Below are 72,089 nucleotides of genomic sequence, written 5' to 3'. Positions count from 1 at the left end.
GATAAAAAAATATTTCCTACAAAAAAAAGATTTGGTGGGCCTAATAAAATTGCTTGCTTTGGATTATTAATCTGATGGGAAACGGGATTCCCATGATGTCAAGCTTTGTGGACCCCACCATGATGTGTGAAGGACATCTATCCCATTAATTAATTGCATCCTCCCATGATCAGCCATGGGAATAAAATTCAGGCCAATCCATGAATTTGGTGGACCACACAGACAACAGTTGAGAGTGGATGCCCACCCAATGAAACCTTCCTGATTGTGTATAGGTCCCAATGAGATGTGGTTTAGCCGTCCAGCCCATCGATAGTGTGTGTTCCAATTGCATGAGGGGTCAGAACAAATTTTAGCCATTCAAAGACTCAAGTAGCCTACATCAAGTGATTTTAGATGTTTTGGTCATGATTTCCATAATTTCAGCTGGTGCGGCCCACCTGAGTTTCGAATACGGATGATTTTTAGTACATATTGTGACCTAAAGGGAACCTACTAGATGCACGGTGTGGATGTCCTTCATACATCACGGTGGGGCCCACAGATCTCGACCTCGTAACATAATCTAACATGTTTGATTCCATGAACCACAGTTCGTAATGTACATTTATCTGCTTTTGAAATCGAATAGATTTTCTTTTATAAAGCTCGACTAATCATTTTTTTTTTTTGTAATATTTAACATTCAAATATATAAATAATATTCCGAATTTTTAAATAACATCTAACCATTCTTTCAATCGCAATACATGCTTGCATGTTTGCGTGTGGTGTTGTCTCCCACACGCAACTAATTGTGGGTAAGAAAACAGTATAATTAGTTTCGCGTGGAGCCCACCATGGGGTATGTTTGTAATCTAATCCATCCAATATGGTTGTCCCACCATAAAAATGAGATGGCACAAAGATCACACCGATCCAACCATCATATGTATCACATGATAGAAAATAATAAACACCCAACAGCTTCTTCACGTGATGGCCAGCTTGATGGTGGGACCACCATGATTGATTTTTGATGTATCCTATTTTCATTATAAGGTGACCCATCAGACCGGTTGGATTTCATACATACACACCTTAGTTTGCTGGCTCCACACCCTAACTAGTTTCAAAAGAAGGTGAGATTTTCTCTTATATAGGCATGTATGTCAGTGCATGGAAAATGTTACCACGGTACCGTTATTAGGCTATTGTGGGGCCCATGTGATATGCGAATCAGATTTATCTTGTCCACTGGGGTTGCCCTTCGATGTTGGGTGATGGGGAAAAAAAAAAATCAGAACGATCTGGATCGTAGATGGGCCACACCATGGGGACAGTTGGGAGGGGAACCCAACCAAAAACATGCCGGGAGGTTTGTTTGGTCCACCATGTTGTGTATATGTCATCAAAGTCGTTTATCAGACACACCCCACCAGGATAACGTGACACACAAAAAATAGGCCATTTCAGAACTCAGGTGGGCCACACCATCTGAATTTAGAGGTTTTGTGGATGGTTGTTGACATTGCTTATTATTGTGTGGCTCACCTGAGTCTGAATCAGTCTGATTTTTGGGCCTGACGATGGAAATAACGGGGCTAACCCAATGTGCGGAGTGGATCAGATGCACACATCATGCCAGCTCTACAAAAGCCTGGTACCACCGCGAGTACCATGTAGGCGCAACCCATGCATGTATGAAATGATTCAGTTACAAGATTAACGGTAAAAACTGATCACACGTGATGTGCTTATGACATCTAACCTGTCCATCATGCATACACGTCCATGCTTAGACGTGGGCACAAAATTCAGACCAAACCATGAGTCAAGTGGGCCACACCATAAGGAACAGATGAGCACAGATGATCACCCTTGATTTTTGTAAAGGACCCACGCTGTTGTTTATATGCCATCCAATCCATTCATTTGACACATCCACTTCAGAAGACGAGAAACCTAAAAAACTAGGCCATTTTGAAACTCAAGTGTGCCCCATCTCAAATCAGTGGTAGGCATTCCCTCTCAACTCTTCCTGTAGGTGTGGCCAACCTGAGCTTTCTATCATCCTGATTTCCGGCCCCACAGGCCAAAAACAAGTGAACATATCTACAGATGGTTCAGATGTCATACGTACATGACCCGGCACCCATTTCAGCCGTTACCACCAAAGAATGATTTCCATCAAAGCAATAGAGAAAGAGATACCAGATCCAACGATGCTGAGCTTCCGAGAAACAGAAAGGTGAAAGTAGGAGAAGATTACAAGAAGCGATGCTATTTTATTCATTCCCATCTCTCTAGAAGCGATGCTATTTTATTCATTCCCATCTCTCTCTCTCTCTCTCTCTCTCTCTCTCTCTCTCTCTCTCTCTCAAACGCCAAAGCTACGTGAAAATTTCAAAACAAGAAAATGGTGGGGTACCGGATTTTAGTTATATATGTAATTATAGATTGCAATGCTAGTTCACCACCATTACCCTCCCCATTATGGGCCCATTGTGGATGGAAAATAAACACCAAACTCTGAGACAATGTTAACCATCCGATTTCTCTCCTTGAATTTTTACCGCTGACGTATTAACCGTCCATTGGATAGTGGTACAGATTGGGTGGTGATGATCATTCCCACCGGCTGGATTTCAAGCTCGGCACAGTAGGCGTGCTATGGTTTTTACCATGTAGATTGATGTACATGTGTTCCACGTAGGTAAGGTGCATGTTGATTTACGTACACGTGGAACACGTGGATAAAGTGGATGTGGAGGAGTTAATTCGAGCTAATGAAAAAGTGCCATGTGTACACCGGAGATATGATGAAAAAGTAAAAGACTTTTTCTATTAATTTTTACTATTGCATATAAATTCGCACATGATACTTTTTCATTGATGCTGGTTTGTTTTACGGTAGATTTTAAATAGCACTAGAACGAAAGTATGAAACCATATTATTAAAAGACATGCGAAGGAAGAGGTCTTCTTTGAGATATGTGGTCTTTAAATTCTCAATTCCCTACACTTGAGACTCACTCCCTCCTTGAAATAGTAAATTTAAGGCTCTAAGCAGTACAAAGCTTTGTAAATTAAGCTTAAACTACAATGAAATGTGTGGGGCCCACTATGATGTGTGTATGGCATTCAATCTAGCCATCATATGTGTTCCGTCATTTTTTTCCTTTGGCATCCAAAATCGGGCCGATTCAAAACTCGGGTGGGCCACAACATTTAAGATCACACCTAACGTAGATAAGAATTTCATTTTACTAGAAGCTTGTGGCGCCAAAGTGATTTTTGTATGACATCTACTCCCTTCATCATTTTCGCAGCTCTTATTAGAACGTTTTCCCTGAAATGGGGGTAGATAAAAAATTCAAGCTGTGCACAATATAGATGGAAGCACTCACCGTTGAAACCTTCCTGGTTCACTTTGATGTTTACATGCCACCCAACCCGTTTACAGGGCATTCCCCACCAGGATGAAGGGAAAACATGAGTGTAAGCCCAATCCAAAACTTCTATGGTCTCAAGAAGGTTTCAATGATTCAATTCCCATGGCTACTTTTGGTGTGGGCGTGTGGCTCATCTGAGTTTTTTATCTACCTCATGCATTACTTGAGTTCACGTGCTAACATGATTTGGTGCAACAGATGAATGGAGTGTACATTACGCGGACATTAAGGTGGGTTTTACTGAACTTTTGGTCATATGAGCTCCCTATGACAAGGAAGGAATTTGACATTTGCCTAAAACTTTTAGAATCATATGATGTGGCCACCTAAGTTTTTAAGACAATGCCCATCAACTTGGAAAGTTTGATTGAGCCAAGCTTGCGAGAGTGTATAGGTAGAGCTGCCGTTCCAAAGCCTGGCCGGCGGTTGACTAGCCCATGTTGAGATGTGGGTTGACCTCTCTCATTAGGAAACGTTCCCCATTAGAGAGAGGGTTACTTTTTATAGCTTCATTGGTAAAACCTAATTAAGCTAAGCCTTTTCATCTACTCTCTTTCCTTTGTTGTCATATATTTAAAAAGAAAGATAGGTAATGTTGATATAGCAAACTGGTTAGTCTTCTTTGAACCTTCGCATGCTTGCACAAGAAGACGACCCTGGCTAAGAAGAGATTGTGCGTACCTTTACTCATGTCAGCGTATATTTATAACCTTTTGAGAACAGTGGCGTATATGGCAATGCCTCTTGGATGGTGATTGTGTATCATGGAAGATATCTTCTTTCGAATGTGTCGTGATTGATTTCTCGAGATACTTGACGAATATCTCGGACAATTGTAAGTGTATTTGAATTCCGAGGTGGTAGTCTATCCGAGGTCGATGTCTTGGTGACTTCCAAGGCCAATGTTATTTTTCGGCAAGCAATCTATAGTCTTCGAGTCTGTATATCCGGTCAGTCTATTTTTACCGATAACGAATAATAATTTATTTATTTGGATATTTCTTAATAAGAAGTTCTTGTACAGAAAAAAAATATAAGAGAGATAAGTAATATATATTTATTTTCTTTTATTTTATTAAAGAAATAAAAGTACTATATATTATTAATCTGTGGCTGCAAGTATATTGCCGAAACATGTAAATATCTTACTCTTATCTCTTATTTTAAGACAACTTACCTTTTAGCTTTTTATTTAACTTTTTATTTTTGTAGTTTTGCTCGGCTTACATCGATTACGCGTGGAATATATTTCCAATACAATTCATTACCACCCTAATAAACAAACATCACCAAAATAAATAAAAAATAACCAACATAAATGACTACGCTTTTAGAACATAAACCAGTGGCCCACTTCTGTAACGGTGTTGTTTCTATCAAATTTCACCAATCTAATGTGCCGAAACTAAGCTAAGATGATTAAAAATGATCAGACGGTTAGGATGATCAAGGTCAAGATGATTACCACTATTACATTAAGTCCCATATCAAACAAACGGTGATTACTTGCAGCTGCACTGTGCCTGTTGTGATTATTGCGGCCATGTGCACCACCACCTATGTATAATGGGTTGATGCCAGTGCCACCTGTTGAACCTCTGCTGCTGCTGCCACTGCCACCACCCAAAGCTCCATGATGACTGCCTCCACCATGAGCAGATCCACCCTGACCGCCGATGATGTGATCAACGGACACGATGCGTCCGGGCTTCTCACTTGTATCCGTTTTGGCTTGTTCTTGCACATAAGCTGCAAAAGCACGAAGGTTTTCAGTGGTAGCACCACGGTTACAGTTGGACACAGGCCAGTGAGGTCCACTGGTGGTGAGTCTCATAAGGTTTGGCCTATTTTTTTAATCATTTTTTTTTTCCTCCTTCCGTTTGAACTTTAAATGAAGATTTAGATGAGGATACAAGAATAATACCAGATCATTTCGGATATTATCCAAACTCCCCATCCTTCACTTATAAATGGGAAGAGGCTCTCCCATTAATAATACATTAAGCAACAACAAGAGAAAAAGGAAATCTAGAGATTGATGTTTGTCGACAATTTAAGCTAATCCGAGGCCTTCTTTACTCTGCTCCAAAGTGGTTGGTGGCCCACTAGATCTGAACTGTTAATCTTCGGTTTTGTGAGGTTTCATATCATGTAGACTGTCAGATCTTAAGGGACTCTTCCACATATACTTTTAGACTCGGTGACCGTTTTGTCTAGTCTCAAGTCGAGTCGCTAATTCAGCTGAGTTGGAGGTATTGAGTTATCTAGGACGAGTCGCATGGGACTGGTCCGTGTCTTTAAACCATAGGCAGCACTGATAGGAATTAGATTGGTTACTGAGTATATATCGTGCTGAGTAAACTCTGTGGGCCCCATTTGATGTTCGTGTCTTATCCACGCCATCCATCCGCTTTCTGAGCTCGCTGCAGGGCATGAGCCCAAAGTTAAAAGCACATCCAAAGCTCAAGTGGACCACACCACAGGAAAATGTAGGATAATGATGTCCATAGTTGAAACCTTCCTAGGGCCCACAATGATGTTTATTTGTCATCCAATTAGTTAATAAGGTCTGTCTCTCTCTCACACACACAGACACACACATTTAGAGAAACACTCAACTGGGCACCGGTTCGCACGTCATTACGTGTGAACCTTCCTATTAACCTGCTGGATGAAGACACTTTTATGTGCAAGTTTGAAAGAGTGAGTTTCCTTCTCTGTCACGCCTCTTCACCCTGTTCTCTTAATTTCGACGGATGAAGTTCTTCTGCTCGATGCTGGGTGGGTCCCACAAAGATGTTAGTAAGGTGATATTTGTTGTTTGCCATCATCCATGTCTGTATGACCTAATCTACTAGTTTGATGTCAAATAAACATCACGGTGGGCTCTAAAAAATATTTAACGGTAAAAATCACTATTACTGCTACTTCATGTGGTGTGGTCCACTTGAGATTTGGATCCGCCTCATTTTTGGAATAATGCCCTGAAATTATAAGGAAAAATAGATGGCCGGGTGGATAAAATCCATACATCCCGTGACCACTCAAAGCTCTTACCGTTTCGTTGCCGGAGACAGGCTCCGGTAGGACGCAAAATCAGATTGCTACTGAGTAAACTCAGTCGGGCCCACCTTGAATGTACATGGTCTATCCACCCCGTCTATCAGTTTTTTCATCTAATTTAAGGGGTTGTGCCCAAAATTGAAGCATATCCAAAAGATAAAGTGGATCATACTACTGGAAACAGTGGGGATAATGATTTCCACTGTTGAAACCATTCTAGGCCCAACAGTGATATTTATTTGTCATCCAATCTGATGTGACAAATATAAGCTTGATCCAAAACTTCTGTGACCCCCAAAATTTTTTCAACGGCAGAAGTTCAATTCAACGGTTTCCTGTGGTGTGGTCAATTTGAACATTGTATATGCCTCAATTTTTTTACTCAGGTCCTAAAATTCCGGTAAAGTGGATGGATACATAAATCCAGTGGACCTTACAGTGTTATATTCACATCGTCCATCCATTTTGAGATATCATTTTAGGGCATGAGCCAGAGATTGAGGCAGATAAAAATCTATAGTGGACCCCACCACAGAAAACAGTGGGGAGAGTGATTCCCACTGTTGAAACTATCCTAAGGCCCACTATAATGTTTATTTGAAATACAAACTGTTCAAAAGTTAAAAAAGACACAAAAGAAGGGATAAAACAAATATCAGCTTAATCTAAAACTTTTGTAGCCTTTAGAAGTTTTTAATGGTGGGCGTCACTGTCCCCACTATTTTCTGTGCTGGGGTCCACTTGAGCTTTGGATTTAACAGATATTGCCGTAAAATGATCTCTCCGCATGAAAGGCGTGGATAAAGAATAAACATCATGGAGGGGCCATGAAACTTGGTGACATCACTTCAGTAGTGAGTCTCGCTACTCAACCTGTAAGTAGCTAATCCGCGCCCATCCGCATTCTCCATGTGAAATCCGATTGCGGAAACGGATTGGCTACTCCCCCTGCCACCAGCCAGGTCGGTGCTCTGTGGCCCCACCATGACGTATGTGTTTCATTCATTCCGTCCATCTAATTTTACAGATCATTTTATGTTATGAGACCAAAAATGAGATATATCCCAATCTCAAGTGGCCCACATTACAGGAAACATTGTTGAATGAGCGTCAACCAGTAAAAACCTTTTGGGGGCCATAAAAGTTTTGAATCAAGCATATTTTTCTTTTTTCCCTTCATCTGGGCCACTATGACCTAATCAACAGATTTGATGTCAAATAAACAGTACAGTAGGCCTTAGGAGGATTTTAATGTTCGATATTCAATCACTATTGTTTTCCTGTGGTGTGGTCCACTGAGATTTATATCTATCTTAATTTTTGGATAAAGCCCTAGAATGATCTGTAAAAATGGATGAACGGAATGGATGAAACACATATATCATCGTGGCCCCACAAAGCACCGACCACCGGGCTGGTGGCAGAGGGAGTCGCCATTCCGTTTCCGCGGATTTAGTACTGAGTTACTCATTAGGCTCTCACCGTACTGAGTAAACTCTGTTGTGCCCACGGTGAATGTATGTGGTTAATCCACACCGTCCGTTAGTTTTCCCAGCTCATTTAAGGGGTTGAGACTAAAATTGAAGCACATACAGAGCTCAGGTGGATCATACTATATAAAACAGTGGGATTAATGATTTTCACCATTGAAATCTTGTCAGGCCCCACAGTGATGTTTATTTGTCACCTAACCTGTTCATGAGATTAAAAAAAATGGTTGAAGGGGAAAAAAAATAAATATAAGCCTGATCCAAAACTGTGTAGCCCACTTGAGATTTTGATCTACCTCAGTCTTGGTTCATATCATAAAATTATTTTTAAAAATGTACGAACAACATGGATTTATCACTAACTTTTTGGTGGGACTCACCTATCATCCCAGCTAAAGAACTTCATGTAAAAGGCTTTTGCCGCATTCTTCGGAGAGTTAGAGAATAGAGTGAAGAGGCGTGCCAAATAAGGAAACTCGCTCTTTCACCCTATACTAGGATAAGATAAAACATAGTGTTACATTATTGATTTGATTTGATGTATTGGTTTAGCGAGAGTACGGAGCTCTTTGATCTTCCTTATGTTTATAGAATTTAAACTTTAAAGTTATTGAATTTTTGGTATCACATGTTTTTAACTTATACTGTCTTTGGTCATTCCTAATTCAAATAACATATCTTTTGAATGATCATTAGCATGCTTCATATTTTAATGTTAACATGCACATTTTAATTCACTATTAGTATGAGCCTTATAATTGGTAAGTGTGTGACTTATAAAGTTGTTCCATGTTATATTTTTATTGGCATATTTATTAGAACTAACTCTTTGTTAAATACTGACAAAAATGGAGAGAAAGATTAACTTCTACCAAAACAAGTTTAATTCTAGTTTAGAGGATTACTTTGTTGTTACAAGAATTGATAAGATAGGGGAGCAATGCAAGTGTTACATGTCTTAGTGTATCATGTTGATGCAGAAATTTGGTTAACCCTCTCTGGACCTTTGAGTATCTGCACATGAAGACGACGAATGAGACCCTGGCTATAGCAGGGGGACCCTTCGATGCCTAAATTAGAATCGAGCGATCCGGGTCCAGTAGAGTTGATGGTTTGCTGGTGCGTAACTTTCACTGTAGATGGCCCCTCTATTTATAGGCCTATGAGTGGTTACATGGACGAAAATGCTTCCTGAATAATAGGCGCGAATGGCAACCGTTTCTCGAGATCCTCGGCTATGATAAGGTTGAATGGTTGAGACTTGAAAATATATGAGGCTAGTAGCCGAGGACCGAGGTCGACCATCCGAGCCGACCTTAGGATTCAAACCTATGGCCTTTCTGACGACGACCTCCCCAAACCGGGTGCTCGATAAGCTGTTGGTCGGTTCTTCTTCCAATATATCTTTGGCAAATGAGGCTGGTAGCCGAAGTCGACCATTCGAACTGACCTCAGGATTCAAACCTATGGCCGTTCTGATGATGACCTCCCCGAGATGGGTGCTCGATAAGCTGTTGGTCAGTTCTTCTTCCAATATATCTTCGGCCTCTTGTCAAATTCTTGGGTCGTGGCTAAATATCTAAGAAGCAGAGCCCAGTTGCCTTCATTTGGAACCTTAATGGTGTCTTAAAGGCACTAAGGATGACCATCCTCTTCATCTTATCGTACGGTGTGGGGACTCTCTTGCAGACCCCGAGTAGAGTGAGTGTAGTAGCTCCACATTTGGTCCTGCGCGGGATCGTGCCTCGAATGCTTCTCCAAGGAATCTGAACGAGAGCTCAAAAATGGATGGGACCCTGGGAGAGCTCGGTGTTTGTCCTCTTTTGAAGGAAGTAAATGTACTTCATCTTCTCGAGGACGAGGCCATCGGGCAAGTAGGCAGATCTCCTAACGGTGGATCACTGCTCCTATTTGGCCGTCGAGGAACTCCTTGGTCAGGATCGACGCCAACCGACCTCACGATGTGCATAGATATCCAAGCCGACCTTATTTATCTGGTCAGTCTATTTTTACCTATAACATATCAAATTGTAAATAATTTATATTTGACATGTAATATTATGTGTTGTTTTGGTATGTCATTGGTATGGACCATGACATGATCCATGTCAAGTTTTTGTCACATAATTGATAAATGAGGAGATTTTTAGTGCACTGTTTTATGTATCTTATTTGTCAATCACACGAGTCCTTATGTCATGTAGTTCATTGTGCCCTTGGAAGTTGAAGAACGAAGCCACAAATGGAGGTGGAACATTAAGGAGCAAAAAACATGTATATGAGATACCTTGGTGACCCTAACCCTTGACCTAAAACAACCCTTAAACCTCTAGATGATCATTAACCTTATAGGTAAATCTTATTGATAATCCCTTAAGCCATAAGAGCCTTAATTAATCATACTTAAATTGGCTTTAGAAGTCCCGAGTTGCTAGAAAATTTACTCAATTTCAGCAACCTTTTGTCCCACCAAACCCACATTCGGTCTGCTTGAAATTAGTTGAAACAAGATTGCGTGCTGACGTAGAATTCTGGGTAATTCCACTGCAAACGAGTGCCACTTTCGGTTGCACCGAACATAGTCTTCGGTGCGAACGAAGACCACTTTTGGTGCGATTGAAGATGCCTAAGTTTGTCCAATGGCTTTCTTACCTAATGCGGATCGACTGAACCTTAATTCGGTGCGACCAAATACTAGCAATTTCTGCCCGTTTTATGACCATTGGAACTCGTTTCCTTTTATATAGAAGATAGGTTTTTGGGCATATTAATGTGTTTTTGGTGTACTAGAAGCTTATATGATTCCATGATCATATCTCTCATCTCAAGCATTTAAACCAATGAGTTCTAAGTCATCTTCCTTGAGATTAACACTCTAATAGAGATTCTAATCTCTACTTTGAAGATGAGCCTGAACTCCACAATTCTCTAGAATTTAAAACCGACCTTTATAGGTATACCATTGTCTAAATCCTCTAGAAGACCCATTTATGTGAGTTCCTAAAATTACGACATTCTCATTAGTTGTAAGAGATTTACCAACCTCCCATCACCTTTGTCACCCCAAAGGAGCATCACATGCAATGTGGTTGATCTTAGAGTTGAAGTATAGGTAACACATCGACATCAAGATCGGGGGAGCAGAGGGGAGCTGATTAAAGCACGAGAGAGTATTGATCAAGTAACCCAAGAAGGCGCTACAAAAGGAGCTCATTTCGGCAAGTAATTTGTCAGTTGTAAGAGTCCGTGTATACTCCTTCCTTGTGTACGATTAAATATAGAGTTTGAATTACCAAACTCGATTAGATTCTTGTGTATGACATAAATCAAAGTCCTTGGATTTGCCACGTGAGTGGGATTATGTGACATGTGTATCCTTGCTATAGTAGCTAGGCTTATCCTTTTTGGTATACTCACGACTTTATGGATCCTGATCTCATTCGGCTGTCAGATCAGCCAAAGAAAATTTTCTTTTTTCTTTTGTTGAGATTTTGGTCCCACATCACATCATCTGAGTTGTTAGATCTGGTGCGGTAAGATCAAGCATAAACACATATATAATAATATTATTAAACTTACGATAAATAATAAATTGTCTTCTTCCTCAGCGATGGTGAAAATGGGGAAGAAGAGATAATTATCTTCTTCCTCTGCGATGAACCTAAAATCCATGAGGAGCCTTGAATTTATAAGATAGAAAAATGTCTAAGCAGAGAAAATATTATTGAGAAATATGAATAAATATGCCTCTTTTCAAAGTAATTGATATTACTTATATACGCCGTAAGCTCTGAATTCATAACTTTCTCAACTTCATAAACTTATTATAAATAGTAATTTCGTTTAATTCTACCCAAACTCTCCTAAAAGACTAAAAAAAAACATCTTTCAATGATTTCAAGATTCACTAGATCCTAGAACAACTAAAATCAATAATAATTTCACCTACTAAAGTAGTAAATTTTGACTTAAAATACAAATTTGACCTTAAAATGATTGAATTTTGCAGAACCATTTAAGGGCCGATTGCCATCGGCACTGGCTAAGATATCAAGCTCGTTGTAGCTTTCTAAAGACATTATGCACATAGATGGATAATCACTCACAAAAGTTATGACTGTCGAAAGCTATAATTTCCACTATGTTAATTTTTTCACTTCATCTCGAGCTATCCAACTTGATTTCTCTTAATCCCGACTTTCTATATGATTGCCCTTATGCTACATCAGTGTAGGTCTAAAAGTTCAACTCGAAAGACAAAACAACTTAGCATACCAACTTGATTTTACCTATTGAATTTGAACGGTTGGTCATTTTATTCTTTACCATGATTAATTAGATAGTTTAGAAAATGAGATGAAACTCAATTGTAATTCTATACTCAATTTAAACTTGCCAATCTGGCAAACAGGTTGAATATAGAGTCGAGTCAAACCTAACCCATTAAATTAATAGGTCAGCTATTTTTGCATTAGACCCAAATCGAGCTCGACTTGAATTTTAATTGGTTGGATCTGAGTCCAAAATTCTAACCCATTTTTTAAATGGGTTAGGGTTGGGGTCTCCCTTTGACCAGACCCATTTGCACCTCTAGATGCGGTGATTATTAATACTCTCTCCCTATTTCAAAATCTCTAAACAAAGAAAATAGAAGAAGTGAATACCTGTGGCGGTGATGCTAAGCTGTGGAAGAAGGAGGTGAAGGTAGGTGAAGAGCACCAGAAGCAATGCTATTTTCTTCATTACTCTCTCTCTCTCTCTCTCTCTCTCACCCTCTGCGTGTGGGGGTATCAGGTATGGGAAGAAAAAACAGGGTGCGGTTTCGGTGGATACCTGACTGTGGGGCCCACCTATGTTTTTTCCTTATATCCACGCCGTGCATTTGTTTTGAAATACCATTTGTTCCAAAAATGAATCAGATGCAAATTTTATGTGGACCACACATCAGGAAATATTCTTGCGGCTACTGGAAAGATTATTTTCCATCCAAACTGTTGATAAGGTCACAAAGAGCTGGATGAAGGGATCACAGAAATATTAGCTTGATCCAAAACTTTTTGAGGCCAAATATAATTTTTTAATAGTCAATCACTAGTTTTTTCTATGCTGTGGTCCAATTGACGTTTGGATCTGCTTCATTTTTTCGATCATTTCTAAAATGATCTGTCAAAACGGATGGAGGGTGTGGATGTAAGGAATATACATCAAGATGGGCCCCACAGTCAGAGATCCACCGACCTCGGTGGATCCGAGGATCTGATGATAGTTGCGTAAACACGTGTCCACCACCTAGTGGACTCGGAATCGGCAGTGACCCCTCCAGCACCGAGTTCGGTAATGGTTGGTTCTGTGCACCCCACAATGATTTATGTGTTTTGTCCATGCTATCCGTCCATCCATTTTTCTAACTGAGTTTAGGGCATTTTGTTATAAAAATAGGCAAATCCAAATCTCAGGTGGACCACACCACAGGAAACAACGGTGTTTGAATGGCCACCTTTAAAAACTTCTGGCAATAATGTTCTGGATCAAGCTGGTATTTGTATTTTCCCTTCGTCATCCAAGTCTATGTGACCTAATCAACGGATGTTAAATAAAAAATAATAGTTGGCCTGAAACGTTTTAATGGTGGGCGTTCAATCACCACTGTTTCTGTGGTGTAGTCCAACTGAGATTTGGCGTTCAATCTCCACTGTTTCTGTGGTGTAGTCTAACTGAGATTTGTATCTGCCTTTTTTTAGGCTCATATTCTAAAATGACCTGGAAAAATGGATGGACGGCGTGGATAGAACACATACATCAGGGTGGGCAACGGAGCTTTTACAGCACCGACCAGCACCAAGATCTCGGTACTGGAGAAGTCACTACCGATTCCGAGTTGGGCGCCGATCGTTATCTTTTGGGGTGGAGCCGAGAAGAAGTGGGCCATGTGATGTATTCACAACATCCGACCAGTCCATCGTCGCCTCACATCACTTCAAATTAGCCATCTCAGGTGGGCCACACCACACGGAATAGGTTGAGAGGGACGCCCCCTTGATTTGCACGTGGGATCCACTATTTATTTATAGAGAATCCAGACCGTCCAACCGATTCATCTTTCATGGATAATGGGTCAAAACAAAATCAGGCTATTTTACAACTCAGGTGAGCCAAGACGAGAATCAAGGGTAAGCATCCCCTCCCACCTTGTTCCCTTGCTGTGGCCTACAATATTTTTCGATGGAGCTGATTTTCAGGCCGTCGGTTAACCTGAGGGGACGTGTCAGATGGACAGGTTGGATCGATACATACATTACGTGGGCCTCGCATCTTCCCTTAAGCTTACGGTGGTAGAATACCACTGGAGTGCACCTCTTCTCTTTTCTGCATCCAAAGCCAAAAATTCCAACATTAGTTTTCCACCGTTTAAAATTTAACCATAAAAGTGATCCAGACCGTCCAAGGAGCTGGTGCAACTTTTTGAGGTGATAATAACCCAATTTGGACCACTAATTTTTTTTAAATTCAACCATCCATTTGATAGCTATTAAATTGGACGGTCAGATTGCTTAATTAGTGCAATTTTAGACATATGCTCCATCCACCGCGTGACCCACAATTTGGATGGTATGGATAGCTTTCAAAATGGTTGAGGACTATGACAGGAGCCTGCCTCAGCTTTTTCAGCCTTTTCAGACAGGACGTGCTACGTTCGGTACTTGTCCGCTTTCTACCAAATCTGGAGAATGAGCTGTCACCTTTTGAAATTCGATAGATAGGTTACAGTGTACTAAATAGCAAATGAATGGTGGCGAATTGTAAAATAGAGTTTTAATATAAGATCATCCAATCCGTCCATCGGATTCTTCACCTCACATTACCACGATATACGTATAATTATACTTATCAAACATTCAAGTATGATATGTCACATAAAAAAAAATTGAGAGGGACAGTCACCATTGATTAAAACAAGGGCCAACATGAATTTTTAAAACAGCCTGATTTTCGGTCTGGTCTTTCACCTAGACCAGGTGAATAGTCTGAATGGAATGGAATTTATACATACAACATAATGGGTTCATGTAAATAAAGGGTGAACATTATCTCCCAACTTGTTCCCTCTGGTGTAGCCCATTTGATTAACTGATCATGCTGATTTTTGGGCATTTGGAGTAAATTCACTGTTTTATAAGGATGGACGGGTTGGATTTACTTTATCATGCATCAGGTATACCGTACATCGTTGAGGCACTACGTACCTGCTGCTGCCACTGGCCCGCAAAACGAATCACACATCATATCCAAAGCACGTGCATGACCGCCACATAGAGCAACGGGGAGAGGATAGGGTGGAGCGCAGATTTGCTACTTACAGGTTGAGTCGCGAGACTCGCTACCTAATTGACGTCACTAAGTTACGTAGCCCCACCATGATTTATATTTTATATCCACGCCTTCCATCCATCCGGAGAGATCATTTCCCGGAAGATTCAAAGAACAAGTTATATACAAAGCTCAGTGAACCCCATCACAGAAAACAGTGGGGACAGTGACGCCCACCGTTAAAAACTTCTAAAGGTTACAAAAGTTTTAGATCAGGCTGATATTTGTGTTTTTCTTTTTTTTTTTTAATTGTCTTTTTGAGCTTTTGAACAAGTTGGATTTCAAATAAATATTATGGTGGGCCTTAGGATAGTTTCAACGGTGGGAATCACTCTCCCCACTGTTTTCTGTGGTGGGGTCCACTAAAGATTTTCATCTACCTAATTCTTTGGGTCAAGCTCTAAAATGATCTCTCAAAATGGATGGACGGTGTGGATACAACAAATACATCATAGTTGGGCCGAGATAACTTGGTGACGTCACTTCAATAGCGGACTCAATACTCGACCTGTCGGTATCTAATTCGCGTCCGATTAGGTGCGGCCACAGCCTCGTCCACGACAGTGCGGTCCTTACTGTGGGCCCCACCTTGATGTATTTATTCTATAGCCCCGCCGTCCATCTATTTTTTAAGTTTATTATGAGGTACTGGACCAAAAATGAAACAGATCCCAATCTCAGGTGGACAATAAAAAAGAAAACAATTGTGATTGTACATTCTACCATTAAAAAATTCGTAGGACCCACAGTAATGTATCGATAATGTTTATTTTCCATCCAACCCGTTGAAAATGTTACATAAATTTGAATAAAGTGAAAAAAAATATCAGCTTGATGCAAAACTTTTGTGACCCATAATAATTTTATAATAGTCAGTCACCACCATTTCCCATGGTATGGTCCACTTGACATTGAAATCTGCTTCATTTTTAGCCTCATCACAAATGATCTAGAAAAATGGATGGGCCGCGTAGATATAGAATATATACATCTAGGTGGGCCTCGCAGTAAGGGCCGCACGTAATTCGCTCCCGTGTTCGCATGCAGTGATGTCACGCACGTCCGTCATTATTCCTAATTCAACTAGTTTGTTGCATGAGATTACAAGCGTTTAATCAATTTGAATCGATTATAAGTCTAGCACGCTCGACATTATTCTTAATCACACATATTTTATTAAATTTAAGATATTTATAACGCATGTAACAACACATTCGAATTGAACAAGAACAAGCTCAAGCCCAATTTACAGGCTGAGATAATAAGTCCAAGCCTGGTTGGGCAAGTTCCTTGGGCATGTTAATTATGATGTGGGTTGACGTCACGAATTGGGAGATGTTTCTCTCCTTCTCTCTCATAGATAAGATGGTTTTCTCTCCCTTTCTTTGGACTCCGACACCTATTCTCTCCCTTCCCATTCAATGTGGCTTATGTAAAGGAGATTAGAGGTAGAAAGAAGTATTTTATAATTAATTTTTTAAAGTATTCCTTTGTAGAAAGTTTTTGTACACATATAGAGCGTAAAAGTGGTACATCTCGTACTTTTAGTTTTTATTAAGAGAAAGCTTTGCATTGTTGTCTTGTGAATATAAGTATATTGTCGAATCCTGTAAAGTTTAGTAATTCTTGTTTATAATTTTTGATTTAATAGTTTTTCTTTATGGTTTGCGTCTTATATCAACCGTGCATGTATTTTTTCACAACCACCGATAACTACCTTGGTATACAAATATCACATAATAAATAAAAATGAATACGCTTTTAGGACATAAACCATACAAAGTAGCCCACTTTTGTAACCGTATTGTTTCTACCAAATATCGACAGCTAATATGCCGAGACCAGGCTAATATGATGACGAATAATCAGACGGTTAGGGGGATCAAGGCCAAGACGATTACCACCATTGCAATAAGGCCCACATCAAATGAATGGTGATTGCTCGCAGCTGCACTGTGTTTGTTGTGTCTATGCGAACCGCCACCAAAGTATAATGGTTTGACGCCAGTGCTGCCTCTAGAACCTCTACCGTTGCCGCGGCCACCACCAAAATGAGCAGATCCACCACGACCACCACCAGTATGAGCAGATCCACCATGACCACCGCTTTTGTGATCAACGGACCCGATGTGTCTCGGCTTCTCACCAGTGTCCTTGTTGGCTTGTTCTTGCAAGTAAGCTGCAATAGCCAATAGGTAACATCAAGGTTACAAGTCTCGGTGACTCGGCCGAATATGATAGGCAGCGCTGTACACGAACTGAGTTAGCTCGGTTGACTTGACTCAAAGAAGCTCGATCCGACTCTGTTCGAAATAGAGGTTGAGCTGATTTTTTGAGCTCGAAATATTTTGAACCGAACTTGCCCGAGCTTGACTCGACTGGTATAGAACCCCAACTTGAATCAAACTTGGATCTAACGAGTTCCCATGATTTGGTTACTTTGATATTGATGTTGCTCACCAAATGTTTGATGAAATGAGACAACGAAATGCCAACTGGTGGCAAGGAACTATGTATATGAAATAATTACTTTTTTATTTTATTTTATTTTGATGTTGCCTATAGGGTGTTTGATGAAATACTTGTAAACCGTTACTGTTGTTTTATATACAGTAAGAAATTGAAAGTACACTCAAAGTGTTTGTGAAAATGCCGCACAAGCTAGAACTTGGCTCGAACTCGACTTGTATTGGCTCAAGCTGTTGACTGAACCGAGTTGAGTTGGCCAGTTAGGCTCGAGGACCAAGTTGAGCCTAGTTCAAGCTGGTTTCAGCTAGCGGCCGAGCCACAGCTCGACTCGGTTTGACTCGTGTACACCTTTAAATTGGTAGGACGCACATTGTCATGTTGAGTTACTCAGAAACACTGTGAGGCCCACCGAGATGTATATGTCTTATCCATGCCCTCCATTCGTTTTTCTGGGTTAGTTTATGACATGAATCCAAAATTCAAGCACATACAAAGCTCAACTGGACCACACCACAGGAAACATGATAATGCCTTCCACCGTTGAAACTTTCCTAGGGCCCACAGTGACGTTTGTTTGTCATCCAAACTGTTTATAGGGTCACCCGGACATGGATAAAGGTAAAAAACGAATATCAGCTTGATCCAAAACTTCTTTGGGCACTAAAATGTTTTCAACGGTAGGCGTTTGATTCCAACAGTTTCCGTGGGGTGGTCCACTTAAAATTATTGACGGCTTACATTCAGTGAGATGGTGGTGATCGTCCAATTAAAATGTGGATGCCGCGTGATGCCTGGTACGGATCGTCACAGGAGTGTTACACGTGTATGATACTAGATGCGGATGCACCAAAACTCTGTGCCTTCAGATGCACTGGATCCTCTTCCATTAACATAGGGTACGGTACCACCTTACCACAGTATGGTGTGTTGGCAGGTTTCCGACCCCGCATGGCATCTATAGAATAATGATCTGAACCGTTCATGCGAAGCAACGATATTATGATCAGGTTTCATTGATGATCCTGACCTTTGAATCACGGATTTGAATATAAAGCCATTAAATATTCATCTTCATACAAGATCACCCGTTCAACAAATTCTTCTTACTTACAATAGCCCAGGCAGGATATGGTCCAGAAGATGAACGGCTCAGATCATCATTGAAGGTTCAATCTGGGAGTGGAAATCCGTACGGTGGTACCCGTACGCCCTATCAAACCCGACATGTCATCTCTGCACAGCGGCATACATTGAAGACATCGAAACCATTCGTTTGTTATTTCTGATGGTCCAAAAAATCATGTTCGGATGATCCCAGCCCTTTAATTGATGGCATACTAATAGAAGCTAAAATATAAAATCAAACGGCTCTAATTAACCGAGAAAAGTTGCATTCATTAGATGGTTAAGATCGTACACAATTAAAGCAATTTTTGGTGAGTAACCAATCCATGGTGGAATTCGTAAAATGTATGGATTTGATCATCATACACGTGTCACGTGTACGTTACACATAATGCCTTGCGTGCATGGGGACCAGATCCAGTGCATCGGAACCGTTGGTTCTGTTGCATCCTACCATGGATGGACCATGTCCCAAATCTCTTACACGTTGAAATATCCTGGCCCGGTTTTTAGGTGAATGGAGACCATTCCTGTATTTCACTCCCGAATTGTCGATTTAAAGGCAAAAGTTTTGAATGGTTTGGATTATCCTGTGTTGTATCCTATTTCGTGATATTTTAGGAAAGGCAATTAGAGGGTAACATGTGGCATTGTAGGAAGAATATGAAGTAGATTTGGAGTGATTTTTGCGGCTTATCCAACTACGCGTTAGTGAATGGTGGAGTGTTGCGGTCAATATACAAGAAGTGCATATTTAAGATACAAGCGGTTAACCTATTTATCAAGGGTAACCAAAACAAAGCCTTGGGCGATAAAAGGGAAATAAGCAGCTAGGAGGGTATTTAGAAGTGGAACCCTTTAAAGAGACATGTACTAAAAAAACAAAAGGATCTAAAGAAGAGAATAATTTAAAAAGGCTTTTGGACTGCTGTAAGTGTTGCAGTGATGAAAGAAGGATCTAGAAAAATAATTAAGCTACAATCTCAAGACCAGTATACCAGCAATCTTAAAAACAATCAAAACAAACAAACCTATCAATTTACTTTATATTGATAGGATTTAGATGGATGGTTGTATCGCAAGGCTAGATTGAGTAGCACAGATTAGGATTTCGATGTCGTAGGAGACTAAGGTTTTTGGCTAGGCTAGATTAAATTGAAGCTAGACTCACACTCTCTCTCCTTGGTGGAGGGATGACTAGATGGCTATGGCCCTAAGGAATGAGGAGGGATGCTTGATCCTCCGTGAATGCTCGAAATATAGTGGATGCTTGAAATGAGAAGGGGAGGGGGTTATTTATAGCCTCCAAATCTGATTTTCTTGTAGTTCCTGTAAAGTTCGGGGTAAAAGGTGGTTGAAGGGTTATGATTGGAGATTGCCACATAAGATTATTTCATGGGTTGGATGATGTGGTAAAATGGTAATTTCGGATAAGGAAATGGGCATCAAAATAAATATACATCAATCGTACACTCATGGCCTGGAAAAGAGGGATTCTACATACTTGTGGGACGTCAGCCTAAAGAGGGGAGTGCCACGTGGCTGATGACAAGCTGGCTGCCGCCGGTTCCCACTTGGGACTCCCTGCTTTGGCAGGTAGTCTTAAGTGTGTGGAGGCTCTGCTGTAAAGGATGTTGTGTTGAGGTTTTGCACAGTACTCTGATTGGGCTTGCTTTTAGGCTTTGATTCGGGCTTAGTTTTGGGCTTAACTAGGTGAGTTGGCTAGATTGTTTGACTAGGTAGGCCGATCAGATGAGTTGACTTGGCGAGTTGACCGGGTGAGTTGACCAAGGGCTTCAGTGTTTTAGGGTCATAGTATTTAGGTTGACTGGGTTGACTAGGTCAACTGAGTTGAATAGGTTGACTAGGTTGAGTTTAGGGTTTATGATTGGGTTTCTTAGGGTTTAGGCTTCTAAGGTTAGGGTTTAGAATTAATGTTTGGTTGACTATCCATCGATTTAAACTCAATCAACTTATCGACCCGGGGTGAGGTGTCTACGGACTGATGAAGGGGTTATGATATTTTTAGTTTAGAAGAATTTAAGTCAATCTGTCAAGAACTTAACCAATACGCTAAAAGCCTTAAATACTAATGGAGTTGGAGAGGGCATGGTGGTTGCACTCTATGTGAGGCCCGTATCCTAGACCGTATTGTTCCGTCGAATCCCGCGATCCTTCCCGGCGAATTCCGGCAACCTGCGATCGATAATTGACGTTTGCGCGCGACCTTAAGTCGTATGCTATAGATTTGAGTCGGCTTAATCCGAGAGTTGTACCATTGCGACCGCACCGCCGCTGCGATTCCAACGCCGCGTCTTATGCACTGATCCGATACCCTTGTAGGAAGATGTGTGCCGGCATTTATTTTGAAGAAACACCGCGCGTTTGCAATCCCAAGAGAATCTCTACAAAATGTCCTATCAATCAGTCACTGAAATCAATCAATCAATCAATGCTTCCTTTCTCCTCAAGTGAAGCAACCCCAAAGTCAACTCTTTCTCACCCTCTCTCTTACACACCCATGCTAGTCAAGTACACTATCACCTTACATCCATCAACCATCACTTCTCTTACAACCACCACACCTCTCTCTCTTTCTCAACACAAATTCCAAATAACAATTCCAAGAGAGAGGAGAGGTAGACGTCCATGCATTTCTAAGGAGAAAGTGACTTTGTGTGGCCCACCTTCCCATCCCATAAACTTTCATCCTAACCATCCATCCTCATCCCTCCATCAAAGAGAAGCACAAGGAGACCGGCGTTCCAACGGACCGAGAAGATCGAAGGTGGGTGCTTCTATAGGTCTAGATTTCATTGTTTTGATGATGGGCCAAGTGAGGCCTACCGATTGATGGTATGGATCTCATTTTGGACCCTAGGTGTGGCTGATGGCCCACCTTGATGCTCATGATCATTCCATGATGGGGCCATTCTCCATGGACCCCATCATGATGTTTATTTCCCTTGCATAAATAGGGTCATCTAGACCTTACATTTTGGTGGAGAAAAGATCTCTACTGTTGATTTTGATCAGTGGGCCCACATATAATGCGACCCACTTGATTTATGTTGTAAATCATAGAAGGGAGGGCCCATAGTGCCGGGGTCCCTCCATCACTCGATATCTCTATTTCTCTCTCTCTCTCTTTCCCTAATTTTTATGGTCCGCTTGTGATGTACGTATTTCATCCTTATTGGGCACCAAGTGGACCCAACCAGGGCCCACTTTGCAGCCGTTTTGCTAACCCTCTTGGAAGGTTTGGATGCTGGGAAGACACAAATACTAAGTGGGCCCAACATGGCTAGATGGCCAGTGTTAGAATCTGCTGGACGACCGTCTAGCAGCGTCTGGACGCTGGTTGGGAAAAACCAAATATAAGCTTAATTCAAAGGGTTTGGGTGGGCCACTCATACAGGCCACACCCTGATGTATGAATCCAATCCACACCGTCCATCCCTTTCCTCAGACCATTTTAGGCGTTGAGCTGAAAAATGGGGCCGATCCGAATTTCGGGTGGGCCATAGCATAACAAACGGTGTGTCTACCATTGAAATTCACCCTGATGTTCTAATTCACCAAAATATATTGAATATTGGGCTCTTTTGGTCTGTCTTGAGCAGTAAAGACCAATGGCTGGAGTGGATTCTGCTAATGCGGGTCCTGCATACGAAAAACCACACAAAAACCATTTTTCAAAAAAAAAGAAATAATAAAAATATAAGTAGCTGACGCTACAGCAGCATCCTGCTGCGTGACGGTAAAAGAGGCCAGGGCCGTGGGCCCCACTTCAGGCCTCACCATGATGTGTCTCTATCATCCACATCGTGCATTTGTCGGGTCCCCTCTGAAGAGTGGGCCACCCCAAAAATGAGCCGTATACAACACTCGGGTGGCCCACGTCACAGGAAAGAGTGGAACTAAACGGTTGCCATTGAAATCTTTTTGAGTGTCCAGAAGTTTTGGACCACTATGAAATTTGTTTTGCCTCTGCATCCAGGGTCTATGGGACCTTATCAACGGCTTGGATGACAGATACACATTGTGGTGGGCCACACGTGTGGACCCCACCATGAAGTAAGTGTTTCATCTACTCCCGCCCGCCCCTGTACACGGCTGCGTCCGTGCAGCGTGGGGCCCAATGATGTATGTATCCACACCGTCCACTGTCTGGACGGTGGGACCCACCCCACGGGTGGGACTGCAGTGTGTGTGTGTGTGTATATTATATAATATTGTATATATTATATATAGATTATATATTATATTATATATAATATATACATGATGGTGGGCCTTTATGTGGACCCCCACCCTGATGCATGTGTTGCCTCCAATCTGTTCAACCATTTTGAAAAATTGTTTTAAGACTTGAGACTAAAAATAAGACAGATCTATAGTTCAAGTGGACCCCACCTTGGTATATGTATGGGGCCCGTCATGATTTATTTGTGACCCTCCATTAAGGCCCACCTTGGTATATATATAAGGCCCAAGTGATTAGGCCCATCTTGTCATATTTGTGGCCCATTGTTGAGGCTCACCTTAATGTGTATGAGGCCGTTGTTGAGGCCCACTTGGATGTGAATGTAAGGCCCATGTTATGAGGCCCATTCGATGTATTTGTGGCCCGTGGTTGAGGCCCACTTTGATATATGTAAGGCCCATGGGTTAAGGCCCATTGAGATGTGTTAGGGCCCATGGGTTAAGGCCCATTGTGATGTATTATGACCTATGGGTTGAGGCCCATTGTGATGCATTCAAGGCCCGTTGTTGAGGCCCACCTTGATATATATGAGACCCATGTTATGAGGCCCATTTGATGTATTTGAGGCCCATGGGTCGAGGCCCAATGGGATGTATATAAGGTCTATTGCATTGTGTGATTCCACCATGGGTTATGTAATGACATTTATGGCGGGTCATGCCTTGGGAGCGATGTTGGTTTGACGTCCACATCGTAAGAATAATGTTGGTTAAATGTCCACATTATAACTCTCCCTAGGGCCCATTGATAGGCCCATACTTGTTGTGCGTAGGCCATCAAGGCCCATCTTCGTCGTGAGGATAGTTCATCACCACATAAAATGCTTAGTATAACTCCATGATTCATGCCCATACGCATCATATGTATGCCTGATATGAGGAATGTTTGATCATAGCATATGTCATTGGGTAGACTATTTACGGGACTCCTTATGAGATGGAGTGCCCACATTATCGCGCCGTATGCGCAGGATTGCTGCATGACTGGATAGTGTGACTCATGCATCTCACATATATGTGACTTGATCATTGTACGCCTTAGCGACATCAGGGCCGTGGCCTCCATAGACACATCGTGGATGGCCAGATGGGACACCGAAAATACTTGGTTCTAGCACTGTGACACGTATGATGTCCTTGGGTGAAAATTTCAGAACCTCCTTGGTACTAGGAGATGCTCCAACGTCTAGACCGAGTGGAATATGAGTGCCGGTGCCTATACCATGAGGTCGTGTCTCTTACTGTATCGTGGTCGGTTAGAAGGGGGTGTGGCCTTATCCGCCCGAGTGAGGGGGCTATAAGCTAGGCTGAGTATGACCAGCTCGAAAATGGGTCCGCTATCGACGAGTTGGGCCTGATATTGGCAAGCAAATAGTGAGGTCTCTTCCACTCACTGGGCTGTGCAACTAGGGAGGAGGCAGTCAGAGTGGAGTGTAATAGACGCCGATGATTTTCCTAGAGAGCAACCGTACTGATATATGAATATATTGAGCAGGAATTGCATATCCATTCATTCATTCATTCACTATCCACTCGAGCTGGTGGTGTGTAACTATTTGTTACGTGTACCTTCGCATGGCCTGGATTTCGATTGGGCGCGCGACTAACCTGAGATCAGGAGTTTACCACATTGAGTCAGACTATCCAAATTTAGGTATGAGACTGATTTGGATAGAAGTCCCTTGTCGTGGACCCCGTAGCTTGCGATACTATGTACTATCATCCCGACTTCACATTTCAGCATGGTCATTTCATTCGCACCGCATATTATATTGCATCCGCAGTACTTAGTATTTTGGGTTACTATGTTTTTGCATGAGGTTGATGGTGTTCGTGGCTCGTCAGGATTTGCATATTGCATTGCATCCTCAGCATCTGTTATTGTCTTATTATGTTTTGCATCGCATAGCCTTGGTACGACTGATAGCACTCATGGACTTACCAATATATTTCTACTTACTCTAATATCGTATGATTCATGTCTTGTCAGTATTTCTGCTTATTTCGATGATATATGATTTATGAGCTTTATGGTATACTTGACACTTATCTTGTGCACACACTTTCACCACTCTCTGAGCTTTTGTAAACTTATGCACGATAGGTGCGTGCAGGTGGCATTAGGTTGCAGCAGCGTTGAGCTTGGAGTGTGCAGCTGTCCTCTGGAGCTTTGATTTCGATATATATGTATTTCCCTTTCTGCATTGTATCCAAATGATTATATTAGTGGATATGTGATGATGATGTTGCCTTTATGATTTAGGTATACTTGTGGTTATGCTTCTTATGAGACAAATGTACGTTGAAAAATTCTCCTTGTAGGATCCCAGGATCGGAACTTGGCGTATGTATGCTGGGGGCAGAGAATGGGGTATTACGGAGGCTGACGGCACCGGGTTCGGCGATCGGGATTCTTGTGAATCCGATTTCCGGGTTTGGGGCGTGACACTCTAGTTATTCAAGTAGACCTTTTCACTTGGCAACTATACTTTGGTTGTTCAGGTAGCCCTTTCCATATGACAACAAGTTTTGTTGTTAAAAAATTTCTTAAATATGAGGAAATTCGACTAGCCTGAGAAAATTCGGGTGAAAATTTAGTAACAATTTATTTTAGAACTTTCGAGAAATTTGACTACTCAAAGGATAAGTTCGACCAGTCGAAGTGTCCTTCGACTAGCCCAAGCTCTGGTTCGACTAGTCGAGGTTACGCAGATTGTGCGTGAATTGCGTAAATTTGAGGCGATTTTCGGATTATTCCAAGTCGGTGCGAAAGCTGGAGTTCCCCAACTATAAATAGGAGTTCTTAGGGTGCTCGTGGTGTCATTGTAAGATATTCCAAGGTTTCCTAAACTATTTTAGAGGGTTTTTAAATAATTTCAGGGTTTCTAAGGGTGTAACAAAGGGTGAAATTCGAGGTTGTTTGAATCAGGTAAGTCATTTCTCTTTGTAATTTATGCTTTCATAGTGAATTTCTGTCGCTTTGTGCCATGATTTTTTCCCGAAAGGGTTTTTCATGTTAAATCTTTGTGTTATTTTGTGTTTGCTTGGTGCTCTTGGATTGTTATCCTAGATTCATCTTTGTGTGATTCTGTAGCACAATCCCCAACAACTTTTACTTTAGTCCATGTTGCCCTTTCTACAAGTCTCCCATCCTGTGACTCGAACATTAGTTCCCTTTCAATAAGTCTCCCCTTTCGTGACTCGAACGTTGGTGTTGGCTCTATTATCAATTGTTAAGAATCTAACTAATATGCCAAAAGCCTTAAGACTAGTGGAACATGTCAAACTAAGCTCTTTAAACCATTGGGATCATAACACCATCCTACCTCCAAAATGGAGCCTGTTAGATCAATGGTCTCTATTACCAAAAGACTGCCCAGGTTCAAAGTCTAATCCATCAAGAGGTTCAAAGTCTAATCCATCAAGACTCTATAGTTTTTGTTTTGCTCATCAGTTACAAAAATAAGGTCTCGTTTGGCACTTTGGATTTAGAATACCTAGATTGAAAATCCCCTGGATTTGGAATATCCTCGATTTAGAATTCTCTGGTTGGCACGCTAGATTCGGAATCCCTTGTATTCTGAAAGTGGTCATGCACTTAAATTATATAGTATATTTATAGGAGTTTGAATTTAATTACTAAATCAACTTTAATATCCCTAATTAGTGTATGTGATGTTTGACACAATGGTTGTAATAAGCCCATTGAAATATATACTTTGGCTGAAAATAATGAAATTCCAAGCCTCAAATGGGCTACAAGCATAGGTTCACAACTGAGTAACTAACCAATGATTTTTAACCGTTGATTTACATGGACAATGTTTGGACTGCTCAGATCATTCTATTGAAGTAATTTTAGGGATGTATTTGATAATCTAATTGTTTTGGGATATCATTTATGAGCTAAGTGCACAATAAATTGGTAGTCTAGTGACATATATGTTACACATGTGACTCTCATATATTTAAAAATGAGCAAAAGAAAGAGATGATTGGAAATCTAAGTAAAAGGGTGGGATTCCAAAACTCACCAAAAGTGAGGATTTGAAGTCCATTGGATTTCGAATTCATAATCCACCCTACCAGACAACGGATGGATTTGGAATGCTCTTCAATTCCCTCAAATCTCCCTAAATCCGCGGTGCCAAATGACCACCAATTCTCTTCCAAATATTCATTCTAAAGATAAAATAATGACAAATTTAAACAATCTCTCTCCTTGCTGGGCTTGAGGTTGGTTTTGGCTTTGATTTTGAACTATTTGTGTTGGGCTTGATGGTCTATGCCTATTCAAAATTTCAATTTTACCGAACTCGAGCTTGACACATTGATAGCCCTGCCCACAAGTCAGCCTGGTCACTTGGAACTCAGCCTAATCACTTATTATGTTGCTAGGTAGCGCTGGGCACGGGATGACTCGACTCCACAAACTCGACTCGTTCGAATTATCCAGATTCGACTCGATCCAATCTGAGTAGACTTCGTCTAATCCGAAGTCAAACCGAGTCGAGTTCGGGTCACACAGTAACTCGACTCCACTTGACCTGGAATCCAACTCGGTACCAACTCGAATTAACCCAAAATCCAAATCGGTACTGACTCCAATTGACCCGAGACCCAACTCGGTACCGACTCGACTTGATCTGAAACTCACTTGTACACACACACACAGACATAGACACACACACACACACGTACACACACACACACATATAAACTCAAATCTGACGGATTTGAGATGCCATGTAGCTGATGGAGAGGCTGCAATTTTGGCAAGTGCACCTAGGTTTTGAGTTATGATTTCAGCCCGTGGATACTCATTGCACCCGACTTGGTGCCGACTTCACCCGACTTGGTACTTGTGACTGGGTCAGACTCGGTCCGGATTAGTCCAGGCAAGACCTGAACTCGGATTGGGTTAGGGATGTTGGACTCGGTATCAAGTCGGGTCGAGTTCGGGTCAGGTCTATTTCAAAATCAGATCAAGTTGGGTTAGCCCTAACTCGGTTCGACTCGACTCGATGCCTAGCTCTATTGCTAGGTTTGGAAACTAACCTGTCCTAGTTATGGTTCAGGTCAACATTTTCCTTGATTTTCTAAGTCTAGGACAAGAACAAATGATTAGTTCCACTATAAATTATGATGAACGAAGAGGCAAATCTTGTACATTGGAAGATCATTCAATGTCGCAGACCATGGATGGGGACATTGCAAAATCTCTAATTAATATTTGTATTACATACTTTTATCATAAAAATATTTTCTTGACCTACATGATCAATCCATGGAGCCTTAGACTGACCTGACCTAGTAAAGGATGCAAATGGGTTAGCTAAACCAATTAGGTAGTAGGACCAAATGACTAATGGGTCTAGGTTCAAATTCTAGAGTAATGAAGCAGTTGTGTGGCATAGTGGGTGCATGGTGAAAATGAGGGAGAAGAGATCATTGTCTTCTTCCTTTGCGATGAACCTAAAATCCATAATGAACCTTGATTATTATTATTATTATTATTTTATTTTTTATTTTTTGAGGAAACAGGGAGAGACCCCCTGGAATATATTGAAAAGAGAAAGATACAACTTAGCTAATTCGGGGAGGCTCCACAAAAGATGGGACCCACCTATCATATGAGACTAATAGGAAAAACGCCATAGCCCACTAACATATACACCTTCCTAGATATGAACACCACCTAACTAGCCAACATACCGCACACAGCAACACCAGCGACAAAACACCAAACCCAGAGGAGGGAGCTAACTTCTCCCCTCGATCCTGACTGCTCCCAATCCCACACTATTGAGGAATAACAGCCCCCTGACAGTGCTGGGAAGGTTTGCCATGATGGAAAACTAGGCCGAAACTTGGTTGTTGCTGCCCAATTTGGCCATCCCAGCCGTCGGCCGACTGCCTTCTCTGAGGATGTGATCGAACTTGACTTGACTGATAAGAGAGAAGCCTTTAATCCTCTCCAGCCAATACTTCCATTTCCAACTCGGGGCATATGACTCTGAGAGGAAATTAATCATCAGTTGGGAGTCAGATTCAACAACTACGTTGAATAAGCCCTTAGTGAAGCAGATGTTGAGCCCGTCATAAATGGCCCGGATTTCCGCCCTCATGTTGGAGGCCCTATCATAACATGTGTAGAAACCGAAGAGAAAGTTCCCCCTATCTCCTTTGCAAATACCCTCGCCACTAGCCAAACCAGGATTGCCCCTGAACGACCCATCAACGTTCAGCTTCACCTAGCCGGGGGCGGTTTAAACCACTTAACCACGAGGAAACTTTTCCCCGGAGGAGGTTGGGATGCAATCCCCAACGCCGCGAGAGAAGTAAGCCACCTATCAGCGATAACTTGGATCCAGCCTTTGATCCGAGAGATCTGAACACCGACGGGAACTGTAACACCCTAAAAATCAGCGGTCGAGCATACACTCGACTCCCAAGTTCCCGAGCATCACTTATAACCGATTTTCATTAATATGCGTTTAATCATGTTTAAATGCGTATCATGAAATTTCTTGGAACATGGAACATAATCACAATTGATCTACTGAAATGGAAGAAGTTCAAATACATATACACGTCCAAAGAATATGAATGGGTCGCATAAGGCGTTGCCCAACAAAATCACAAAAATATATATCCAGAAGGAATAATGAGCTGAGTCCCATACTCGGCGATCCAAGCCCACTTGCGAACTCTGCGGCGAACCGGCCATCAACTGGAAATAGGACAACTTGTCCTCCCCATGCAAGCTCGCGCCGCAAGGCTCTTGTACCCGACGTCACCTGCAACTACTGAAGAGTCTGGTTGGTGTTTTAAAACACCATCCCAGAGTGGGAGTGAGTAATCAACTCAGTGGGTGCTATTAGACTTAAGTTGTAACAAGCATAAGTTATAATAAGAATTTAATGAAAAGTAATCATTCACAAATACCTAACTAATCTTATTAATGCACATGTATGGTGGATGATATGATGTATGCCCTCGCCACAACTCTCCCTCGAGCGACTCCGTCTAACGATTATGTATGTCAATACTCCCTCAGAGCGACCTCGACTGCCGAGTCGCCAACCTAACTAGTGCCGTGCAATGATGATGTTAATCGGGTTCTTAGTTAATTTCATTCATCCAGCAGATTTGAGAATCTGATACACCCCACGTATCAAATGCCCTGAACAAGTTGCGAGGCCCCCAACGTGTGAGTCCAAGGCCCCGCGATCCTTGATCCTGTCAGGTTCTCCGTCCCCGACTTCAAGCACACAGGGAGTGCTGAAAGAAAGGGATTGCTAGCGGTCACTACGGGGAGGCGCGTCATCCAAGCGTAGGCCGACAGCTCGGACATAATGTCCCATTCCACCATGCCCAGCTTACGAGACTGTGGATCAATATTCCATCCGGTATCGATGGGCTACAACGGTGGTAGGGTGTTCCAGATTCCATATATAAGTGAGCAAACATGGTTAACAACCAAGGTTGGATAGTAAATAGGCTAGACCGCATGCGTCAGGCGAGCACGTGACGGACGTCATCAAGCACAAAAGGCCCATGTAGTCGAATTACTACCGCCCACGTGTACCCACCCAAATCTATGGGTTTAGACTTGGGTAGGCCTACCAATGGGGCTACCGTCTCTCCTCAAGTTCCTAACCAATCCAAGGATTTGAGAATGACTCTTAACATGCCAACCATCAAGAATATCATCTAGCATACAGTATCATGTTCACATACATCTCAACATATGATTCAAACACTCCTAGCAAGCAAACTACAACATCATGATTAAGGTGCATGTGAGTGGTGTGGATTTAGGGGGAAGTCAAGTACTTCCTACACCTCAAGGGATCAATTACACAAGACCAATGAATCATACACACTAGGAAGCAACACATATAAGAGAAAAGAAATCAAACAAAAATGAACATATAATCATCTATACACTAGATCATGAGAGGCAAGATTTAACATCAAGGAGAACTAAACATGCCATTCCATACCAACCAACAACATACCATTCCTAGGTTCCTCTAGATTCTTCCATACAACATACTAAGCAAACAAAATCATTAAACTTCAACTATAATTGGTGCTAGGCCACCTAAGGATAATAGTCCACACCTATGGATCATTGAAGACTTAGAAATGACCTAGGAATGAGGGCTTTTGGGGGCGAACGACCGAAATCCCAAGAGTAAACGTTTGCATGTTAGAATCCTAAGCAAATCCCTCCTTAATACATGGGTTTCATGGAAAAAGGGATAAAGGGTCTTACCTAGACGACCAATGGATGAATGGGCGGTCGAGGAGGAGGGTTTTTCCTTGGAGAAGAGGTAGGGAGTTGTAGGGTTTGATTTCCTTGGGCCCCACCTCGATCTAGAGTCTACCTTGCTCTCCCTCACACTCTCTTTCTCTCCTTGCTCTCTCTTCTCCCTTTACTCTCTCCCTCTTTCTCTCTTTTCCCTCGTCTAGGGCAAAAATCGTATGGGGAGAGGGGGTGCCCAAATGAGCGCCTTTTATAATGTCATATTTGGTGGAAATGACCCCAAGTGTTGGGTTTTTACTATACTAACCCTATGGGTGGGTTTTTCTATCCTCTAGGGCCCACTATGGGGTGTACAAGTCAATATACACCATAGGATAGTTAGCCCTAATGATGATCTACGTATGGATATGATCGGCCCACCATTTGGATGTGCCAATCAACGGATATGATTAGAAGTCTATTTAACGGTCACTGATGGTTGATCAGGGCCGCGGTTATACGGATATGAGCAAGAAAATATCCTTACTCCACATGTGAAGTTTGGTCGCAAACCGACGGTCTGAAACTCTCAACTTTGCAAAAGGGTGGACGACCCAATTCACTTAAGTTTTAGTTTATTCCTTTAGGGTATTTGCACTTCTCATGCACTCATCCTTTAGCTCAAGTTGAGCGGTTATGGACAGTACCTAGCTCCGACTCTCGCGATGGATTCAAGCCCAGTAAGATAGACATTACTCTATAATTTTGTAACTAGTGGTCCACTAATGAGCGGTTTAGAGCTTGTTCGGAAAATCGGGACATTTTTGGAATGAATTAGGTATTGAGATTTCTCGTGGGTGATGATTAGAGTTTGGATCAATTATGTTCATAGTGTGGCCTATTTATAACTAGTGAAAGTGGAGATTTAGTCATGATTACTCTAAGCCGTCGGTTTTAGGCTAAAAGAGTAACGGGGTTGATTTGGTTTATTATTCAAGATCCAGGCCTTATCTGACTCTGCCCCAGTTAGATCTTTAATTTATTCATGCTTGCCTTGATTAGTTAGCGAAGGGTCGGTTAGATTTGGACCCTCTAGCCTTAAGTTTCAATGAATTCCCATAATGGCCCTCTAGGACTCCTCATTGACTTTGGGGCAGACCCAACACCCCCCTAGCCATCAAATTTCGTGGGTAGGTGCCTCATGGTCCGATGAGAGGTCATATAAAATTTGGGAACAAACAGATATGGGATTTGAGTAAACGGTTCCGATCTTTAAATGGCCCTGTGGGGCCTATTTCATGGATTGGAGTGATTTTGTTGGCCCTTTGGCCCTGAAACTTAAAGGCAGGTGCTCCATGATTCGATGAAGGGCCATGCAAAATTTGGAGACGATCAAATATGGGGTTTGGTCGTACGGGTCCGATTTGCGATCAATGGTCACCGTGCCACAATCGGGACCCAGATTTTGTGGGCGGGCGTAGACAAATACATTAGACCTTTACCTTAAATTTGGAAGAAATCCAACGGCTGAAATGCCTAAAATTTCAGTTTTATTTACCAGTGCCAGATTCCAATTCTGGCATTGGTGGGGTGCATTTGGCAAGTGCCATATTCCAATTCTGGGTGTCCACTAGGTTCATGGTTTGTGATGGACCACAAGCAATGAGATCTTCAGTTCCCTAAATTTTTAGATTTTTCTGACCCTCCTCGGTCGCTAGGTGGCCCACACGGGTTGTCGTTAAGTGTAAACAGGCCATTTGACTTGACTTCGGTTAGATCTTTGGGTCCAATGTGAGTGAATCATGGGGCTAAACTTGATGTTCAAATGGTCGGACGGATTCGTTGGCTTTCCATGGTTGATTAAACTGACTGGTGCGGTTCTTTACTGGTTCCACCCGTGTTTAAACTATCATTGAGTGCTAATGGTCATTAAGTGATGTTATAAGTTAATTAATAAAAAAATTCAAGGATTTTTTTTTTTGGAAATCCAAAATAGTGAAAATCCAAGATGTTACAGGAACGGTCTTCCCTTCCATCTTGGCTTCATTACGACCCTTCCACAAATCCCATACGATGATGCACGGGATCAACAATTTCAATGACCCCGACGAACCCCCTAAAGACGGGGTGCGCCACCAATCGTTCAGCTCTGACTCAACTGAATGGGCCCCCATCAGCGTTATGCCAAAAATTGCAGCAAAATGGGCCCAAATGGACTAAGCCCGAGAGCTGTGAAGGAAGAGGTGAGACACTGATTCCATTTCAGGACCGTGACTTTGGATTCCATCACAGCAGGAACACCGAGAGACCAACTGAATTCCTCGGGATTGGACAACAACATCCACGGGGAGCGCTCCCTTGAGAATTTTTCAAGCGAGGACCGAAATCTTTGGCGAAAGATGAGGGTGCTCTATTTTCTTACGTCAGCTGTTACACGGCCTAGGATCCCTGCATGTATCCCATGTCGATCTGACAGAGAAGGAACTGGAAGGGTCCAGCGGCCCGAAAGGATAGGCAGGGCCCTTTGCAATGCAGAATCCCCCTTGAAAAATGAAGTCCATTGTCTCGTAAGATAGGAAAGTATAGACGGCTAAAGGGGGAAGAGGACCCGCCTGGCCAAGGAAATCTTTGAGCTTCAGATTTTGCAGATCCACCGAAATCGGCCTCGTCACCCTACCCTCGAGTGGGCCTAGCCCAGTCCAATTGACCCACCAAAGATCGTAGTCTCCCACCCCAATCTGCCATTGAGTCTTGGCCTCTAATACTGGAAAAAGGCTCCGGATTCTCTTCCACAATGGGGAGCCACTGGAGAAAACTGCATGAGCTCGACGGAGGACAGATCTTCACTATACTCGACTCTCATGAAGGAACCCCATAGGCTCCGGTTCTCCTTGACCTTAACTGACCAGGCCATTTTAAGGCGGAGGGCCGCATGACATATGAGAGTTTCCTAATCCCCAGGCCCCCTTGGAGTTTAGGCAGTGCGATGTTTTTCAACTCCGCCAATGGAGATTCTTCTTTCCTTCGGCCTAGCCCCAAAAGAAGTTGGCAAACAGGCTCTCTAACGCATTTAAGACTGCAGCTAGAATGTGCATAGCTGCCAGTGTGTGAACCGGGATACCGCTTAATACATGTTGCACTAGCAAGGTCCTACCTGCTTGCGACAAGCATCTAGCTTGCCATCCTCTGATACGACTGTCTACTTTGTCAATTAGCTACTGGAAGGCTTCTTTTTTGCTCCTCCTTGCTGAAACCGGGACCCCCAGATAGGTGAGACTCAACGAGGCTTTGCCCATCCCCAGCATTCTCTAGATGGAGGAGGCCCTGGCTGGGGGGAGACGTCTGAACAAAGGAAGCTGCTTTTCTTAAAGTTGACCTTTTGCCCTGATGCACAGTGAAAAGAATTAAGGAAAACCTTTGTAGCATGGATCGACTTCAAGCTTCCGTTGAGAAACAAAAGCGTATCATTTGCAAAAAGGAGATGGGAAACCAACGGGCAACCACGAGGCGGTTGGAAGGGGAGACAGGAGCCGCTAACTACAAGGTTCTTAAATCCTTTGCTAAGAGCTTCTGAAACCAAGATGAACATGCTTTGAGATAACGGATCGCCCTGACGGAGCCCTCTAGTTGATTTGAAGAAGCCCCCAACTTCTCCATTAACTAGCACCGAAAACTAACAATTGCTCCAGCATTGAGCCACCAGGTCTACCCAAGGAACAGAGAAGCCAAAATGCCTCAAAACCTTCTTCAGGAAAGACAATTCAACTCTATCGTAAGCTTTTTCCATATCAAGCTTCACCACTATGTTATCTCCTTGAACTTTTTTGTTTAATTCCCTCAACAGTTCCTGGGTGAGGGCAATGTTTTCTGAGATCAATCGGCCTTGAACGAAAGCCCCTTGCTCCTAGGAGATTAGCTTAAGAAGCTCTTGGCTCAGTCTGCCCGCTATGATCTTGGAGAAGACTTTGTAAATACAATTACAAAGACTAATAGGGCGGAAATTCTGGAATTTATAAGGTAAAGAAATCTCCAAAAAGAGAATATTATTAAGAAATATAAATAATACTTCTTTACAAAGTAATTGGTATGGTTTATATAAGCCTTAAGCCCTAAATTTATAAATTTTTTTAAATAGTAAGCTTATTAAATCTAATCATACCCAAACTCTGGTAGAGTCTCCAAACAAAACTTTCAATGATATCATCTAAATCCCATAACAACTACAATTTACTAGAATTTTACTTACTAAAATTGTTAATTTTGGCTTAAATTGCAAATTTGCCCTTGAAATATGATTGAATTTTGTATAACCATTCAAGTCTATTGCCATTGGTATTGGCTAAGAGCTCAAGATCATCGCAGCTTCCAAGACATTAATGCAAGGACGGATAATAACTCATAAAGTTATAGCTGTTGGAAGCTATAATAAGTGTTATGTCATATTTGTTGTTCCATCTCAAGCCTTACAACCAAATTTCTCTTGATATTACCTTTCTAAGCGATTGCCCTTATGTTACATCACTCTCAGTCTAAAAGTTCAACTCGAAATACAAAAATGGTTAGGATTGGATCCTCTTATAGTCAACCTGACTTGACCTGCACCAAGTTATTCAAAAATAAAAAAGTCTAATTTAGGTCCTACTTAGAGTTGGGCATCCAGTTGAGTTGGATCGAGTTAGGGCTGACTCGACTCGATCCGGTTTTGAAATAGGCCTGACCCAAACTCAATTCCCATCGAAACCGAGTCCAACATGCCTGACTTGATCCGAGTTCAGTCTGGCCTGAACTAATCCAGACCGAGTCGGGTCAAGTTGGCATCGAGTCGGATTGAGAGATGTGGGAGGGAGAGTGGAGAGGAGAGAGAGGAGGAGGATGAGGATGAGGGTGATGGTGGTGGGTGGTTGTCGGGCTTGGAAGAGGAGGAGGATGAGGGAGGGAGTGGAGAGGAGAGAGAGGAGGAGGATGAGGGAGGGAGTGGAGAGGAGAGAGAGGAGGAGGAGGAGGAGGAGGAGGAGGATGAGGGATGGAGGGAGTGGAGAGGAAAGAGAGGAGGAGGAGGAGGAGGGAGGGGGGAGTGGAGAGAAGAGAGAGGAGGAGGAGGAGGAGGAAGGTGATGGTGGTGGGTGGTTGCCGGGCTTGGAAGAGGAGGATGAGGGAGGGAGAGAGAGAGTTTGGGATCGGTTCGGGGTAGGATGTGGCGGGTAGGGTTAGAGAGTCAGGTCGAGTTGGGTTTCGGATTGAGTTGAGTCTAATCGGATTGAGTTTTGGGTCGAGTTACTGGGTAACTCGAACTCGACTTGGCTTGAGTTCGGATTGGGCGAAGCCGACTTGGTTTGGACCGACTCTCCCATTCGGTTCCGGTCGAGTCGGATCTAAACGAGTTGGACAAGTCGAGTTGGCTGGATCGAGTTAGATCGTGCCCACCTCTGGTCCTACTAAAATGGACCTGACCCACACCCAGAAAAACATGTGAATTAAGTACTTGTTTTTTTTTTCCTCTCTTTTTCTTTTGGACTAGACCATATCAATAGCTCACAATCTTTTACTAAAGCGTGGTTACCCATTCCTTGTGACAATCTAGACCATGTAGATTGTGGCCCATTGTTAATGAAGAATATACCAAAAAAAAAAAAAAAAAAAAACACTTATTGAATTACCTAACCACTTGATGGTTTTTTAAAAAAATCATCATGCAAATACATCATGTTTATTTGCCATATACCCCGTTCACATGGTCAGAAAGAACTGTATTAAGAGACAACAAAAATATCAACTTGAGTAGAGGCTACCGTGGCCCCAAGAAGTTTTCTATGGTAAGCGTCCCATTCCCACTATTTCCTGTGGTGTGGTCCACTTAAGCTTTGGATCTGCCTCATTTTTTATTTTTGTACTATAAAATGATCTAAAAATTGTATGGACGATGTGGATCTGTATGGTTTTTCTATAGGGAGAGGAGAGCAGTGGAGGGGAGTCGGATTGCCTCCGGAGGCCCTGGGTCGTAACTTCATGCGACGACAGGATAGGTAGGGTCCACCGTGATGTTTGTAAGAAATCCACCCCATCCATCCGTTTTCCAGATCATATTAGGATGAGAGCAAAAAAATGAGGAAGGTCCAAAACTCAACTGGTTCGTAAGAAAGGAAACAATGAGGATCAAACGTCCACGGTTGAAACATTCATAGAGCCATAGAAGTTTTGAATCAGGCTAATATTTTCTAGTTTTCAATTCATCCCCGTAGGAATGAATTTATTAACTAAATGGATGGCATACAAACATCACAGTGGACCCAAGGAGATTTCAATGATAGGCATTTCCCTACCCACCTTTTCTCGTCGTGCGGTCACTTTGAGTTTTACATATGCTCCAATTTTTGGACTAACCCATAATATGATATAGTAAAACTGATGAACGGGTTGGATTTCTCACAAACATCACGGTGGACCCTAGACAACTTACCATTGCAAGAGCTCCTCGAGAAAGCCCTTAGCGGCCGAGGAAGCAGATTGCGTACTGAGTAACTCAGTACGGTAAGCGTACTGAGTAAACTCCGTGGGCCCAGTGTCATTCATGTATTATATCCACTCCGTCCATCTCTTTTAACACATAATTTTATGGCCTTATCCCAAAATTGAAGAATATCGCAACCTCAAATGGACCACACCACTGGAAACAGTTGGGATATTCTCCAATTTTAGGAGATAAAATTATGTATTAAAAGAGATGGACGGAGTGGATACAATGCATGAATAACACTGGGCCCCATGGAGTTTACTTAGTACACTTACCGTACTGAGTTACTCAGTACGCAATCCGCTTCAGCAGCGGGCCCAATTGCGTAGGTTACGTAGAAAGCAAGAACGTATTTAAGAGTGTGGATTTTTAGGAAGCGGACTGTGTACCGAGTAACTTACTACGCTTGCTGAGTAAACTCCAAGGGATCCACCGTGATTTGTACATTTGATCCACTCTTTCCATCCATTTTAACAGCTAATTTCAGGTCATAATGCCAAAAAATAAGTATATCTAAAGATCAAGTGGAACACACCACAGGAAATAGTGTGAATTGAGTGTCTACCGTTGAAAATTTCTGGGGCCACGGAAGTTTTGGATCAAGCTGATATTTGTGTTTTCTATTCATCCAGGTCTTTTTGATCAGATCACTATGGGCACTAGAAAGATTTCAACGGTCGAAATCATTATTCTCACTGTTTCCTGTGGTATGGTTCACTTGAGCTTTGGATATTTTTTAATTTTTGTTCAACGTCTAAAATTATCTGAATAAACGGATGGACGGATGGAATAAACTCAATACATTCAAGGTTGGCCCAACTGAGTTTACTCAGTACGATTTTATCGTACTGAGTAACTCAGTACGCAATCGATTTCGGATTTTTTGTGGCCGCAACGTGATATATGTGTTAGATCCATACTGTTGACCCATGTTTCCAAATCATTTCATGGCATGATCCAAAACCGTGGCAGATCCAAAGCTCAAATAAACCTCACCATAAGAAACAGTGTGATTGACCGTTTTGCCATTAAAAACTTCTTATGGCGCACTGTAATGTTTCCGTAGTAGTGTTTATTTAGCATCCAATCTATTGATAGGGTCACATAAGGTTTGATGAAGTGAAAAAACAAATATCAGCTTGATTCAAAACATTTGCGTTTACTAATGGTTAATCACCACCGTTTCTTATGGTGTGGTTCACCTGATAATTGGATCTGTTTAATTTTTGGGATAAAGTTGGTCTTGGTGCTACCAAGAAAGGAAAGCCCTAGCTGATGTTTGCCGCGGGGAGGGGTTGAGAGGGTTTTTTTATTTATGGGATTAAAGGCTGAGAGGCTGTTTTACTCTCTTTTGTATAGCTTTTGGGTGGCTCATGATAGGCAAGGCGCGGCCTTTTGTAGTGCCAGCCTGAACTAGACTGTATGTTTTTCTCTTTTAATAAATTGGTAGGCGGTGAGTTCCCACCATTTCATTAAAAAATAAAGTTCAATAACTTTATAGGGACACCTTGCGTATTTGGATAATCGTGGCCTTGCATATGTACTTGATATCCATGATAGTCCGTGGTTTTCAACTCATAAATTATCTATGAATGTGGTTTATGATTCTAAATTTCAAACAATGACCTTTGATTGTATTCCAATAAGCGTTAACAAACATTTATTAAAATGAATAATCTATTAATCAAAGCAATTAAATAGGTTTATTATGCTCATAATAGAAACATAATGCAAGTAGGCCAGATTCAATTTTAGGCGTTGGGTGCAAGGCCAGCCTTGAGCTTTTGAATGGTTGAGATGTCTGTCTTGAAAGCTGTGGCGAGGATCCCATCATCGATGTTGGTGGCGAAGATGGTGCTAGGGACTGACACCGTCCCGGCATTGGCACTTCCAAAGGCAGAGATGGCAGTGGCTGGGTTCTGGGCATCGGCATTGTACTGGTAGTGCACAAGTCCCTTGGGGAATACGAACATGTCCCCCGTTTGGAGTGTTTGGGTGTAGAGCTTGTTTGTCGTGTCGACGAGTCCCACCTCAAGCGTGCCATCGATGACGAGTAGTAGTTCAGCCGAGCGGGGATGCGTGTGGGGGGGATTGATGCCTCCGGATGGATACTGAAGGAGGGCATACGAGACGCTCTGGCCATTGAGGGCTGGAAACTGGGCCATGCTTGCTTTCGTGACGTTGAAGATAGTGGGCAATTCCACTTGGAGTGGGGTTCGCATGCCAGTGAAGGTGAAGAAGTTTCCGTCGACGGCATTCATGTTGGACGGGATGATGAAGTCGGATGTGATGTCTGGGTCACTTGCATGGGAGATGTGATATGTGGCCATTGTGATTACTAGCAAGAACAAGGAGTGGCTGAGAATGTTTGAGGCCATTGTTTGATGATCTGATGCGGTGTTTTAGCGTGTGATTGAAGATGGGAGGGAATGGGTGCTTGTGTTGGATTTTTTGCATGTCCATGCATTTTATATTGTTGGTGCAGAGGAGCTTTGTGTTTGACGTGGGACCCATTGTAGACAAGGTGGACGGCTGGCGTTGAAATTTACTAGGCGGGTTTCTTGTTCTTTCTTGTTTGGCTCCCTACACTTTGTGCGGTTACTGAATTGCCTGTGTTCTTTTGGGCGTCCCAGGGCCCTAAGCCTTTTCTTTCCAGCCCATTTATGACGTGGAAATAATCAGTATGACATTCTGAACCGTTCATGAAGTGGGCCCGGCCATCATTATTCTATGCCTGTGAAATAAGCCGTTCATTCAGCAGGATAGCTACAAATTAATGCATGAATTATCCTGTCCGTTTTTGTTCTTGCTTATTTGGGAAAGAGTCCGATCCACTATTTCCTTCTAGCTGTACGGATCGAAAGGAGAGAAAGTAGCTCTGGTGACGATGGAATGGAATGCAAACGCCAATTTTCTATAACCCCTGTGATGTCTGTTTGACATCCACTCCATCCATCCATCCATGGTGGCCTGCTCATTTACGTGACCCCAAAAATGAGGAAGATTCAAAACTCAAGTGCGCCCTACCACACAAGTACGGATTGAATGTCTACCATTGAAACCTTCTTAGGGCCATGAAAGTTTTCGACTAAGCTGATGTTTATATTTTCACTTCGTCCTGGTGGGAATGACCTTATGCATGGGTTCTGATGGCATATAAACATCACCTTGGCCTCATGAAGGTTTCAACGGTGTTTCATGTGGTGTGGCCCACTTGAGTTCTTGGTATGCGTCCTAACATAAGGTGCAAAACTTAAAAAATAAAATAAAATAAAAAGGTGCAAAACTAATGCAGGAGTGGAGGTGACACGGACATTGAGGCGTGCCAGAAAGAATGAATTGTCTTCAAAATTAGCAATGGTACTATGGTAGCGTCTCTCTTGAAAAAAATAAGTGGAATAATTAAAGGCTAGATGGTTTATGCTTATCTTGGTGAGCACTAGGATATAATGTTCTATGTGCATGCATCACATTTGCTAACTATGTTGCGGTATATATTAGTTAATTTTATCCGCTCTGCCATACATTCAACCATCAATCTGCATATGTGCTATAAATACTACATAAGTTATTATATATCTTAAACTCTATTGAGAAAAAACGGCCGAATCACACAAAGATGATTCTAAGATTGTAATCCAAAGGCACCAAGCAAACACAAAGATAACGTAACAATTTAACGTGGAAAATTTTTTCAAGAAAAAAAAAAAAAAAATTCATGGCACAAAGCGACATAAATCTACTATACTCAAGTGGAGCAATTCTCAAATCTCACCCTTGCTACACCTTTTGAAACCCTAGAACTATCTAGAAACTATCTGGAATAGTTTAGAATGCCTTAGAATACCTTCCAATCCTATTTACGCCTTATATATATATATATATATATATATATAATTTTAGAAAGAATTCTAAACAAAATTGGAAGAAAATTTTGTAAAATGTGCGTTTCTGTAAAATTTCTGCCAAAACCTTCAATGTCATTGAGCACCCTTCGATGTCATCGAAGAATGACTAAATCCATCCAGCGACTAGAGGTAAAAATCCGAAAAATATTTGATGACATCGAAGCCATTTGATGTCATCGAGCCATGACAATCATATTTAAGACATCTGATGACAACAAACTCACCATATGCTTAGAGGTTTGCTCTCACTAATTTGGTGGAGTTCGGATGCGCAGTTTAGATCACCTTCATCTGCAAGGAGACTTAGAGCTTTGCTCTCAATAATTTGGTGGAGTTCGATATAATAGGAAGTTGTAGTTCTTCCAAGTCATCATCATCCACTGTAGTGAAATACTGATCCACCATTTCTGTACTAACCAATTCCCCCTGATGTCTTTTTTCTTTGTCGAACAGTACTGCCCTGCAACCCTCCTAAATATCATTGGTTACTGTTCTCCTAACAGCGTGAGAAGTCATTTTGAATTCCTGAATTAAGCATTGGTCGATGCCTTGCGTCCGTCATTCCCTGATCGATTTAAGAAAAAACTGACCCATCGGTGCTGATGTTTTCAACGACTTAACTGCTGAACCAATTCACTTATCTGTTTTTGTTATATAGCTTCGTATTCTATTAATGCAGATAGAATTTCTTTCACTGCTGCTTTTGAGAAGCATTTATTGACAATATCAATTCTTTGATAGGTATTGTCTTCCTTCAAAGTTGGACTTAATTAGTGAAAATGCATTGATCATGATAGAGATAATAGTCAAATCTGATAAATCCACCTTGTTCAAATCCTTCTCCAGCAAAGGCAAGTTCATGGAATGGGACAATGTGAGTTGCAAGGCCACGTGCTACTATTTCAGCTCCATTCTAACATTGAGGCTCTCCTGAGGAGTGAAACGCCTGATTCTTTAGACGGAAACTCCAAATCTCATTTCAGCCGGATAGAAGGTTCAGATCTAGCACTCGTGACCCACATCAGCATGTGTGCTGCATGTAGATGAGTGCGGTTGGGAGTCTTCCTTAAGGATAACTACTCCGAATCCACGAAGCTTCTCTGCACTCATTACAGAGATTTCTCGAATCCATGAGGGATGAAAATAGAAATAATTTCTAATAATTTGAAATAAATTGATTGATGATAACAAAACAAATTTATAATCCTTCAAATAATGAAATCAAACCTAGGACGGAGTTTTAGACTCAAATTCTTTAAAAATTTGAGGTAGTAACTTGTCATGATTCCTCGTTGACTTCATGGTTTCTGTCCAAAATTAGTAAGTGTCCAATTTGGCTTAACTATGTCATTCTCCTAATTTTTGTAAGCTCATTTCATGTTGGACATGACTTCTAGAATTCAAAGGATCAAAAGTTATGATCAAACTAAAGCTTATTATTAATAGTAAAAATAAAAATAAAATAGATTTTCAATCGTCGATCTAATGGAATCTCGCAAATCTGTGGGCAACATGGCATAGAGGAGTTTGTTGGCTATAACAGCTTATACTACCTTAAAATCATATATGATATATCGAAAAACTCATTCCAATTTATGGGATATGACTGGTTTAAGGTTCTCACGGTCTTGATCACTTCCACCTCAATCAAGCCCTCTCTAGTCCATCTTTACCATGAAAGTGCCAGTAACTGGCTCTACATCAATGAGCAACACTCCCCACTGGCCTACCTTGGAGGCCGAATGCCAATATCTCACACGTGCATGAGATTTAGCCCATTTCCTTAGGCATGGGATCATGTGGCCCATTTCCTTGGGTAGAAATTGGGAAAGCGTTTTGCAGGAAGTCGCTGTGCTGGAAACCGAGCTGGGGGCCACCATGATATTTGTTAGAAATCCACCATGTCCAATCATTTTTTGAGATATTTTATGACATAGGGCTAAAAGTGAACCGGATCCAATACTCGGGTGGGCTGAAAATGTGAGGATTGAACATGCATAGTTGAAATATTCATGGGGCCACAAAAGTTTTTAATCATGCTAATATTTGTGTTTTTAGTTCATCTCAATAGGAATGACGATTAAGAATGGAATGGATGGCATGTAAACATCACCCTCGACTGAGGGAGGTTTCAAGTATAGGAATTTCCCAACCTGTTGGCCGGTCGGATTGGAAGGGACTGGTTGGTATTGGAAGTTAAATCCCGGAATTGGCCGGGCATGCCAAACAAAGTCGGTGATCTGATCCCAATCCTATGGATCTTAAGACAATCCACTGACAATACCATCATTACCTTTAAATCCCATCCAATCCACCCTAATCCGTTCAAATTTTCCTGGGACTAGTTTGGTTCGAGGGATTGGAAGGGATGGGAAGGTTTAATCCGGGATGGGAAGGTTTGATCCCGGGATTGGCTGGGTCTGCCAAACAGAATGGATATGGCAATCTCATGGATCTCAAGACAATTCACTGAAAACACCATCATTACCTAGAAATCCATGCCACCCACCCTAATACCATTCAATCCCTTCCAATCCACCCGGCCAAACGGGCCCTTAGTGCAACCCACTCGAGTCTTGGAACCTTCTCATTTTTCTTTTTGTTTCTAGTATTAAAACGAGTTCACAAAAGGATGGCAGGGTAGACTTCTCACAAACATATGGTGGGCCCTACTTAGGTTTCCAGGGCAGGAGCTTCCTAAGAAAGCTTTAGTAGGAAATTTGCATCCGGTGGAAGGGGGAAGCAGATTGGCTGGTGTACCACACACCACTAATGTGGCTAGTGTGTTGAGGTAACCAAGTTCCGTGGGTCCCACAATGAGTTATGAGTTATATCCAAACCGTCCATTCACTTAGTGAGCTCATCATAAGGCCTGAACTGAAAAATAAGACAGATCCAAAAATCAAGTGGACCACACTGTAAAAAGCAGTGGATGATTGAATGCCTGCCATTGAAACCCTTTTGGGGGTCACAGAATTTTTGGATCAATATGATATTTGTTTTTTCTCTATATCCACGTTGTGTGACCTCATGAACAGATTGAATGGAATGTAAATGTTGCGGTGGGCCCTATGAATGTTTTAATGGTGAAAATCATTGTCTCCACTGCTGTTTGTGGTGTGGTCCACTTGAGCTTTGAAAATTACTTATTTTTGGGATCAAGATCGAAAATGATAGCTAAATGAATAAATGGTGTAGATATGATAAATACATCATCGTTGGGCCCATGTAACTTTGATCTCCTTCGTACCGTTCATACAAGTCGGAGCTCGAGCAGCGTAAGCGCTGGTCTTCGCACCACATGCAGAAGGAAGTTTCAACGGAAGCGGATTGGCTGGCACACTACTGATCTGGCTGATGTGTTGACATCATCAAATTCTATGGGTTCCATTATAAGGTATGTGTTATATCTAAACCATCTGTTAATTTAACGTGATCCTAGTAAGGCTTGAGCAAAAAAAAAAAGAAAAAAAAAAGAAAGATCCAAAGATCAAGTTTTGGATTGAACATCTACCATTGAAATCCTTTTCGGGTCGACAAAAGTTTTAGATCAATATTATATTTGTGGTCGTCCATATAAATGTTTTAACGGTGAGAATCACTGTCCCCGCTGCTATTTGTAGTGTAGTCCACTTAAGCTTTGGATATGACTTTATTTTGGGTTCATGCTGTAAAATGATCTCCAAAAATAGATGAACGGTATGGATATAATAAATACATCAATGTGGATCCACGTTACTTTGATCTCCTCTGGACCGTTCATACACCCCGGAGCTCGAGGAGTGTCAGCTGTGTCTTGGCGGGCGCGGATCAGGTACTACCCGGCCTGTTCGGAGCTCGGGACAGGCCGAGTCTCCTAGGCCACTCCGGGCCACCATGATGTGTGTGTTTTATCCACACCGTCCATCCATTTTTACATATCATTTTAGATTACTTGATATAAAATAAGGCAGATCCAAGGGTAAAGTTGACCACACCATAGAAAGAAGTGGTGCTAAGAATGCCCACCATTGAAACCTTCTCAGGGTCTACCGTGTCATTTATTTCCAGTAAAACCTGTTGATATGGTCATATACACCTACATGAAGTGAAAAAAAAGTACCATATTCACCCAAAACTTATGTAGTCCTTAAAAAATTTTCAATGGTAAGAATTTAATCCCCACGGTGTGGTCTATTTAAGCATTGGCACTCTCTATTTTTGTGATAATAACCTTAAATGAAAAAAAATTAAAAATGGATGGACTGTGTAGATAAATTCATACATTATGTTCCCGAACTCCCAACAGGCGAGGGTAGTACCTAATCCGCACCCTGTCTTGGCACGACACGTACCCACACCAGCCAGGTCGGTGGTGTATGGTGCACCAGCCAATTCACTTCCAGTTGCAACATGATGGATTGGGCTTGACCGAGTTCGAGTTCACTGGGACGTGTCGTACAGGACTCACCCTGAGATTCAAAACCATTTCATAGGTTGCTCATATCTGACGTGTCTCGTGTCAGCACATGTGGCAACTCTTCAGTCTCACCTCAGACACTCCTCAAATGTTTCAGGCTTATAGAATTTAACTAGCTCATAAAATGTATTGCATATGACAATCTTATTAACCGTCCAAGTGACTATGGCCCACGCCAGCTTAATTTATTTAATCAATTTAAAAATACTTTATTAAAAGAATAATATTAAAAGAAAACAATGAATCTGATTGTATTGGTTCATTTCTATGACGAGAGGAAAATCAAGAGGCTTACAGATAACTTTTGATCCTCTCCATATGATCAAAATTAAGAGTTTGGACCACCGATCAATACCGTTTATCATCAAGCTCAAGTGCTTTCAAGTTGCCCTGCATCATTGGATCATCAAGGCCCAAGGTCTGTACGATCCTAAATTTGGAGCAATAACCATTGATTGTGTTCCAATTAATAAACGTTGACAAACATGTATTAAAATCAATAATCTATTAATCAATGCAATTAAATAGGTTTATTATGCTCACAATACAAACATAATGCAAGTAGCCAGATTCAATCTTAGGCCTTGGGTGCAAGGCCGGCCTTGAGCTTTTGAATGGTCGCAATGTCCGTCTTGAAAGCTGTGGCCAGGATCCCATCATCGATACTGGTGGCGAAGATGGTGCTAGGGATTGACACTGTCCCGGCATTTGCACTTCCAAAGGCAGAGATGGCAGTGGCTGGGTTTTGGGCATCGGCATTGTACTGGTAGTGTACAAGTCCCTTAGGGAAAACGAACATGTCCCCCGTTTGGAGTGTTTGGGTGTAGAGCTTGTTTGTCGTGTCGATGAGTCCCACCTCAAGCGTGCCATCAATGACGAGTAGTAGTTCAGCTGCACGGGGATGCGTGTGAGGGGGATTGATGCCTCCGGATGGATATTGCAGGAGGGCATACGAGACGCTCTGGCCGTTGAGGGCTGGAAACTGGGCTAGGCTTGCTTTAGTGACGTTGAAGATAGTGGGCAATTCCACTTGGAGTGGGGTTCGCATGCCAGTGAAGGTGAAGAAGTTTCCGTCGACGGCATTCATGTTGGACGGGATGATGAAGTCGGATGTGATGTCTGGGTCACTTGCATGGGAGATGTGATATGTGGCCATGGTGATTACTACCAAGAACAAGGAATGGCTGAGAATGTTTGAGGCCATGATTTGATGATCTGGTGTGATGTTTAAGTGTGTGATTGAAGGTGAGAGGGAGGGGTGCTTGTGTTGGATTTGTTGCATGGCCATGCATTTTATATTGTTAGTGTGGACGAGCTTTCTGTTTGATGTGGGCCCAATGTAGACAAGGTGGACGGCTGGGGTTGAAAATCACTAGGCTGGTTTGTTGTTCTTTCTTGTTTGGCTCCTTGTGTCCGAACAAGGGCACTTTTTTTCTTCTTCATTTTATTATTATTATTATTATTATTATTTTATTTATTTATTTTTTGCAAAATCCCTTCTGTATTGAACAAGGGCACTTTGTGCAGTTTACTTAGGGCTGAATTGCCCGTGTTCTTTTAGGTGTCTTAGGGCCCTAAGCCTTTTATTTCCAGCCCATTTATGACGTGTAAATAATCAGTATGATATCTTGAACCGTTCATGAAGTGGGCCCAGCCATCATTATTCTATGCCTGTAAAATAAGCCGTTCAATCGTTAGATTGGCCACAAATGTATGACCTCTCCTGTCCATTGGTATTCTTTCTTAATAAGAGTCTTATCCAACATTTCCTTCAAGCTGTATGTAATGGCATGAAAGAAAGTCGATCAGGCACTAACGCAAATTTCCTGTAACTCCCAAGCCCATGCAATTAAAAGCTTTGTGACCATGATGTCTTTGTAATATCCATTCAGTCTGTGTATCCATTGCTCCTGCTCATATCAGCACATGAGCTGAAAAATTAAGAGGATCCAATACTCAGATGTACTGTACCATAAGAAACTGTGGGGACTGAATGTCCACAATTGAAACCTTCCTGGGTCTACGAAAGTTTCTGATCGGGCTGTTTCAAGTCATCCCAATGGGAATGGCCTTATGCAAGGGTTTAACGGCATATAAACATCATAGTAGCCTCATGAAGATTTCAATGTGGGCGTTTTCATCTCAGTGTTTCATGTGGTGTGACCCACTTTGAGTTCTGGATCTGCTTAATTTTTAGGCCCACGCCCTAACATTAGCTGGGAACTAAAGGATGGAGCAGAGGTGTCACAAACATTGTGGTGGACCCCACATATAAACTAAAAATTAAGAACCATTTGTCTTCAAAATTATGCAACCGTCTCTTATATGAGGTGGGATAAGGACAATATAAGCTTACCATTGTTCATGTTCAAGCACCCCGCATGTAAGGTTTAAAATATTGGTGCTTTAAGTATCGTATCATTCATCAATGTTGCCTCTTGTATGATAGATTTCGGATAAAATCAATAGAACTCACCACAGTAACAAAGTAATTAAAATTAGTTCATTATGTTAAAATGCCAACAGTCGGTGATTGGGCTACTTTCCTGTTATGTTTGATCTATTATAGGGAATTTAATAAAGATGGAATTTTTTTTAAACGGAATTTGACATTTTTGTGGTGAACTATATTTGATTTAACATGATTATCAAATTTTGTTTTTTCTGCTGAACAGAGTTCTTGCCTTGTTGCCTGTTGGTATTAAGAATTTGATGTGTTTGCCTATACTTCTCTATGCTTTTGGGGAACAAAGTCTGAAACATACTTATATAAATTTGTAAATTACCATGGAAAGATCCACACAGAGATTTTATCTGCCGACCAAACATGAGCACATGCTCTAAGGCATGACTATGTAAACACCCAATAAAAAGTTGTGGCTTTTGCCAAATACCTAGGAATCTTTGTTATACCTAGCTTTACCTGTGTCTCAGTGTCGGCTCGTGTCTCATCTCTATCTATTTGAACGCCCACAACTAATTTTTTTCTTCCTTGTGTCCATCCTTTTGGAACAAGGATCCTTCATCGAATTTGACATCACCCGTGTGACCCAGTCATATAGCTCATATCCCTTTACACTATTATCATAGTTGACAAAGATATAAGCATTGCAACCAAATACTTGTAGTTCCGAGTAGTTTACCTACTGACTACTCTACATTTCTTTTAAAATTTTACAATCAATATCAATAGAAGGGGATTGGTTCAACAAGTAACAAGTCGTTTTAACGGCCTCAATCCACGTTTCCGTGCCCAACTCATCATTACTTATAAGAGAGATATCTCAATATGACATTTTTCCTTTCCAACTTCAAAATTTCCCATGTGCTACCAGAAGGTAATACGGTGGCAAATGCGCTTGTGACAATGAGTAGAGGAGGATATTCCGATATGACCTTTTTCAATTGTTCAGACATCCCGGGTAACATTAGCGGGGTTGTTAAGTTTGGATAAAGTTGGTCTTGGTAAGCCCTAGCCGCTGTGTGCCGTAGGGAGGGGTTGAGTGGGTTTTTTGTTTTTGGGATGAAAGGCTGAGAGGCTGTTTTAGCTCTCTTTTGTATAGCTTTTGGGTGGTACATGATAGGCAAGGCCGGCTTTTTGTAGTGCCATCCCATACAAGCTGATGGCAGTACTAGCCAAAACTTCACTTGACTTTATAAAGCTTAAGATTTAAACTCACTGGACATATGAGAAGAGAAGAGGAACTTCACTATTTTACTGTGGCTTACAAGTTGACTGAGTTGAGTTTCAAACGACTATAAGAGCTCCCTTATATAGACTTTTCTTACCAATGTGAAAAGACACAAATGGCCATTTAAAATACACTACAGGGGCATAGTATTTACTACAGTAACAAAAAACAAAATAAAATATTAAATAGCTTGCATCAGGAACCGAACAGGCACATGGAGAAACTGAACTGTCGCAAGGAGGAAAACGCCCTGGTTGCTGGAAGCTTATTCCAACTTCTACTATCTTTGAGATTGCACTGTTTTGGTTTAGTCTTCCAACACTCCCCTTCAAACCAAAACCAGCTTCATTCCGAGCATCGTTCTTAGTCGTTTGAATGCATATGTCGGTAATGCCTTTGTGAAAATATCCGCTACTTGTTCTGTAGTATGACAATACTCTAATTTTATCATTTTCTGCTTCACGTGATTTCTCAGAAAATGATATCGGGTATCAATGTGTTTGCTTCTTCCATGCTGCACTGAATTTTTGGCTAGTTTGATTTCCGACTTGTTATCCACATATATGACTGTGGATCCTTCCTGCGGATGCTTCAGCTCCTTTAGTAAGTTTCTCAGCCAAATTCCTTCATAAATACTGGACGATGCTGCTACGTACTCTGCTTCACATGTGGACAGGGCGATCACACTCTGCTTCTTCGAATTCCATGTGAAAGCAGTCGTTCCGAGATAGAATACAAGCCAGTGGTGCTTTTTCTTTCATCTTGGTCACCTCCTCAATCACCGTCTGAGTATCCATATAGCATTGCTTCATCATCGTATGGATAGAAAAGACCGAATTCCATTCTTCCTTTGACATATTTGAGGATTCTTTTTGCGGCTAGCCAGTGTGATTCTTTTGGTGCTTCCATGTACCTACTTAGAAGCCCAACACTGTAGACGATATCCGGCCTTATAATTGTGAGGTACCTTAGGCTTCCAATCAGACTCTTGAACATAGTCAAGTCAACGCTTCTTCCTTCTCCGTCCTTTGTTAATTTTAAGCCTGTTGCTACAGGCATGCTTACAGCATTGCAATTGGCCATCTTGAACTTTTAAAGCAATTCCTTGGCATACTTCTTCTGAGATATATAGATAACTCCATGTTGTTGCTTCACTTCAATGCCCAGAAAAAAGGACATCAGACCTTCATCGGTCATCTCAAACTCCTTAAACATAGCCTTCTTAAATTCATCGAACATCGGTCGACTGTTTCCTGTAAAAAGCAAATCATCAACATATAGGCATGCTATAAGCATATCGCCATGAACATGCTTCTTGATATAAATTGCATGCTCATATGGACATTGGGCGAAGCCGTTTTCTTGAAGATAGTTGTCGATGCGTGCATTCCAAGCACGTGGAGCTTGCTTTAACCCATAGAGGGCTTTCTTCAGTCGATATACCTTGTGTTCCTCCCCTTTCATAACAAAGCCTTCAGGTTGGTCAACATATACCTCTTCTTCCAAAATTTCATTCAGGAATGTAGATTTCACATCCAGTTGGTAGATCATCCAACTGTGATGGGCTGTAAGAGAGATAATCATCCTCACAGTGTCAAGGCGAGCAACAGGAGCGAAGACTTCTTTATAGTCCACCCCGTACTTCTGTTTGTAGCCCTTTGCTACGAGCCTTACCTTATAGCGATCGATCTCACCATTAACATTTCTCTTGATATTATACACCCATATGACGCCAATAGTTTTCTGGCCATTAGGAAGTGTAGTCAGCTCCCATGTATCATATCTCTCAATGACATGAATTTCTTCTTTTATAGCGATTCTCCAACATTCTTCTTTTATGACATCCTGAAACGTCAGAGGCTCATGATCTGCATAAAGGCAGAAAAGATTGACCTCTTCAGTTTGCTTATAGATGTCGCTTAAGCTTTTCATTTTTATAGGTGTCATGGGTGAGGATGAGCTAGCCAAATTTTGTCTTGATGGAGTACTTCTAGGAGTGATGGAATGTACTCCTGGACTTCTGTGTACTGATGATGTGGCCGAAGAAGGTGTTGCGGGTGTTTGTTCTTGACGGTCATGCCTTTCTTCAGGTTATTCTGTTTCGACTAGAATATCTTTGGTTGATTCTTCATTTCTAAGTTTCTTCTTCACTAAAAACCACATCTCTACTCACTACTACTTTATTGGTTAGTGGATTGTAAAGCTTGTAGGCTTTAGATGCTTCACTATAGCCAATGAAGATATATTTTTCACCACGATCATCAAGCTTCCTTCTTCTTGCTTCTGGAACTTGAACGTAAGCGACACACCCAAAGATCCTTAGGTGCGCCATGCTCAGTTTGTAGCCACTCCATGCCTCCTGTGGTGTCATGTTTCTGACACTCTTGGTTGGACACCGATTGAGCAGGTAGGCAGTACATGCAACTGCCTCTGCCCAGAAGTTCTTTGGCAGACCTTTCTCTTTCAGCATGGTCCTCGTCATGTCGAGGATGGTGTGGTTCTTCCGTTCCGCAATTCCATTCTGTTGTGGCATGTAGGCTGCAATATATTGCTGCTTGATGCCTTGTTCCCTGTAAAAATCTCGAAATACATTTGAGGTGTACTCTCCACCTCTATCAGATCTGAGTACTTTAATTTTGTGACCACTTTCAACTTCGACACGAGCTTTGAAAATTTTAAAGATAGTGAAAGCGGAAGATTTTTCTTTGATGCAATACACCCAAAGTTTTCTGCTGAAATCATCAATGAAGGTAATAAAGTATTTATTACCTCTAAGAGAGGGTGTTTTGAGTGGTCTGCAAATATCGGTGTGAACCAACTGAAGTGGTTTCTTTGCTCTTTTAGACACTCTACTCGGAAAGGAATTCCTTTGTTGCTTTCCGAGTGTGCACACCTCACACAGATGTTTTGGAGCTTCAATAGCCAGCAAGCCATGCACCATGCTTAATGAGGATAAGAGTTTCAGGCCACTTAAATGGAGATGCCCAAAGCAAAGGTGCCATCTCCATGAATCATTCCTCACGAGTCCATAGAAACACTTATCAGCCTTTATGTTAATATGGAGCGAAAACATGTGATTCTTTGCCATTTGGACTTGAGCCACAAGTTTCCTGTGAGTATCTCTTATAGAGAGAGAACAGTTCTCCATGTGTATGACATACCCCTTCTCAAGGAGTTGGCCGATACTGAGGATGTTATTTTTCATGTTTGGTACGTTTACATTAGAGATATAATTTGGCTCACCATTCTTCTGATAGATTTTAATTGTTCCTTTACCTTTCATAGGTACCTTTGATGAGTCGCCAAAACTCACGTCGCCACAAACTCCTTCTGTGAGTTCCACGAACAGTTTTTTGTTACCACTTATGTGGTTGCTTACACCCGTGTCGAGATACCACACATCTGGCCGTTCGCATGCTTTTTCTTGTGCGAGGAGGAGTGTGGAGTCTTCTTGTTCATGATGTGATGCTTCAGCATAGTTGGATCGTTCATCTTGATCCACTTTACTCTAACACTCAGAGGCATAATGGCTGAATTTCTTACAATTGTGGCATTAAACATTCTTTGTATTTCCACGACCACGTGTGAATCGGCCTCTACCATTTCCTCTTCCACGGAAACTGATAAACTTTTGCTGATTTTGTTGATGGCTTGGATGATATCCACGCCCTCTGCCTCTTGCATGATTGCTAGTGCCACAGTCGCCTCGTTGTGTATGGCCATTCTTTTGTTCTTTTAGAGTCAACTTACACTCTAAGGCATTTTCAAGCGTTGAACCAGGATTCTTTAAAATTCGTTGCTCATACACTTGCAACGATCCCATTAGTTCTTCAATGAACAGTTTTTCAAGGTCCTTTGATTCTTCGATCGCCACAACCACATGCTCAAACTTGGATGTGAGAGATCGCAGTGCCTTTTCAATGACATGTATATCTTCAACTTTTTCACTATTTCTTTTTAAATTGTTAATAATAACAATTAAACGTGAGAAGTAGTTAGAGATACTTTCACCTTCTTTCATGTGCGCCGCTTCGAACTCGGCTCTTAGTGTTTAAAGGCGAACCCGCTTCACTCGATCAACACCTTTGAAGATGGTACCAAGGGTATCCCAAGCTTGCTTGCTTGATGTTGCTTCGGCAATCTTTTCAAAGGTTGATTCATCCAACCCTTGATAGAGGAGGAATAAAGCCTTGTTATCTTTCTTCCTTTGATTTTTGAGGGCGATCTTTTCTTCGTTTGTGAAGGCGGCTTCTTCCTCCATAGTGGGTTTTATATACCCATCAGTGATGATCTCCCATAGTTCTTGCGACCCGAACAACGCTTTCATTTGGATGCATCATATTTCATAGTTGTCCTTTAACAACTTAGGAACTTGCGGCTGGATTGTGCTGGCCATCTTTTTTTTTTTTTTTTAAAAAGGAATGACTGATTTTTGTTTTTTTTTTTTTTTTTTTTTTTTTTAAATAGAAACTTTTGAAATTTGTTTTTTTTTTTTTTTTTTAATATTAAAACAGATTTTTAGTTGAAAATTTTCTAAAATCTGATTTTTTTTTTTTTTAAACAGATTTGTTTGGCTGAAAAGACAAAATTGCTGAAATCTGAAAAAACTACTGCAATCTGATTTTTTTTTTTTTTTTTTTTTTTGAACTGCTGACAACTCCAGCCAGGAACTCTGCAATCTGATGTTTTCAAAAACAGATTTTTTTGGTGAAAAACACACTGCTGAAATCTGATTTTTTTAACCAGATATATATTTTCCGTTGGCTTGGATACAAACTGAAGCAGGTTCTAGAGACAAATAGACCGGACAATGCTTGTTCCTTGAAAAGAAATGGAAGATCCTGTATGTGTGAATGGGACAAGTGGTCTGTCACGAGCAGCAGAAAGGCAAGCCTTGATACTATGTGGCTCGAAACATTGATGGCCCTGATCGGAGAGCAGTTTGCTGAGAGTGATGAGATATGTGGCGTCGTTGCACGTGTGCGTCAAAGGCAGGACAAGCTTGCGTTGTGGACTAAGACAGCGGCGACTAAACCTGGCTCTGATACCAGTTTGATGGCAGTACTAGCCAGAATTTCACTTGGCTTTACGAAGCTTAAGATTTAAACTCACTGGGCACGTTAGAAGCGAAGAGGAACTTTACGATTTTACTGTGGCTTACAAGCTGATTGAGTTGAGTTTCAAACGACTATAAGAGCTTCCTTAGATAGGCTTTTCTTATCAATGTGAAAAGGCACAAATGCCCATTTAAAATACACTACAAGGGCATAGTATTTACTATAGTAAAAAAAACAAAATAAAATATTATATAGCTTGCATCAGGAACCGAACAGCCACATGGAGAGACTGAACCGTCGCATGGAGGAAAGCGCCCTGGTTGCTGGAAGCTTCTTCCAACTTCTACGGTCTTTGAGATTGCACCGTTTTGGTTTCGTCTTCCAACACAAGCCTGTATGTTTTGCTCTTTTAATAAATTGGTAGGCGGTGAGTTCCCACATGTCATTAAAAAAAAAAAAAAAAGAGTACAGGAACTTTATAGGGACATCTTGCATATTTGGATCATCGTGGCCCAAGGTATGTACTTGATATCCATGATAGTCCGTGGTTTTCAACTTGATAAATTATCTTTACGATTCTAAATTTGGAACCATGACCTTTGATTGTTTTCCAGTAAGAGTTAACGAACATTTATTAAAATCAATAATCAATTAATCAATGCCATTAAATGGGTTTATTATGCTCATAATACAAAAATAATGTAAATAGCCAGATTCAATCTTAGGCCTTGGGTGCTAGGCCAGCCTTGAGCTTTTGAATGGTCGTGATGTCCGTCTTGAAAGCTGTGGCCAGGATCCCATCATCGATGCCGGTGGCAAAGATGGTGCCAGGGACTGACACCGTCCCAGCATTTGCACTTCCAAACGCAGAGATGGCAGTGGCCGGGTTTTGGGCATCGGCATTGTACTGGTAGTGCACAAGTCCCTTAGGGAAAACAAACATGTCCCCCGTTTGCAGTGTTTGGGTGTAGAGCTTGTTTGTCGTGTCGATGAATCCCACCGCAAGCGTGCCATCGATAACGAGTAGTAGTTCAGCTGCGCGGGGATGTGTGTGGATTGATGGCTCCAGATGGATACTGATGGAGGGCATATGAAACGCTCTGGCCATTGAGGGCCGGAAACTGGGCCATGCTTGCTTTCGTGACGTTGAAGATAGTGGGCAATTCCATTTGGAGTGGGGTTCACATACCAGTGAAGGTGAAGAAGTTTCCGTTGACGGCATTCATGTTCGGTGGGATGATGAAGTCGGATGTGATGTCTGGGTCACTTGCATAGGAGATGTGATATGTGGCCATGGTGATTACTAGCAAGAACAAGGAGTGGCTGAGAATGTTTGAGGCCATGGTTTGATTATCTGATGTGGTGTTGTAGTGTGTGATTGAAGGAGGGAGAGAGGGGTGCTTGTGTTGGATTTGTGGCATGGCCATGCATTTTATATTATTGGTGTGGAGGAGCTTTGTGTTTGACGTGGGGCCCATTGTAGACGAGGCGGGCGGTGAAATTTACTAGGTTGGTTTGTTGTTCTTTCTTGTTTGGCTCATTGTGTGCGAACAAGGACACTTTGTGCAGTTAGCGGATTAGCTACTGACAGGTAGAATAGCCAGACTAGCTACTGAAGTGACGTAAGCAAGTTCCGTGGGTCCCACCATGATGTATGTTTTGTATCCACACGTTCCATCCATTTAGAGAGATCATTACATGGCAATATCCAAAGAATGGATTAAATCCAAAGCTCCAGTGGACCCAGCACAGAAAACGGGACCCAGCACAGAAAATGCTGGGATAGTGAGACGCACTATTAAAAACTTTGACAGGCATCAAAAGTTCTGCTATTAAAAAGTTTTTCCTTATTTCATATATTTTTTAACTTTTGAACAGGTTAGATTTCAAATAAACATTTCGATGGGTCTTAAGATAGTTTCAACGGTGGGAATCATTCTCCCCACTGTTTGCTTTGATGGGTCCCCCACCAATTTTTATTTGCCTCATTCTTTGGTTCATACCTTAAAATAATATCAAAAAATGGATAAATGGTGTGCCGATATAACACATACATCATAATAAAGCTCACAAAACTTGATGATATAATTTCAGTAGCTGACTCGCTACCAACTTGTCAGTATCTAATCCTCGTCAGTTACTAAAAGCACGGGTTAGCTACTTACAGGTTGAGTAGCCAGACTCCTTGCTAAAGTGGCGTCACAAAGTTCTATGGGCCCTACCATGATGTATATTTTGTATTTACACTTTACACCCATTTGGAGAGATCATTTTTAGGAAATATCCAAAGGATGAGTTAAATCCAAAGCTCTAGTGGACCTAACATAGAAACTAGTGGGGACAGTGACACCCACCAATAAAAACTTCTAAAGGCTACAAAAGTTTTAGATTAAGCTGATATTTGTATTTTCTCTTATTTAATGTCTTTTTTAAATTTTGAACAGGTTGGATTTCAAATAAACATTATATTGGGCCTTAAGATAGTTTTAATGGTGGGAATTACTCTCCCCACTGCTTTCTATGGTGGGGCCCACTACAGATTTTTATCTGCCTCATTCTTTAGATCATGCCTTAAAATGATATCTCAAAATGCATGTACGGTGTGGATATAACACATACATCATAGTGAGGCCCACAGAACTTGGTGACGCCACTTCAGTAGCCGACCTGCTACTGAACCTGTCAGTATCTAATCCGCGTCCGTTATCTTTTGGGTCTGAAAGGGCCGTACGCCTTTTCTTTCCATCCCGTTTAAAACTGGAAATGGTTAGTATAATCTTCTGAACCGTTCATGAGGTGGGCCCCACCATCATTACTCTATGCCTGTAAAATAAGCCGTTCATTCATCCAATTGGCCACAAATGCATGACCCATCCTGTTCATCGCCACAATGTATGAAAGAGCCTGATTCACCAATTCCTTCAAGCTGTATGAAACGGAATGAAAGAAAAGTAGCCTATAGGAGCTGGCCTGTACGAATGGGATGCTAATGCGAATTTCCTGTGACCCCCGTTACAGGGAGCCCGCACAACCGAAAGCTCTATGACTATGATGCCTGACATCGGCCTTGCCCATCCATTGCTCCTGAGCATGTTAGGACATGAGCTCAAAAGTTAAGAAGATCCAACAATCAAGTGTACCGTGAGGATTGAACGTCCAAAATTGAAACCTTCTTGGGTTCCACACAAATTTATTTATTTATTATTATTATTATTTTTGCATAAAAGCCTACTAGTCCTTTGTTTTAAGGATATCATTAGCCATACTCAGTTACATCAAGTATGAATGAGCTGAATATGACATGTATTTCTGTTAATATCTCCGCTCTGGATTTCTCATCACTGCCTTCCATGCACTCCAGAACTTTATGACTTAATCTAGAGGTTGGATGTCAAATAAATATCATGGTGGGCCCTAAAAAATATTTAACGGTAAGAATCATTATCACCGCTACTTCCTGTGGTGTGGTCTACTTGAGATTTGGATCTGCCTCAGTTTTGGGATAATGCCCTAAAATGATAAGGAAAAATGGATGGACGGGTAGATTCCTTAAAAATTATTATGGTGGACCCCACCTAGGTTTCCAGTGCGCAAAAGGCTTTCGCAGGAAATTCGCGTTCGAAAAAATCGCCAAAAAATCGCGTTGCGGATTTCCTGCAAAAGGCTTTGGCAGGAAGTTCCTACGTTGGAAACCTAAGTGGGACCCACTGTGATGTTTTTGTGAAATCCAATCCGTTCATCCGTTTTATGAGATCATTTTAGGACATGCGGATAAAAATGAGCTAAATCTGATAATCAAGTGGGCCAAAAATGTGAAGATTGAACTTACATAGTTGAAATGCTCGTAGGTCACAAAAGTTTTGAATCAGGATATTATTTGTGTTCTCAGATAATCCCAGTAGGAATGACGTTATGAATGGTATAGATGGCATGTAAACATCACTGTCAACCCCAAGGAGGTTTTAATGGTATGAATTTTCCTACCTCCTTTTCCTTCACTACGCCTTAATTGAGTGCTTTATCCTGCTCACTTTTGGTCTCAAGTCCTAAAATGAGCTCAAAAAATGGATGGATGGGATAGATTTCTCACAAACATCATGGTGGGCCCCGCCTAGATTTCTAGAGAATTTACCAAAATCCTATACGTCTTGGAGGCGGATTGCATACGTCATTAGGGAGGTAGCGAATGATTGGTTGATCGGTAGCGAGACTTGGCTATTGAAGTGACGTCACCAAGTTCCATGGGCCCCACCATGATGTATGTTTTGTATCCACGCCTTTCATCTATTCGGAGAGATCATTTTAAGGCAATATCCAAAGAATGAATTAAATCCAAAGCTCCAATGGACCCTAGCACAGAAAACAGTGGGGACTGACGTCCACCATTAAAAACTTCTAAATGCTACAAAAGTTTTAGATCAAGCTGATATGTGTGTTTTCCCTTATTTCATTAATTTTTTAACTTTTGAACAGGTTAGATTTCAAATAAACATTATGGTGAGCCTTAGGATAGTTTGAGTGGTGTGAATCACTCTCCCCACTGTTTTCTGTGATGGTTCTACTACAGATTTTTATCTTCCTCGTTCTTTGGCTCATGCCCTAGCTCATGCCCTAAAAGGATAATTCAAAATGGATGGACGGTGTGGATACAACACATACATCATTAATGGGGCCCATAGAACTTAGTGATGTCACTTCTATAGCATACTTGAATAGTCAACTTGTCAATATCTAATTGCGTCCTACCTGCCCATTTCTAAAACGGGTGGGAGCTTTGAGTGCTCCACATGTATGGGAGCGGATCAGGTGTTACTAGGGTAACATGGTAGTGGGTGTTTCTCTAACCGTGGGGCACACCTTGATGTATGCTTTTGTATCCATGTCATCCATAAGTTTTTCCAGCTCATTTTCCGTGTATTATAGTCTTGGTTGCCTTTGAGTGGTAAAGCTGGGAGTGAATCCTTTTTTCTCTTTGTTTATTATTATTATTTTTTATTTTTATGTTACTTAGAAGGTGCTTGATAAAACACCTGTAAAACCATTGCCTCTGTTTGTAAAATAGTGGGATTTTGAAGTTGCAGTTCAAGTGTTCGTGGAAATGTCTCAATGGCAAACTCAGCCCGAGCTGACCCGAGTTGCTAACTGAACTGAGCCGAGATGGCCAGTCAGGCTCGAGGACCGAGCCGAGCCAAGTTTGAGCTGAGGTCAACCAGTGTTCGAGCCGAGTCAAGCTAAGGCCAGCTCGACTCAGTTCGACTCGATGTACACCCCTACTATCATATAAGGCTCCTAGACAATAGGGATCCACCCAACTGGGCAGAAACCCACACTCCCCACTGAAAAGAAACCAAACACCGAAAGAACTTAGCCTTAAGTTGACACTGGGAAAACTCGAATAGAACCTGGGCCAACCTTATCTAGGAAGATCGAATCCCTAACCTGACTTGGGAGTAATTTCTGCTTTCATAGTCCATTTTCATCACATTGTGCCGTGGTTTTTTTTTTTTCCGCGAAATGAGTTTTCCATGTGAAATTTAACTCGTTCTTGTTTGAACTTGGTTGTGGGACTGCATGTACTTTACTTGATTAGTCTGCCGGGTGTTTATGCGGTTTCTAAGAATTTCCAACTTAATGGAAAGCTCAGATCTCGTACTCGTGACCCACATCGGCATTTGTGCCTACAGGTGGATGTGGATTTGCAGGGCTACCCACACGTCTAGCTTGGTGTGCAAATGCCAACATGTCAAACGTGAGTAGCCCATTTCCATAGGTAGAAGGCAGTTTCAACATGATGGGTTGGGCTTGACCGAGCTCAAGTCCACTCTGAGGAGCCACGAAGGACCCATCCTGACTCTCGAAACCATTTCATTGGTTGCCCATATCTCACGTGTATCCTATTTCAGGCACTTCTTAAATGTTTCATAGCTCGTAGAACGTACTGAACCAGCTCACCAAATGCGTTACATGTGACAACATTATTAGAACCGTTCACATGACTATGGCCCACACATGCACACTCACATTTATTTTCTCTGTTCTTTAAGAAAATTTAGACTAAGTTTTTCAAGTCCAATCAATTTAAAAAATAATATATAAGTCCAATCAATGTGATTAAGTAATAAAATAGTAAAAAATTAGCGTTAAAATAAAAAAATCATATATAATACCATTAGTTATTATGATGGGACAAGAAAAGCAACGTCCGTCAATATAGAAGACCTTCCACCCCGATAGGTGGGCCCAAATCGAGGGGCCTACCCGAATCATACGTTGTAAAGATTAGGGCCTTTTCTAGTCCTTTGAAACAGAGCGGCCTGCCCGATTCATACGTTGTAAAGAGTAGGGCCTTTTCTAGTCCTTCGAAACAAAAAAAGAAAAAACCTTCTACCCTTTGCATATGAAAAAAAAAAAAAAACCTTTACCCTTTGCATATGCTAAAAAATGTGCAAGGCTCCGCAACCTTAGCACCCGCATTAAAAATAATAATAATAATAATAATGAGAAGATGAGTCATAAGTTTGGACCACCGATCAAGACCGTTTATCATTAAGCTCAAGCACTTTTAAGGGATGCCCTGCATCATTGGATTATCCTTTGTGATTTTCAATTTGATAAAGCATTTTATGATCCTAAATTAGGAACAATGACCGTTGATTGTGTTTAATCCATTAATCAAGAGATTAAATAGGTTTATTATACTCATAATACAAACATAATATAAGTAGCCAACTTCAATCTTAGGCCTTGGGTGGTGCAAGTCCAGCCTTGAGCTTTTGAACGGTTTGAATGTCAGTCTTGAAAGCTGTGGCGAGGATCCCGTCGTCAATGCCAGTGGCGAAGATGGTGCTAGGGATAGACACCGTCCCAGCATTGGCGCTTCCAAAGGCAGAGATGGCAGTGGCTGGACTATCAGAGTGGGCATTGTACTGGTAGTGCACAAGTCCCTTGGGGAAGATGAACATGTCCCCCGTTTGGAGTGTTTGAGTGTAGAGCTTGTTTGTTGTGTCGACGAATCCTACCTCGAGGCAGCCTGCGATGACAAGTAGTAGTTCGGCTGCGCGGGGATGCGTGTGGGGAGGATTGACGCCTTTAGATGGATACTGGAGGAGAGCGTACGAGACGCTCTGGCCATCTAGGGCGGGAAACTGGGTCAGGCTTGCTTTCGTGACGTTGAAGGCTTTGGGCAAGCCCACTCGGAGTGGAGCGCGCATGCCGGTGAAGGTGAAGAAGGTTCCGTTGACAGAGTTCCTGTTCGCTGGGATGATGAAATCGGATGTGATGTCTGGGTCACTTGCATAGGCCATGTGATATGTGGCCATGGTGGTTACTAGCAAGAACAAGGTGTGGCTGAGAATGTTTGAGGCCATGGTTCGATGATATGATGTGTTCTGGTGTGTGATTGAAGATCGGAAAAGGAGGGGTGCTTGTGTTGGATTTGTTGCATTGTCATGCATTTTATATCGTTGGTGTGGACGATCATAGTGCTTTATGTGGGGTCCATTTAGACTAGGTGGACAGCTGGGGTTGAAATTCACCAGGCTGTTTTTGTGTTTCTCTCCGTTGGTTTCATGCATATATCCGAGGACCATTCGTACGTATTTTCTTCTTCTTTTTGCTGTCTGCGTTGCGGCCAAATCCCTTCACAAGGCCCATAAATGCGATGCGTGGGGTCCACATAATATTTGTGTGACATCTAATCCGTCCATCATGTGGACTCCCTCATGTTTTTCTTGATGCTGAGCGATCCAAAACTTAGGTTTCTAATATCACAGTAAAATCATGCCCAGAACCTATAAAATCATTTGGTGCGCCCCCTAGGGTTTCTCAATGGCCTGAGTTTTTGGTTTGCATTTTGGACGGATTGATTGGCATATATAAAATATGGCGGGACCACATGATCTAAAAAGTTTTTAATGTTAGGGATCTCGGCCACAACTGCTTCGTGTGGTGAGGGGAAGCGGATTGGCATAGAGCCTCAAACTCTTCTTCTTGGTATGATCATTTCGTAGCTTGTCAAGGCAGAAATATCCTCATATCAGAATCTCCTCCCCGACAAGATTCCTCTAATAAAAACAACTAGTTTAATATCAGAGAACCTCCCGGATCTCAAATCGATCATGGCCACTCATCTAGTGACCCACCCCCCTACTCTTCAAGGTGTTGGAGGGTTCCGATCATTTGTGATACCGGTGGGATTTGACACCTGATACTGATCTGTTATCGAACCAGATCAAATTTAGTTCTCCTATTCTTTTTATTCTGATTGAACTGCGGGTTGAGACCAGATCATCTGATTGATATGTGTGACTCTCATGATTCGAGACCAATTTGTAGCCAAATTCGCTTGGACATCAGCCCGATCCTCCATTATTCAAAACATTCACAAATACTGCAGAGTCTTCGAATATCTCTAAGAAGATTTCCCATTATAGAATGGATTGTGGGAAATGGCATCATTGAGGGTATCATTGCCAGGTATATGATAAGATCGCGGAGGGTAAAACTAAACCCAGCTTATTTCAGCCCCTCGTTTCCAAAATCGAAGGTTGGATCTGCGGGTGGAAGGCGAGGTGCCTGTCCTAGGCGAGGCGTTTGGTTTTGATAAATCATGTTCTAAATAGCATACCGATCCATATGATAGCTGCTACCCATCTCCCAGCCCAACTTCTGCTGTCTTTGGAAGAGCACTTTGCTAATTTCTTATGGGGTTGGTCTGATGGCAAAAAGAAGCTCCATTGGTGAAGTTGGAAAGCTATATCCCATCCTAAGTAAGAAGGTGGCCTGGGTATCCGAAAGTTGTCAGAAACCATGGCGGCTTTCCGTATCAAAATGGCCTAGGAAATTTGTTACATAAGAAGCTCCAGTCTCTGGGGCACATTTATGACATGTAAATACAAAGATGACTTGGCTGACCCTCCTAGGACACAAACATATAGATCCTCATCACTGTTGTGGAAAAGAATTCATCATGTGCTCCAGTTTTTGAATTCAGCAGTGCAATGGAACATTGGAACAAGCGAATGCAATCTCTGGAAGCGTAACTGGACGGGTCTGGGAGCTCTCCAGGGGCTGTCTTCGGCTCCCATCCCTGACTCGCTCATCTCCCTTCAGATTAATCAGTTCCTGGGCACAGATGGTCCTCTCCCGCCATCTGCAGTATTCCACTTCTTACCCCAACACATAATCGATCACATTTTCCAGAAAGGATTTTGTCTGGACGAAGGGCCAGTGGCCCCGGTTTGGCCATTCACGCCATCTGGGAATTTCTCAGTCGGTTCGGCATGGCTGGCTAGCAGAGTTTCATCTAATAAAAAAGATTGGGCTGATTGGGTGTGGCATGCCTGGATCCCTCCGAGAATTTCGGTCTTCCTTTGGAGAGTCCTCAACAATGCCCTTCCGATGGATGTGGCGATTCAGCGCTGAGGTATCAGTTTAGCTTCCAGATGTGAATGTTGCCATCGTAGTTTACCGGGGGGATCGTCAGTGGAGTCCCTTCCCCATTTGTTCCTGCATAGCGACATGGCCACGCAGGCCTGGCAGCAGCTGGGCGTGAATTTCGAGATCACCATCTGTCCTGCCACCTCAGTTCCGGCCAGGCTGCAACAATGGTGGAGCGCTCTGTCTACCAACAGGTTCCCGTCTCTTGACCACAATCTGGCTCTAGCTTTTCTCCTTTGGGAACTCTAGAAAGCGAGAAATTCAGTGAGGTTTGAAGGGAAACCAACCTCCTTGACTGCGCTGATGGGGTGTGTTCACTGGTGGACGTCATTTTCTCGGCAATCCTCGACCAGTCCTTAGAAGTTTTCGATTCCCGTCAGGGGAGTGATGCAGAACAGAGCGACGATAGCTAGAAGGGTGAGTCCCACTCTGTCCAGGACTTCCTCATTCTTTCCTGCTGACGTGATCAAATGGATCAGATCGTGCTGGAGTTGGGTTAAAGTAAATGTTGACGAATCTGCTAAATTCAATCCGGGCGCTGCGGGGGGAGGGGAAATATGCCGAGGTGACAGAGGCCATTTCCTATTTGCCATTTCCTCAGGCTATGGCATAGCTTCAAACATGTATGTAGAGTTACGGGCCGTTTATGAAGGTCTTCAAATCTGTCTATCTAGGGGCTACAAGCGAATCATCGTCGAATCTGACTCGCTTCAGATTGTAAATTTACTGAATGGTTAAAGCCAAGCGGGCTGGAAGTGAATTTACTGGATTAGAAGGATCTCCTCCTTGAGGAGAGGATGCCGAGTAGAATTTTCCCACATCTTTCGGGAAGGGAACGCCCCGGCTGATGTGCTGGCCCGCCTGGGCAGCGACCCGCAAGCCTCTGTTTTCTTCGATCATCTCATAGACCTCCCTGCTCAGATACGGGGTATGCTTTTCCTCGATAAGACAGGTTTAGGTACGATTAGACAGAATTAGTAAGTCCCTTGTTTCGCCCGTCGGTCTTTTCCTTTTTGAAGGTTCGTTTAGGTCATCGCTTTCCTCGATATATAGAGATATGATACGTTTCCACAGGTCTTTTTTCTTTTGGGGTCTCTCGAATTCAGGGCCTTGTAATTCTCCTTCGGTTATCAATGAATCTTCTCACAGTTTATTAAAAAAAAAAAAAGAAGTAGGCACCACATGGTACGAAAATAATTTCTCAAAAAAAAAATGATAAGATCCGTTCTTTAAGCAGGTCTCTTATAGTCATGCTAGACACGCTGCCACATTAATTGGCATGATAAACATGGCCACATGTCATCTTTCTATTCATTCTTCTAATGACGAGCATAAGGGTATGTGCCTTCGCATTAATAATAACATGCGTAATGCCGAAGGAAGATCAAATGAAGATATTCTTGTGTGAGAGTAGGATTTCTGTCGGTACAAACCTCTTAGTATCAACATGTGGCAGCATTTGTTGGTCTACATCAGGGAGACAAAAACAGGTGTAATTAGGTGGTATGCAATGAGGGAGTAGATTAGGTGAGACCCTGGCCTAACCAAAGATGGTGCGGCTCTTATCGTGGGGGCCACCTTAATGTATGTTCCAATGGTATGTACCATGTATCCATGCTGGCCATCTGTTTTTTTCAGATAATTTTATGGCATTATCCCAAAAATGCAACATAGTCTGGTGGACTGTACCATAAGAAGCAGTGGTGATTGAATGCCCTACAAATGAAAACTACTTAGGGTGCACCTTAATGTTTACACAGTGTTTATTTTCCATCCTTTCGGTTGATAAGGTCATCTAAGCCTAGGTGAAGGGAAAGGACAAATCTCAACTTGATCCACAATCTGTTGATAAGGTCAAGTAAGCCTAGACGAAGAGAAAGAACAAATCTCGGCTTGATCCAAAACTTTGGTGGCCCATTAATAGTCAATCACCTCTGTTTCCTACAGTATGGTACATTTGATAATTGGATCCGCTTCTTTTTTAGGATAATGCCCTGAAAGATTTTGTAGCAAGGAAGCAAAAGAGATAGAGAACTCCCTTTCTAGCTTCATCTTCTAGCTTCTAGGGTTTATTGATCCGTTTCTCCTCTCCCTTTCTAGCCAGAATCCCCGCTGGGGATGCTCCTTTTTAGGGGCCGGCCTCCTCCAATTGGCAGAGCGAGAAAGAGATTGGGCCAAGGAGGGGGTTTCACTAGGTGGACGTTTAGTCTCTTCGTCTGCAACATCCTGTTCGACTGCTTGGCCGAAGACCTTCAGATCATCTTCGAAAGATACGGAAAGGTGCAAGATGTGCATATTCCCACTCTCCCAGATTCCAACCATCCGAGGGGATATGCATTCGTTTGCTTCTTGTATGAGCAAGATGCTAAAGCAGCTATGGACATCCTCAATGGGAGGAAGATCAATAGTTGTGTAATCTCAATCAGCCCTGTCAAACCCAGACTCTCGGCCCCTGTCAGGACCGGAGAGAGGAAGAAGGAGCCGTACCCTCTATCTAAATCACCCTTCTCGTACGCGGGAGTGACAGCTGATAGAAGGAGTGGTCGAACAGAGCACAATACCATAGGTGATGATATTTTGACTATAGTGGATGAAGCAGCGATCGCTAAAAAGATCGAAGAACTCAAGTTGAGTTTCATTGCATTGTTGGAGGATCCCAATTAGGTCGATCCTGCATCCTATTAGGGTCATCTGCTCCTCCAAATTTCAGGCCTCGGCCATCGATATTGTCAAGTTATCATCCTCGCAGATCCTCATTAAACTCAAAGCCCTAGAAGATTTCGCCCTCTTTAAGGAAGATTCGGATCTTCATGATAGGATGTGCATTCATTCCATTCTCCTTGGGCATCCCCTGCTTCCCAATCGGGGGTAGGAGTATGGATCAGGATCTTTGGAATCCCTCCCCATGCGTGGCTGGAATCGGCGATCATTGACCTGGCGAACTTCTATGGCAGAGTGATAGAGATGGCCCGAATTGCAGGTTCGATTTATTTCAAGGCTTTGCCAGGGTGAAGGTCTCGCTTCGTCCAGGAATTGACCTCCTGCGGGTCCTAAAGCTCCAAGTGGGTAAGGAAACCTCCCCAATTCATTCCATGCTAGAATCTAGGTGGGTGGAAGATGCGTCTCATGTTCAGCCAGTTTGTCCTAAGCAGAAAAGTACCAAACAATGGGTAGAAGACTCATTCTATCCCAAGCAGCGGGAGGAGAGTTGCCTCAGAAAGGAAGAAGCGTTGCAATGTATTGTGGATCCCAGACTAAGCATCCCAGGTGTATGGCAATTTGCCTCAGTGGCCGCCCTCACAGTTTCTCCTGATACTCTTCCAGCAAGGGTGGATTACTCAGCGAGAGTGGTAGACGCTATTACTACTCCTCTGCTCACGGGAGTTCCAAGTTCTGGAATCCAGCCGATTCGCTGTCTCACACCCTTACCAGCGAAAGTGGCGGATTACCACAATAAAATAGTGGAACACACAGATGAGGGCCCAGACAATCAGGAGGAAGTTGTCCAGACTCCGTTGAAAGCAAGCCGAGGCAAGAGCGTTGTCCCAGCTTTAACCAAGCGCCGGCCCTCGCAGGCGAGCAGTCTCATATCACCTGCAATCTAGCCAAGGTGAAACACCCAGAACAGGCTCAACAAGGTACTCTGAGTCTAGGTAATTCTCTACTCTTTAATTGTAATGCAAATCCTTCCTTCAATTACCATTGTTCTGCATGCCACTCTGAGGGGAGGTTGCTGTCAGGGGGTTTAGAGAGTAGTGGGCTGTTGTAACATCCTTGATTTTCACTGTTTTGGATTTTCTAAAAAAATCCATCAATTTTTATTTTTATTTTTTATTTTATTTAATTAACCTAAATATTACTTAATGACCATTAGCACTAAATGTCAGTTTACACAGGGTGTACCAGTGAAGAACCGCGTAAGTCCGGTTAATCATGTAACGTCCCGTCCAACCAGAACAGTGTACTGAGGCGTCCTCGTAGGATTTGCCGCAGGACCGTTTGTTTAAACTACTCATGGTCTGGTGCCATAATTAAATTAAGTTAGGATTAACCCATTAGAGTAGACCAGTCGGGTTATGATTGGGCCAAGTGCGGGCCGTCAAGCCAAATGGCCATTTACACTTGGCAGCAGCCCGTGCGGGCTATACCGCGACATGGGAAGGTCAGAAAATTATAAAAATTGAGGGGAGCATAGATCTCACTGGGCTCGGGGACCGTCGTGGACCACGGACCCAGTGGACACCCAGAAGTGTAATCTGGCACTTGCCAGATGCGCCCCACCAATGCCAAAATTGGAATCTGGCACGTGTAAATAAAACTGAAATGTAAGACATTTCAGCCATCAGACTTCTTCATAATTTATGATGAGTATCTAATGTATTTTTCTACACCCGCCTACAAAAATCTGGGTCCCGATCGTGGCACGGTGACCGTTGATCGCGAATCAAACCCGTGCGACCAAACTCCATATCTGATCATTCTCAAATTTTGCATGGCCCTTCATCGGGCCAAGGAACACCTATCCTATAAATTTCATGGCTAGAGGGCCACCAGAACTGCCTTAGTTATCTAAACAAGCTCTAGACCGCTCGTTGGTGGACCACTAGTTCCAAAACTATAGAATAATGTCCGTCTCATTGAGCTTGACGTCCATCGTGGGAATCGGACCAGGGTACGGTCCAGAACCGGTCAACTTGAGCCGAAGGACGAGTGCATGAGAAGTGCAAATACCCTAAAAGAAGGAGTTGAAACTTAAGTGAATTGAGTCGTCCACTCTTATGCAAAGTTGAGGATTTCGGACCGTCAGTTTGTGACCAAACTTTACCCATGGAGTAAGGATATTTTCCTGCTCATATCCGTATAGCCGCGGCCCTGATCGACTATTGGTGACCGTTAAACAGACTTCTTATCATATTTGTCGATCGGTGCATCCAAATGGCGGGCCAATCATATCCATACGTAGATCATCATTAGAGCAAGCTATCCTACGGTGTATATTGACTTGTACACCTCATAGTGGGCCCTAGAGCTTAGAAAAATCCTCTCATAGGTCTAATATAGTAAAAACCCAACACTTGGGGCCATTTCCACCAAAACTGGCATTATAAAAGGGGCTCATTTGGGGCACCCTTCTCCCCATACGAAATTGCCCTAGAGAAGGAAGGAGAGAAGAGAGAAAAGGGAGAAGAGAAAGAGGAGAAAGGAGGAGAAAGAGAGAGGAAGAAGAAAGGAAAAGAGTATGTGGTAGGAGGTGCAGCCCAAGGAAGCTCAAACTTGCAAACTCTCTACCTATTCTCCAAGGAAACCTCCACCAAACCCACCATGCCAAGAAGAGGAGCTGAGAATGGTATATTTCCATTTAATAGAGCAACTTAGTGTAGATTTATAGCCATTAATGTTGTCTTCTTGATTTTGATTTAGGAAATGGTGGTTTTACCCAAATCCCCAAACCCTAAGATCTCAAAGAATGGAAATCTCCTCTTAAGGTGCAGACTATTACTCTTAGGTGACCTAGCACCAATTTTAATACGAGATTAATGATTTTGATTGCTTGGATGTTATTTTTGAAAGCCTAGGAAATCCTAGGAATTGTAGGTTGGTTGAAATGGTATGGATTTATATGTTTAACTCTCTCTCTCATGATGTCGTTTATGTTTCTCACATGATTTGATGTATAGATGATCATATGCTCATGCCGTGTTGATTTTTATACGTTGTTGCTTCATATTTCGTATGCTTTCATTACTCTTATGTATATGATTTCTCAACATGGAGGAAGTGTTAACTTCCTCATTAACCCACACCACACACATACACTTTATTTATAATATTAATAATTTGCTTGTAGGGAAATTTGAATTGTATGTTGAACAACATGAGAACATAGTGTTGAATATGTTTGATGTTACATTGGTAGTTGGCATGCTATGAGTCACTATTCCTACCCTTGGGTTGGTCAGGAACATGAGGAAAGCGAAGGTGGTTCCGTTGGTAGGACCACCTTAAGGCTAAACTTATGGGTTTGGACGAGTATGTGTGGGCGGCAGTAGTCAGGCTGCATGAGTCGCTTGTACCCGATGTCGTTCCGCCACATACTTGCTTGGGCTTTGCGGTTTAGTCCACTGGCTGACCCACCTGGTTTGTTAACCATGTTTGCTCACATATGTATGGAAACTGAAACACCCTACCATCGTTGTAGCCCAATCAATACCGGATGGAATATTGATCCATAGTCTCGTGAGCCGGGCATGGTGGAATGGGACACTATGTCCGAGCTGTTGGCCTACGCTGGGGTGACGCGCCTCCCCGTAGTGACCACGAGCGACCCCTCATTCAGCACCCCTCATGTGCTTGAAGTCGGGGATGGGGGAAACCCGACGGGGTCAAGGATCGCGGGGTCTCGGCCTCACACATTGGGGGGTCTTGGTCTCGCAATTAGTTTAGGGCATTTGATACGTGGGGTGTATCAGATTTCCAAATCTGCTGGATGAATGGACTTAACTAAGAACCTAGTTAACATCATCATTGCATGACATTAGCTAGGTTGGCGACTCGGCAGTCGAGGTTGCACTGAGGGAGTGTTGCATTGGCGATCGTTAGATGTTGTCGCACGAGGGAGTGTTGTGGTGAGGGCATATATCATATCATCCTGCATCCATGCACATTAATAAGACTAGATAGATGTTTATGATTGATTGTTTTTCATTAAATTCTTATTATAATTGATGCTTGTTGCGACTTAAGACTAATAGCACCCACTGAGTTGATCACTCACTCCCACTCTGGGACGGTGTTTTAAAACACCAACCAGACCCGTTCATAGATGCAGGTGATGCAGATTTCATGGAGCCTGGCGATGCGAACCTCAAGGAGGAGGACGAGTTCCCTTACTTCCAGTTGATGAGCAGGACCCCGTCGGATCAGTAGATGGGTCATTGGATCGCTGCGCAGAGGGCTCAGCTTTATTCCTTTTTGGCATATTATTCTTTGTGATTTTGTTGGGTGACACCATGTGTGACCCTTTATATTTTTCTTGGTCATGTATATGTACATATATATATATATATATATATATATATATATATATGTACGCTAGTTCTCTTTCATTTCAGTCGGCAGGTGCATTTGTGCTTCATGTTCCAGGAACTCTAGGTTGCGCATTTAAACATAGATTAATCGTATATTAATGAAAACTGATTACAAGTGACCCCGGGACCTCGGGAGTCGAGCGTATACACGACCCTCGATTTTCAGGGTGTTAAAAGATGGTATCAGAGCAATAGTTTGGAATCCCTTAGGCCATGGGTCATGAACTCACTAACGCGTCCGTTGACTTGAGATGATACGTATTAGGAAACGCAACGGGGACTTAGACTGCTAGGTACCACCCCAGCCCCTGAGCTGACGCTCTTAGACGAAAGGTAAGACTCACAAAGTGTTAGGGTTGGGTAGCGAGAATAAGTAGTGACGCTACGAAATAGGTCAGAGAACCTTATGAAGGGCTTAGGCTGAGGAGAGAGAGCATAACAATATTAGAATTCAACTTAGGAGCCGT

The 72,089-nt window shown here is 42.2% G+C and overlaps 4 protein-coding genes and 1 pseudogene across 4 annotated transcripts; all 5 read right to left on the bottom strand.

The window, feature by feature from the left end:
* Positions 1-4,710: 4,710 nt before the first annotated feature.
* On the bottom strand, positions 4,711-12,807 carry LOC131235238 (uncharacterized). Its single transcript, XM_058232379.1, has 2 exons — positions 12,652-12,807; positions 4,711-5,183 (listed from the first exon to the last, which is right to left on the bottom strand). Exons 1-2 carry the CDS (start codon positions 12,728-12,730, stop codon positions 4,864-4,866), a joined length of 399 nt encoding a protein of 132 aa, XP_058088362.1. The 5' UTR covers positions 12,731-12,807; the 3' UTR covers positions 4,711-4,863.
* Positions 12,808-39,724: 26,917 nt separating this feature from the next.
* Positions 39,725-40,453, bottom strand: LOC131235396 (germin-like protein 9-3). Its single transcript, XM_058232570.1, has one exon. The coding sequence runs from the start codon at positions 40,356-40,358 to the stop codon at positions 39,732-39,734; it is 627 nt and encodes a 208-aa protein (XP_058088553.1). The 5' UTR covers positions 40,359-40,453; the 3' UTR covers positions 39,725-39,731.
* A 6,471-nt stretch (positions 40,454-46,924) lies between these two features.
* LOC131235545 (germin-like protein 9-3) lies at positions 46,925-47,551 on the bottom strand. The gene has a single exon (XM_058232738.1). The coding sequence runs from the start codon at positions 47,549-47,551 to the stop codon at positions 46,925-46,927; it is 627 nt and encodes a 208-aa protein (XP_058088721.1).
* Positions 47,552-55,817: 8,266 nt separating this feature from the next.
* On the bottom strand, positions 55,818-56,466 carry LOC131235714 (germin-like protein 9-3; annotated as a pseudogene).
* A 5,367-nt stretch (positions 56,467-61,833) lies between these two features.
* Positions 61,834-62,665, bottom strand: LOC131235617 (germin-like protein 9-3). Its single transcript, XM_058232876.1, has one exon. It carries the CDS (start codon positions 62,548-62,550, stop codon positions 61,834-61,836), a length of 717 nt encoding a protein of 238 aa, XP_058088859.1. The 5' UTR covers positions 62,551-62,665.
* Positions 62,666-72,089: the final 9,424 nt, after the last annotated feature.

Source organism: Magnolia sinica, chromosome 19 (assembly GCF_029962835.1).
Source record: "Magnolia sinica isolate HGM2019 chromosome 19, MsV1, whole genome shotgun sequence".
NCBI lineage: Eukaryota > Viridiplantae > Streptophyta > Magnoliopsida > Magnoliales > Magnoliaceae > Magnolia > Magnolia sinica.
This window is presented reverse-complemented; position numbering and strand designations above follow the sequence as displayed.

Coding starts and splice junctions, on each gene's coding strand:
- LOC131235617 (XM_058232876.1), bottom strand. CDS start 62,550: ATGCATGACAATGCAACAAATCCAACACAAGCACCCCTCCTTTTCCGA.
- LOC131235545 (XM_058232738.1), bottom strand. CDS start 47,551: ATGGCCTCAAACATTCTCAGCCATTCCTTGTTCTTGGTAGTAATCACC.
- LOC131235396 (XM_058232570.1), bottom strand. CDS start 40,358: ATGGCCTCAAACATTCTCAGCCACTCCTTGTTCTTGCTAGTAATCACA.
- LOC131235238 (XM_058232379.1), bottom strand. CDS start 12,730: ATGAAGAAAATAGCATTGCTTCTGGTGCTCTTCACCTACCTTCACCTC. Junction 5,184..12,651: donor GCTTAGCATCACCGCCACAG/GTATTCACTTCT, acceptor GTGCTTTTGCAG/CTTATGTGCAAGAACAAGCC.